Here is a 72089-nt window from a genome sequence, read left to right on the forward strand (position 1 = left end):
CGGGACGTCCTGCGTGATCGGCTCCTAATCGCCATTTCATGTTCTCTCATTGCTGTTTTCGGAGAGATTGAGAGGCTCAGCGGTGAGAGCACATAGTCGAGGAAAAGGGGAGGAGTGATAGAGAGAGAATGACATCGCTGGTAATCACGAGACACAAGAAGAGATCTCACAAGCTATAATGACGGCCGTTATACTCTCGGATATTTTTGGTGCAGAGATAATCTATTGATAGCTATTCTATCACTCATTTGCAACACTGCCACAATCACTCACCCCATACGAACAGCGACACAAAAGCACACAAAAAAATCAATTTTGACCACTTTTTATTTCAACAGTAAGTTACTTTTGCCATTACAGTAATATTTTTTGTGTGTGTTGGGCTAGTTCATAAGAAATGAAACACACACTTTTTGTAAGGCTTTTTTGTGGAAAAATATGACGTTTGTGTCGAATTTGTTGGGTTTTTAGTTTCTTTAGTTTTGGTGCTACCGAATTTTCGCTTTCGTTGATCTTTTGATGCTTATCGTTCTATTGATGAGCATGTTTCGTACCAAAATTTTATCCCGTTTTGGCGATGGATCCCCTTTCCGTGTATTTGTCAAATGGATTATATTCTTACTTTTTGGAAAGCGTAAACTTTCACCTTCTCGTCGCTTATGAAAAAACAAATCAAGTAGAGATGTTTTTTTAGCTCTTTTAGGTTGAACATTTCCGAATACATTACAGTTTGATTTACTCTCTGGTTTGTGATGAATACCTAGCAAATTTATAACATTTTTCATTTTAAAACACGGTTGAAAAAAAAAATCAGCGTCAAACTCATATATCACACTATTTAAAATCAAACTGATACATTCTACTTTTCGATATAAACTCACAATATATGCTCAGTATACTTACGTAGTATAAAATCATCTGATACTAATGTGTCGAATATCATAACGATGTTTGAAATATATGTTTATTTCTAAAAGGGTTATTGAGGTTTTGCAGAGCGACTGTGTTTCAAATGTAGGTGGCGCCAAAATGAGGTTACTTGCCAAAAATTGTATTCGTTTCAGCTAGATTGAAGAACAAAATCGCTTATTTCTCATGATTCCCTGCATCAACCTAATGAAACTGGTTGCAAAAGACGAGAATAATTTTTTGCTTTAAAATAATGAACATCAACTTTTGGGCGCGCAAAAATTTGTGACCTTTTTCTTTAAAAAACATGTTTTGGAACACAAAAAAAATGAGTTTCCCTGTATATATCAAGGAAATAACCAGTTATATAATTGATAACAGATGTGTTAACGTATATTCAACAATTTTATTGATTTTTGACAGACTTTCTTGCCAAATAGTCCAAATTACTATCTTTTTCTAAATTTACAGTTTTCTCATAGAAAAATCAAACAAATATTGGAAAGTTATACACCAAATTGTTGGAAATAATTTTTCTCATCCGAATCCGGCATAAGTTTTATAAAAATGTTGATAAGGAAGGAAAAAACAATTTTTTTTTAAAAATCATAGGTTTACGCTATTTGTTCATAGGTGGCGACACGTGTCTTTTAGCTTTGCTGCAATTTCTCTATACTGTATAGGCCAAAGCTAAAACCAAAACCTAAAGCTATGAATTTAACTTTGAAGCTGTCAATTACGTTAAACATCTGTTATCTACCATTGAAAGTGCATGTATTGAAAACATTTGTTCGAGTATGTTTAATCGAGGTACGATTTGTGCAATGCTAAAAAAAAGCTCGATTCGCCACCTACATTCGAGTAGAGAACTTTGGTGCAAGGTTACGTTTACGTTTTTGCGCGATAAGTGCAAAGGCGAGTGAAAACTATTTTAATGTTTTTAAAAGAAAATTGATCTTTTGGAATAAAATAAAGTTAACAGGTGGTAAGAAATAAAAAGTCCTATCGATTGACTTTTTGATTTTTTTGCTAAGTTGTGTTTTTCATTGAAAATTCTGAGATCCGGATTGAAAACGCGAGAATGAGGTTAGATTGCAAATTTTGAAAATTATTCCAATTACAATTTTTCAAGCAGAGCTTTGCTTTTATGGTAGAAGTGACTTTAAAAAATATTTGTCTACTTGAATAATCTATATTCTCAATTGATTAGTTAGGTTTTGGTTGATTAAAACATTCCTATATTTTGAATCAGATAATGAACAGGTTAAATCGGCCATCACAAAAATATTTTCGTTTATATCAATTAAGCTAATTATTTCTTACCTGAAAATGGTATAATTTGCTATTTATGTCGATTTTATGATAAAATAAAACAATTTCAAATTTCAAACCAATTTACTCGCTGTAGGTTATAATGAAAACATCACCCCAAGTTTGAGCGCCCTCTAGTGGGGGGTAATTTTGACGTTTGATTGCCTATAAGGCTACCAACTCTTGCTGAGCAAAAATCCGTACACTTTGCCGATATGACACCATGGTACAGTACCGTCAGTGGGGGTGACTTTGGGTCAAAAAACGAAACACCTCTCGTAATTTCTTAATAACAATTTAAATAACATTGAAAATCTTTCAACGTAGATTTGTTCTTAGATAGTTTACTAACATTTTCCCAAAATATGGTGGATTTTGATGAACACTACCTTAAATGCCAATAGTTTGAAAATTGACCCAATCTCTACATCAGCAAACCTGATGAAACTTTGTCCAGAGATACTTGACAGCCATATGAAGCAAAATTCATCATTATCTCGAAATGCATATTCTTTAAAGTGCTGAAATTGTATTGATTTTATTGATTTTGTTTGAAAAAGTCTGAAATAACATTTTAGAACACATTTACACATTTTTAATGTTAAACATCAGCAAACCTGCTGAAACTTTGTCCAGAGATACTTGACAGTCATATGAAGCAAAAAAACATAATTATCTCGAAATGCATATTCTTTAAAGTGCTGAAATTGTATTGATTTTATTGATTTTGTTTGAAAAAGTCGGAAATAACATTTTAAAATGGTTGTATCTCGAGAACTACTACATCAGCAAACCTGCTGAAACTTTGTCCAGAGATACTTGACAGTCATATGAAGCAAAAAACATCATTATCTCGAAATACATATTCTTTAAAGTGCTGAAATTGTATTGATTTTATAGATTTTGTTTGAAAAAATCGGAAATAACATTTTAAAATGGCTGTATCTCGAGAACTACATCAGCAAACTATCTGAAACTTGGCCCAGAGATACTTGACAGTCATATGAAGCAAAGAACATCATTATCTAGAATTGCATATTCTTTGAAATGCTAAAATTGTATAGATTGTTTTGATTTTCTTATTGAAAATCGGATGTAACATCTTAAAAGGGCTGTATCTCGAAAACTACAATCGAACAATCGAACAAACTTAGAGCTTTGAAAATTTGGATTTTTCTTAGTTAGAATGTTTACTTTCGAGAAAAAATACCAAAAAATGTTTGCAGAAGGTCACTTTTTTGAAACTTGGCCACCCAATGTACCATAGTGCCACCGTCACTAAGGCCGAAATCAAGATAATCAGGAAATCTGGAACATAATGATATAATTTAGTCGCTCGCCCACTCCGGCCGGAACTTTCCAGCAAAAAAGGAACACTACTTACTAATCAACCAGCCAACATCCTTACGAACCTTTACAACAAAGTTGTTTTTTTTTCTGATTTCATCAAGTCCAAACAAGTTCATTGCTGATGACAACTGAGCAATTCTCTACCTAAACCGGAAATGGATTTTATTTGTATTTTTTGATTTGGCTCAAACTTTGTGGGGGCCTTCCCTATGACCAAATAAGCTTTTTTGCGTCATTGGTTCACCCATACAAGTCTCCATACAATTTTGGCAGCTGTCCATACAAAAATGGTATGTAAATATTCAAACAGCTGTAACTTTTGAGTGAATTTTCTGATCAATTTGGCGTCTTCGGCAAAGTTGTAGGTATTGTTGAGGACTTTTGAGAAAAAAATAGGTACACGGAAAAAAATTTGCAGATTTTTTAATCAACTTTTTTTTTTCACTAAAACTCAATTTCCCAAAATACGTATTTTTTGATTTTCGAGATTTTTTGATATGTTTTAGGGGACAAAAATCCGCAACTTTTGAGCTATAGAGAAACATGGTCAAAAAATCTGCCGCCGAGTTATGATTTTTTGAAAAAATAGTGATTTTTGGAAAAAATCGAAATTTCATGCAAAAACAAGTTTGACATTATTTTTTAATGCAAAATTGAATTTGCAATCGAAAAGTACTTTACAGATTTTTTGATAAAGGGCTCCGTTTTCAAGATATAGCCACCGAAAGTTTGATTTTAGCAAAATATTTGCAGTTTTTCAATTTTTAAAAATAGTGACCATGAGTGACCATTTCCAAAAATATTTTTTTTGAAAAGTTCAGAAAATTTTCTATAAAATAGTCTAAGAGACATCGAAGATTGGACATCGGGTTGCTGAGATAGAGCCGCTTTAAGAAAAAGAAACACGAAAATTGAAGTTTTCTAAATCTCACCAAAACAACCCACCATTTTCTAATGACGATATCTCAGCAACTAATGGTCCAATTTTCAATGTTAAAATATGAAACATTCGTGAAATTTTCCGATCTCTTCGAAAAAAATATTATGAAATTTTTTAAATCAGGACTAGCATTTTAAATGGGCGTAATATTCAATGTTTGGCCCTTGATCAGAAAATTCACTCAAAAGTTACAGCTGTTTGAATATTTACATATCATTTTTGTATGGACAGCTGCCAAAATTGTATGGAGACTTGTATGGGTGAACCAATGACGCAAAAAAGCTTATTTGGTCATAGGGAAGGCCCCCACAAAGTTTGAGTCAAATAAAAAAATACAAAAAATAAAAATGGTCGAAATCGGCCGATTTCGTAGAGAGTTGCTCAACTGTCAAACTGTTCTCGTCGACAGAAACCCTGTTTGAAAAATGTCGCACGTCGTACGAGTTGTCGCACGGTTTTAATTTTACCGTTTCGATATGATTGGTCGAAAGGACAACAAACGCACGACAAACACTCGACATGCGCGACATTGTTTTTTCCATCGATTTTCCTTAATTTCGACGTCACGATTTTCGTCGACGCAAACAGTTTGACAGTTCTCTTCAGCTGATCTTGTTTGGACTTGATTTCAACCAAATTGAACCAGTTGTCGTTGCTGTTGGGCTACTGGAGGATTTTGACCGATTGACAGGTAAATTGTGTTACTTTTCCGGAAAGTTTCGGCTGGAGTGGCGAACGGCCAAATCATAGTCGTATGTTCTGGATTTCCAGATTTCGGTTGTCGTGGCTGTGAAGGACGAAGACAGTGGGCCATGTTCCGGTATCGGAAGGAATCGGTCTGCGATTGAGAAAGCGGATTGGTGTTTTGCTTTCCGCGGAAGTTGCATTCCCAAAGGAGAAGGAGTTTCCGAGTGTTGAATGTGTCGGAAACAGAAGGAGGGAGACGGAACATTCAAGCTCGGGAGTCAATCACTGTTCCGCTTGAATAAAAAGGTGGAGGAGGACGAAATAATAAACTCCCGCGACGTTTCTAAACAGCCAGAATTTGTTAATGGAACCGGTGAGTAGTGTTTTGGATGAGGTGTATTGGGAGTGCGTTTGTATGACGCAAAACAAAACATAAACATAAAACTTATAATTCGACGAAGAAAAATATTCAATTTGAAACTGCACAATTTTGAATTTAAGATTTTTTCATTTTATAATTCTTAAAATTTCAAAATTCTTAACTTAACTTCTGAAATCCTAATTTCAAAAATTCTAAAAAGATTAAGTTTTTTTAAAGTTTGGAGGGTAAATGATGTATTTAAAATTTTAAAATCCAAACATAAATAAATATATAACTCTTTCGTTCTGAAATAAAAAAACTAAAAATTCTTAAAATTCCAAAATTCTTAACTTCTGAAATCCTAAATTAAAAAAATCGAAGGTTCTAAAATTCCTAAAACTATCAATCTAAAATTCCATAAATTTTTATTTTTAATTCAAAAAATATATAAATATTTGAAGTTAAAAAATTCCAACATTCTTAAATTTTAAATTTACAATGGAGCACCCGCAGTCGAGCAGTTTTTGACAGTTCGCTCAATAAGAAATACATTGTAGAAAAAAGCAAAAACTGCTCGAATGGAAATGCTCCATTCCTTGCTTCTTTTAAAATTCTTCAAATTGCATAATTTAAAAAACCATTGAATCTTGAAATGAGAAAATTCAAGGTTATTTATAATCTTGAGAATTTGAAAAAAATTAATGTTCCTAGTTTTAATAAAATTCTCAAGATAACATATATTGTGGCATTAAAAAAATGCTAAAACTCCAGACTACTAACATAAACATAAACTACAAACATAATAAAATTCTTAAATTCCTACATTCATAGATTCTAAAATTGTGAAATTTTCGGCTTTACAGAACTCTTAAAATCTAGTATTTGATAATCCAAAACAAGTGCTTACATTCTGATATTCTGAAAATTGTATTTTAATTCTTCAAGTTTTAATATTCCAAATAATTTAGAAGTTTTAAAATTCCTGATAGTCTTAATACTTTCAAAATTTTCGTTTTAATATTTTAATATTATAACATTTTAAAATTTCTGATTCCTAATATCTTGAGGTTTGTAATTCTAAAAATACAATAATAAACTAGATAATAAGTTTTAAAATTATCTATTTTATTTTTACAATTTTGTGATTTCAACTATTTGGGGTTTTTTATAAATATTATTTAACTTAACTTTGAAAAATATTTGCAACGGCATTTTGAAAATATTTATTTTTGTCATTGGATACATCAGAACCTCACTGCTACCCACAAAATCAAACATAACATGTTTAATTTTTTTAAACCCAACAATTCTAATGAAAGTCAGCTAAAATTTCAAAACATGAATCTTTCTTTCTCAAAATTTTGAAATGCAAAATATTTATAAAACACGTCATGTCTTAATATTTTTAAATTCTTGAATCCTGAATTTTTTTAAATTATTTTATTCGTTCCAGCTCTGTACAAACAGTTTCCAGAGTGCTTTTGCTGGACGTGGACCAGCAGAGGAAAGGACAATGAAAATGCGTTGGTGGTGTTGGACTTCTAGCGGAATCTCAAAAGTGCAATTATCAAAACTCAGTCTTCTTCCTGGAGATACTGGCCGAGAACATCCACCGGGTGAAGGCGATCGAGGTGGACAAACTTCCCACGGGCAGCACTCGAACATTGGAAGGGTAGACAAGCAGATCCTTTCCAAAAGTGGTTGGCCATCGTCGGACCAAAAGGAGTCGGTTTGTATTTCCTTCTTGTGCAACGGCCAATCCCGTCACTAAGCGAAATTAAGAAAAGTATGGCTGCAGTGATAGTGATTTTTTAAAAACAAAGTGCCAGGCCAGTGCAAACTAATACAAATGAATAAAATAATGAAAACATAAACAACGTGAATTTTATTTTGAAAATAACCTCAAAATACAAAATGACAGCACACGACAAAGGCACGACATCCTAAATAACAAAACCGTGCGACGTCGGTCGAATGTCGTACGACAATGTCGAACAATTTCGATTATCGATCGTACGACAAATACGACATTTTGGTGCAAAAACGTCTGACATTCGTGCGAAAGTCGCGCGACATTGTCATGCGACGTCGTACTATTGCACGGACGACAAACGACGGACGTCCGACGGACTTTTCAGTCAGGGAATTTGAAGTCAATTTGTAGGAAAATCGATAAGAAAATCATTGTAGTGCATGTCGAGTGTTTGGCGTCCGTTTGTCGTCCTTTCGACCAATCGATATCGAAACGGTAAAATCAAAACCGTGCGACAACTCGTACGACGTGCGACATTTTTAAAACACTTAAACTCCCATGCTCGCGAAAAAGTCGGAAGTCCATCAATGAAACAACTTTTTTCAAAAAGTCGGAAGTCGATTTTGAACAGCTATCTTCGCTCCTTGAGGACGGATTTTCAAAATTCAGAAAGCCAAAGATAGAGACAGATGTCCAAATGATGTTCCTTGTATGAAAAGTCAAAAATAGAGCCATTTACTCCTAAGTTACCAGTCAAGTAATCCGAATCTGAAACGGAATCTAATTAGTCGTATGGTTCCGCTTAACGCAACAACCGGTTCCGTGATCGAACCGGTTGTTGCGTTTGAAACGGAATTTGTATAATATTCTAATTAGATTCCGTTTCAGAATTCGGATTGATTACTGAGTATTATTAGATTCATATCACAGTGAAAGTGTAAACTTATTCATGATACTCAAGACCAATTCTGGACCGATGCGGCCACTTTGAGATAGTTCAGGTTCCTCGGTGAAACCCGGATACAGGAACATATAGTGTTTTTCGGGAATATATTTTTCTGCCGGTATGAGAATCTAGTACAATTTTCGAAATAAAACTCATCCATGATGTTCAAGATTGCTTTGAACGATCTGGCCACGTTGGGACCGGTTCCAGGTTCCCGGTGAAACCCGGAGTACGGGAACATATGGTGTTGTTCAGGAATATTTTTTCCTGCCGGTATGAGTATCTAGTAGAATAAAATCAAACTTATTCATGATACTCAAGACCAACCCTGGCCGATGGCCACTTTGAGACCGGTTTCAGGTTCCCCGGTGAAACTGGTTCCAGGTTCCCCGGTGGTACGGGAACATATAGTGTTTTTTGGGGAATATTTTTTTCCTGCTGGTATGAGTATCCTAGTATAGAATTTTCGAAATCAAACTTATTCATGATACTCAAGACCAATTCTGGACCGATGCGGCCACGTTGGGACCGGTTCCAGGTTCCCGGTGAAACCCGGAGTACGGGAACATATGGTGTGGTTCGGGGAATATTTTTTTCCTGCCGGTATGAGTATCCTAGTACAGAATTTTCGAAATCAAACTTATTCATGATACTCAAGACCAATTATGGACCGATGCGGCCACTTTGAGACCGGTTCCAGGTTCCTCGGTGAAACCCGGTGGACAGGAACATATAGTGTTTTTCGGGGAATATTTTTCCTGCCCGGAGATATTCGAGTACGGGAAGAATTTGTGTTGTTCGAGGAATATATTTTCCTGCCAGCATGAGTATCCTAGTACAAAATTTTCGAAATCAAACTCATTCATGATGCTGAAACCAATCTTGGAACGATCAGGCCACTTTGGAACCGGTTCCAGGTTCTCCGGAGAAATCCGGAGTACGGAAAGAATTGGTGTTCCTGCAAGTATGCAAAATCAAACTCATTAATGATACTCAAGACCAATCTAGGAACGATCTGGCCACTTTGCAACCGGTTCCAGGTTACCCGGAGAAATCCGGAGTATGGGAAGAATTGGTGTTGTTCGTGGAATATATTTTTCCTACCAGTATGAGTATCCAAGTACAACATTTTCAAAATCAAACTCATCCATGATGCTCAAGACCACTCTTGGAAAGATCTGGTCACTTTGGAACCGGTTCCAGGTTCCGGTCCCAAAGTGGCCAGATCGTTCGAAGAATGGTGTTGAGTGTCATGAATGAATTTTCATTCTATACTAGAATACTCATACTGTCAGGAAAAAAATATTCCACGAATAATCTCTTATCTTCCCGTACTTCGGGTTATACCAGGGAACCTGGAACCGGTTCCAATGTGGCCAGATCGTTCCAAGATTGGTCTTGAGTATCATGAATGAGTTTGATTTCGAAAATTTTGTACTAGGATAGTCATACTGGCAGGGAAAATATATTCCCCGATCAACACCAATTCTTTCCGTACTACGGATTTCTCCGGGGAACCTGGAACCGGTTCCAAAGTGGCCACATCGTTCAGAATTGGTCTTGAGTATCATGAATGAGTTTGATTTCGAAAATTATGTACTAAGATACTCATACTTGCAGGAAAATATATTCCCGATCAACACCAATTCTTTCCGTACTCCGGATTTCTCCGGGAACCTGGAACCGGTTCCAAAGTGGCCACATCGGTCCAGAATTGTTCTTGAGTATCATGAATAAGTTTGATTTCGAAAATTCTGTACTAAGATACTCATACTGGCAGGAAAATATATTCCCGAACAACACCAATTCTTCCCGTACTCCGGATTTCTCCGGGGACCCTGGAACCGGTTCCAAAGTGGCCACATCGGTCCAGAATTGGTCTTCAGTATCATGAATGAGTTTGATTTCGAAAATTCTGTACTAAGATACTCATACTGGCAGGAAAATATATTCCCGAACAACACCAATTCTTCCCGTACTCGGATTTCTCCGGGAACCTGGAACCGGTTCCAAAGTGGCCAGATCGTTCCAGAATTGTTCTTGAGTATCATGAATAAGTTTGATTTCGAAAATTCTGTACTAAGATACTCATACTGGCAGGAAAATATATTCCCGAACAACACCAATTCTTCCCGTACTCCGGATTTCTCCGGGAACCCTGGAACCGGTTCCAAAGTGGCCACATCGGTCCAGAATTGGTCTTCAGTATCATGAATGAGTTTGATTTCGAAAATTATGTACTAAGATACTCATACTGGCAGGGAAAATATTTCCCCGAACAACACCAATTCTTCCCGTACTCCGGATATCTCCGGGGACCCTGGAACCGGTTCCAAAGTGGCCACATCGGTCCAGAATTGGTCTTCAGTATCATGAATGAGTTTGATTTCGAAAATTATGTACTAGGATAGTCATACTGGCAGGAAAAAAATATTCCACGAATAATCTCTTATCTTCCCGAACTACGGATTATACCAGGGAAGCTGGAACCGGTTCCAAAGTGGCCAGATCGTTCCAAGAATGGTCTTCAGCATCATGAATGAGTTAGATTTCGAAAATTTTGTATTAGGATATTCATGCTGGCAAGAAAAAAAATTCCACGAATAATCTCTTATCTTCCCGTACTCCGGGTTATACCAGGGAACCTGGAACCGGTTAAAAGTGGCCAGATCGTTCCAAGAGTGGTCTTGAGCATTATGGATGAGTTTGTTTTCGAAAATTCTATACTAGGATACTCATACCGGCAGGAAAATATATTCCCCGAAAAACACTATATGTTCCCGTACACCGGGTTTCACCGAGGAACCTGGAACCGGTCTCAAAGTGGCCGCATCGGTCCAGATTTGGTCTTGAGTATCATGAATAAGTTTACACTTTCGCTGTGATATGAATCTAATAAATATTATCACATAATATTTCAATCTTCTGTCAAGACAATTCGTATGAAACGAGTTGAAAAAAAGTTTCTTTATTGGTTCGCCCATAACTTAGAGTAAATGGCTCTATTTTTGACTTTTCATACAAGGAACATCATTTGGACATCTGTCCCTATCTTTGGCTTTCTGAATTTTGAAAATCCGCCCTCAAGGAGCGAAGATATAGCTGATCAAAATCGACTTCCGACTTTTTTGAAAAAAAGTTGTTTCATTGATTCTTACACAACTTAGGGTAAATGCATCTTTTTTTGACTTTTCAAAAAAGGAAAATTATCTAGACATCTGTCCGCATCTTTTGCATTTTGAATTTTGAAAATCCGTCCAAGGGGAGCCGAGATACAGCTTGTCAAAGTTGGACTTCCGACTTTTTTCGCGAGCTTGGTAGTCCGCGGGATATTTTTCTTCATGGGAGTTTAAGTGTTACATTTAAACATTTAAACATTTAAACATTTAAACATTTAAACATTTAAACATTTAAACATTTAAACATTTAAACATTTAAACATTTAAACATTTAAACATTTAAACATTTAAACATTTAAACATTTAAACATTTAAACATTTAAACATTTAAACATTTAAACATTTAAACATTTAAACATTTAAACATTTAAACATTTAAACATTTAAACATTTAAACATTTAAACATTTAAACATTTAAACATTTAAACATTTAAACATTTAAACATTTAAACATTTAAACATTTAAACATTTAAACATTTAAACATTTAAACATTTAAACATTTAAACATTTAAACATTTAAACATTTAAACATTTAAACATTTAAACATTTAAACATTTAAACATTTAAACATTTAAACATTTAAACATTTAAACATTTAAACATTTAAACATTTAAACATTTAAACATTTAAACATTTAAACATTTAAACATTTAAACATTTAAACATTTAAACATTTAAACATTTAAACATTTAAACATTTAAACATTTAAACATTTAAACATTTAAACATTTAAACATTTTAAACATTTAAACATTTAAACATTTAAACATTTAAACATTTAAACATTTAAACATTTAAACATTTAAACATTTAAACATTTAAACATTTAAACATTTAAACATTTAAACATTTAAACATTTAAACATTTAAACATTTAAACATTTAAACATTTAAACATTTAAACATTTAAACATTTAAACATTTAAACATTTAAACATTTAAACATTTAAACATTTAAACATTTAAACATTTAAACATTTAAACATTTAAACATTTAAACATTTAAAGAATTTTAGAATTTTAGAATTTTAGAATTTTAGAATTTTAGAATTTTAGAATTTTAGAATTTTAGAATTTTAGAATTTTAGAATTTTAGAATTTTAGAATTTTAGAATTTTAAATTTTAAATTTTAAATTTTAAATTTTAGAATTTTAGAATTTTAAATTTTAAATTTTAAATTTTAGAATTTTAGAATTTTAAGAATTTTAGAATTTTAGAATTTTAGAATTTTAGAATTTTAGAATTTTAGAATTTTAGAATTTTAGAATTTTAGAATTTTAGAATTTTAGAATTTTAGAATTTTAGAATTTTAGAATTTTAGAATTTTAGAATTTTAGAATTTTAAATTTTAAATTTTAAATTTTAGAATTTTTAGAATTTTAAATTTTAAATTTTAAATTTTAGAATTTTAGAATTTTAAATTTTAAATTTTAGAATTTTAAATTTTAAATTTTAAATTTTAAATTTTAAATTTTAGAATTTTAGAATTTTAAATTTTAAATTTTAGAATTTTAAATTTTAAATTTTAGAATTTTAAATTTTAAATTTTAAATTTTAAATTTTAAATTTTAATTTTAAATTTTAAATTTTAAATTTTAAATTTTAAATTTTAAATTTTAAATTTTAGAATTTTAGAATTTTAGAATTTTAAATTTTAGAATTTTAGAATTTTAGAATTTTAGAATTTTAGAATTTTAAAATTTTAAAATTTTAAATTTTAAATTTTTGAATTTTTAGTTTTTAGAGATTTTGAATTTTGAATTTTGAATTTTTGAATTTTGAATTTTAAATTTTAAATTTTTAAATTTTAAATTTTAGAATTTTAGAATTTTAAATTTTTAGAATTTTAGAATTTTAGAATTTTAAATTTTAAATTCAAATTTTAGAATTTTAGAATTTTAGAATTTTAGAATTTTAGAATTTTAAATTTTAGAATTTTAAATTTTAAATTTTAAATTTTAAATTTTAAATTTTAAATTTTAAATTTTAAATTTTTGAATTTTAGAATTTTAAATTTTAAATTTTAAATTTTAAATTTTAAATTTTAAATTTTAGAATTTTAAATTTTAAATTTTAGAATTTTAAATTTTAGAATTTTAGAATTTTAAATTTTTAAATTTTAAATTTTAAATTTTAAATTTTAAATTTTAGAATTTTAAATTTTAGAAAATTTTAAATTTTAAATTTTAAATTTTAGAATTTTAAATTTTAAATTTTAGAATTTTAAATTTTAAATTTTAAATTTTAAATTTTTAAATTTTAGAATTTTAAATTTTAGAATTTTAAATTTTAAATTTTAAATTTTTAAATTTTAAATTTTAAATTTTAAATTTTAAATTTTAAATTTTAAATTTTAAATTTTAAATTTTAGAATTTTAGAATTTTAGAATTTTTTAAATTTTAAATTTTAAATTTTAGAATTTTAGAATTTTAGAATTTTAGAATTTTAGAATTTTAGAATTTTAAATTTTAAATTTTAAATTTTAGAATTTTAAATTTTAAATTTTAAATTTTAAATTTTAAATTTTAGAATTTTAGAATTTTAAATTTTAAATTTTAAATTTTAGATTTTAGAATTTTAAATTTTAAATTTTAAATTTTAAATTTTAAATTTTAAATTTTAAATTTTAGAATTTTAAATTTTAAATTTTAGAATTTTAAATTTTAAATTTTAAATTTTTAAATTTTAAATTTTAGAATTTTAGAATTTTAGAATTTTAGAATTTTAAATTTTAGAATTTTAGAATTTTAGAATTTTTAAATTTTAAATTTTAAATTTTAAATTTTAAATTTTAGAATTTTAGAATTTTAAATTTTAAAATTTTAAATTTTAGAATTTTAAATTTTAAATTTTAAATTTTAGAATTTTAAATTTTAAATTTTGAATTTTAGAATTTTAGAATTTTAAATTTTAAATTTTAAATTTTAAATTTTAAATTTTAAATTTTAAATTTTAGAATTTTAGAATTTTAAATTTTAAATTTTAAATTTTAAATTTTAAATTTTAAATTTTAAATTTTAAATTTTTAAATTTTAAATTTTAAATTTTAAATTTTAAATTTTAAATTTTAGAATTTTAGAATTTTAAATTTTAGAATTTTAGAATTTTAGAATTTTAGAATTTTAAATTTTAAATTTTAAATTTTAAATTTTAAATTTTAAATTTTAGAATTTTAGAATTTTAAATTTTAAATTTTAAATTTTAGAATTTTAAATTTTAAATTTTAGAATTTTAGAATTTTAGAATTTTAAATTTTAAATTTTAAATTTTAGAATTTTAAATTTTAGATTTTATTTTAAATTTTAAATTTTAAATTTTAAATTTTAGAATTTTTAAATTTTAGAATTTTAGAATTTTAAATTTTAAATTTTAAATTTTAAATTTTAAATTTTTAAATTTTAGAATTTTAGAATTTTAAATTTTAAATTTTAGAATTTTAAATTTTAAAATTTTAGAATTTTAAATTTTAAATTTTAGATTTTAAATTTTAGAATTTTAGAATTTTAAATTTTAAATTTTAGAATTTTAGAATTTTAAATTTTAGAATTTTAAATTTTAAATTTTAAATTTTAGAATTTTAGAATTTTAAATTTTAAATTTTAAATTTTAAATTTTAAATTTTAAATTTTAAATTTTTTAGAATTTTAAATTTTAAATTTTAAATTTTAAATTTTAAATTTTAAATTTTAAATTTTAAATTTTAAATTTTAGAATTGCAAATTTAAATTTTAGAATTTTAAATTTTAGAATTTTAAAATTTTAAATTTTAAAATTTTAGAATTTTAGAATTTTAAATTTTAGAATTTTAGAATTTTAAATTTTAGAATTTTAAATTTTAAATTTTAGAATTTTAGAATTTTAGAATTTTAAATTTTAAATTTTAAATTTTAAATTTTAGAATTTTAGAATTTTAAATTTTAAATTTTAAATTTTAAATTTTAAATTTTAAATTTTAGAATTTTAAATTTTAAATTTTAAATTTTAAATTTTAGATTTAAATTTTAAATTTTAAATTTTAAATTTTAGAATTTTAAATTTTAAATTTTAAATTTTAAATTTTAGAATTTTAAATTTTAGAATTTTAGAATTTTAGAATTTTAAATTTTAAATTTTAAATTTTAAATTTTAAATTTTAAATTTTAAATTTTAAATTTTAGAATTTTAAATTTTAGAATTTTAGAATTTTAGAATTTTAAATTTTAAATTTTAAATTTTAAATTTTAAATTTTAAATTTTAGAATTTTAGAATTTTAAATTTTAAATTTTAAATTTTAAATTTTAAATTTTAAATTTTAGAATTTTAATTTTAAATTTTAGAATTTTAAATTTTAGAATTTTAAATTTTAAATTTTAAATTTTAGAATTTTAAATTTTAAATTTTAAATTTTAGAATTTTAAATTTTAGAATTTTAAATTTTAGAATTTTAAATTTTAAATTTTAAATTTTAAAATTTTAAATTTTAGAATTTTAAATTTTTAGAATTTTAAATTTTAAATTTTTAAATTTTAAATTTTAAATTTTAGAATTTTAGAATTTTAGAATTTTAGAATTTTAAATTTTAAATTTTAGAATTTTAAATTTTAAATTTTAAATTTTAGAATTTTAGAATTTTAGAATTTTAAATTTTAAATTTTAAATTTTAAATTTTAAATTTTAAATTTTAAATTTTAAATTTTAGAATTTTAGAATTTTAGAATTTTAGAATTTTAGAATTTTAGAATTTTAAATTTTAAGAATTTTAAATTTTAGAATTTTAAATTTTAGATTTTAGAATTTTTAAATTTTAGAATTTTAAATTTTAAATTTTAGATTTTAAATTTTAAATTTTAGAATTTAAATTTTAAATTTTAGAATTTTAGAATTTTAAATTTTAAATTTTAAATTTTAGAATTTTAGAATTTTAGAATTTTAGAATTTTAAATTTTAAATTTTAGAATTTTAAATTTTAGAATTTTAAATTTTAAATTTTAAATTTTAAATTTTTAAATTTTAAATTTTAAATTTTAAATTTTAAATTTTAGAATTTTAAAATTTTAAATTTTAAATTTTAGAATTTTAATTTTAGAATTTTAAATTTTAAATTTTAGAATTTTAAATTTTAGAATTTTAAATTTTAAATTTTAAATTTTAGAATTTTAAATTTTAAATTTTAGAATTTTAGAATTTTAAATTTTAGAATTTTAGAATTTTAGATTTTAGAATTTTGAATTTTAGAATTTTAAATTTTAAATTTTAGAATTTTAAATTTTAAATTTTAGAATTTTAGAATTTTAAATTTTAAATTTTAAATTTTAAATTTTAAATTTTAGATTTTAAATTTTAAATTTTAAATTTTAAATTTTAGAATTTTAAATTTTAGAATTTTAAATTTTAGAATTTTAAATTTTAAATTTTAGAATTTTAAATTTTAGAATTTTAGAATTTTAAATTTTAAATTTTAAATTTTAAATTTTAGAATTTTAAATTTTAAATTTTAGAATTTTAAAATTTTAGAATTTTAAATTTTAAATTTTAAATTTTAGAATTTTAGAATTTTAAATTTTAAATTTTAAATTTTAAATTTTAAATTTTTAGAATTTTAGAATTTTAAATTTTAGAATTTTAAATTTTTTATTTTAAAATTTTAGTTAAATTTTAAATTTTAAATTTTAGAATTTTAAATTTTAAATTTTAAATTTTAGAATTTTAAATTTTAGAATTTTAAATTTTAGAATTTTAAATTTTAGAATTTTAGAATTTTAAATTTTAGAATTTTAGAATTTTAAATTTTAAATTTTAAATTTTAGAATTTTAAATTTTAGAATTTTAGAATTTTAAATTTTAAATTTTAAATTTTAGAATTTTAGAATTTTAAATTTTAGAATTTTAAATTTTAGAATTTTAAATTTTAAATTTTAAATTTTAAATTTTAAATTTTAAATTTTAAATTTTAGAATTTTAGAATTTTAAATTTTAAATTTTAGAATTTTAAATTTTAGAATTTTAAATTTTAAATTTTAGAATTTTAGAATTTTAAATTTTAAATTTTAAATTTTAAATTTTAGAATTTTAGAATTTTAAATTTTAGAATTTTAGAATTTTAAATTTTAGAATTTTAAATTTTAAATTTTAAATTTTAAATTTTAAATTTAGAATTTTAGAATTTTAAATTTTAAATTTTAGAATTTTAGAATTTTAAATTTTAAATTTTAAATTTTAAATTTTAAATTTTAGAATTTTAGAATTTTAAATTTTAGAATTTTAGAATTTTAAATTTTAAATTTTAAATTTTAAATTTTAAATTTTAGAATTTTAAATTTTAAATTTTAAATTTTAAATTTTAAATTTTAAATTTTAAATTTTAAATTTTAAATTTTAAATTTTAAATTTTAGAATTTTAAATTTTAGAATTTTAAATTTTAAATTTTAGAATTTTAAATTTTAGAATTTTAAATTTTAAATTTTAGAATTTTAAATTTTAGAATTTTAGAATTTTAGAATTTTAAATTTTAAATTTTAAATTTTAAATTTTAAATTTTAAATTTTAGAATTTTAGAATTTTAAATTTTAAATTTTAGAAAATTTTAAATTTTAAATTTTAAATTTTAAATTTTAGAATTTTAAATTTTAGAATTTTAGAATTTTAGAATTTTAAATTTTAGAATTTTAGAATTTTAGAATTTTAAATTTTAAATTTTAAATTTTAAATTTTAAATTTTAGAATTTTAAATTTTAAATTTTAAATTTTAAATTTTAGAATTTTAAATTTTAGAATTTTAGAATTTTAAATTTTAGAATTTTAAATTTTAGAATTTTAGAAATTTTAAATTTTAAATTTTAGAATTTTAGAATTTTAAATTTTAGAATTTTAAATTTTAGAATTTTAAATTTTAAATTTTAAATTTTAAATTTTTAAATTTTAAATTTTAAATTTTAGAATTTTAAGAATTTTAAATTTTAAATTTTAAATTTTAAATTTTAAATTTTAGAATTTTAGAATTTTAGAATTTTAGAATTTTAAATTTTAAATTTTAGAATTTTAAATTTTAAATTTTAAATTTTAGAATTTTAAAATTTTAAATTTTAAATTTTAGAATTTTAAATTTTAGAATTTTAGAATTTTAAATTTTAGAATTTTAAATTTTAAATTTTAGAATTTTAAATTTTAGAATTTTAGAAAATTTTAAATTTTAGAATTTTAAATTTTAGAATTTTAAATTTTAAATTTTAATTTTTAAATTTTAAATTTTAAATTTTAAATTTTAAATTTTAAATTTTAAATTTTAAATTTTAAATTTTAAATTTTAGAATTTTAAATTTTAAATTTTAGAATTTTAGAATTTTAAATTTTAGAATTTTAAATTTTAAATTTTAAATTTTAGAATTTTAAATTTTAAATTTTAAAATTTTAAATTTTAAATTTTAAATTTTAAATTTTAAAATTTTAGAATTTTAAATTTTAGAATTTTAAATTTTAGAATTTTAGAATTTTAGAATTTTAAATTTTAAATTTTAAATTTTAAATTTTAAATTTTAAATTTTAAATTTTAGAATTTAAATTTTAGAATTTTAAATTTTAAATTTTAAATTTTAGAATTTTAAATTTTAGAATTTTAAATTTTAAATTTTAAATTTTAAATTTTAGAAATTTTAGAATTTTAGAATTTTAAATTTTAGAATTTTAAGAATTTTAGAATTTTAAATTTTAGAATTTTAAATTTTAGAATTTTAAATTTTAGAATTTTAGAATTTTAAATTTTAGAATTTTAAATTTTAAATTTTAAATTTTAGAATTTTAAATTTTAAATTTTAAATTTTAAATTTTAAATTTTAAATTTTAAATTTTAAATTTTAAGATTTTAGAATTTTAAATTTTAGAATTTTAAATTTTAGAAATTTTAGAATTTTAAATTTTAGAATTTTAAAATTTTAAATTTTAAATTTTAAATTTTAAATTTTAAATTTTAAATTTTAAATTTTAAAATTTTAGAATTTTAAATTTTAGAATTTTAAATTTTAAATTTTAAATTTTAAATTTTAAATTTTAAATTTTAGAATTTTAAATTTTAGAATTTTAGAATTTTAAATTTTAAATTTTAAATTTTAGAATTTTAAATTTTAAATTTTAAATTTTAAATTTTAAATTTTAAATTTTAAATTTTAAATTTTAGAATTTTAAATTTTAAATTTTAGAATTTTAAATTTTAAATTTTAAATTTTAGAATTTTAAATTTTAAATTTTAAATTTTAAATTTTAGAATTTTAAATTTTAAATTTTAAATTTTAAATTTTAGAATTTTAAATTTTAAATTTTAGAATTTTAAATTTTTAATTTAGAATTTTAAATTTTAAATTTTAGAATTTTAAATTTTAAATTTTAGAATTTTAGAATTTTAAATTTTAAATTTTAAATTTTAGAATTTTAAATTTTAGAATTTTAAATTTTAGAATTTTAAATTTTAAATTTTAAATTTTAGAATTTTAAATTTTAAATTTTAAATTTTAGAATTTTAAATTTTAAATTTTAGAATTTTAGAATTTTAGAATTTTAAATTTTAAATTTTAAATTTTAAATTTTAAATTTTAAATTTTAGAATTTTAAATTTTAAATTTTAGAATTTTAGAATTTTAAATTTTAGAATTTTAGAATTTTAGAATTTTAAATTTTAGAATTTTTTTTAAATTTTAGAATTTTAAATTTTAAATTTTAGAATTTTAAATTTTAAATTTTAAATTTTAAATTTTAAATTTTAAATTTTAAATTTTAAATTTTAAATTTTAGAATTTTAGAATTTTAGAATTTTAAATTTTAGAATTTTAAATTTTAAATTTTAAATTTTAGAATTTTAAATTTTAGAATTTTAGAATTTTAAATTTTAGAATTTTAAATTTTAAATTTTAAATTTTAAATTTTAAATTTTAGAATTTTAGAATTTTAAATTTTAAATTTTAAATTTTAGAATTTTAAATTTTAAATTTTAAATTTTAGAATTTTAAATTTTAAATTTTAAATTTTAGAATTTTAGAATTTTAGAATTTTAAATTTTAGAATTTTAAATTTTAGAATTTTAGAATTTTAAATTTTAAATTTTAGAATTTTAGAATTTTAAATTTTAAATTTTAGAATTTTAAATTTTAAATTTTAAATTTTAGAATTTTAGAATTTTAGAATTTTAGAATTTTAAATTTTAAATTTTAAATTTTAAATTTTAAATTTTAAATTTTAAATTTTAAATTTTAGAATTTTAGAATTTTAGAATTTTAGAATTTTAAATTTTAAATTTTAAATTTTAAATTTTAAATTTTAAAATTTTAGAATTTTAGAATTTTAAATTTTAGAATTTTAAATTTTAAATTTTAGAATTTTAAATTTTAGAATTTTAAATTTTAAATTTTAAATTTTAGAATTTTAGAATTTTAAATTTTAGAATTTTAAATTTTAAATTTTAGAATTTTAAATTTTAAATTTTAGAATTTTAAATTTTAAATTTTAGAATTTTAAATTTTAAATTTTAAATTTTAAATTTTAAATTTTAAATTTTAGAATTTTAAATTTTAAATTTTAAATTTTAAATTTTAAATTTTAAATTTTAGAATTTTAAATTTTAGAATTTTAGAATTTTAAATTTTAAATTTTAGAATTTTAAATTTTAAATTTTAAATTTTAGAATTTTAAATTTTAGAATTTTAGAATTTTAAATTTTAGAATTTTAGAATTTTAAATTTTAAATTTTAAATTTTAAATTTTAAATTTTAAATTTTAAATTTTAAAATTTTAGAATTTTAGAATTTTAGAATTTTAGAATTTTAGAATTTTAGAATTTTAAATTTTAAATTTTAAATTTTAGAATTTTAAATTTTAGAATTTTAAATTTTAGAATTTTAAATTTTAAATTTTAAATTTTAGAATTTTAGAATTTAAGAATTTTAGAATTTTAAATTTTAAATTTTAGAATTTTAAATTTTAAATTTTAAATTTTAAATTTTTAGAATTTTAAATTTTAGAATTTTAAATTTTAGAATTTTAAATTTTAGAATTTTAAATTTTAAATTTTAGAATTTTAAATTTTAGAATTTTTAAATTTTAAATTTTAAATTTTAAATTTTAAATTTTAGAATTTTAGAATTTTAGAATTTTAGAATTTTAAATTTTAAATTTTAGAATTTTAAATTTTAAATTTTAAATTTTAAATTTTAAATTTTAAATTTTAAATTTTAAATTTTAAATTTTAAATTTTAAATTTTAAATTTTAGAATTTTAAATTTTAAATTTTAAATTTTAGAATTTTAGAATTTTAGAATTTTAAATTTTAGAATTTTAGAATTTTAGAATTTTAAGATTTTAGAATTTTAAATTTTAAATTTTAGAATTTTAAATTTTAAATTTTAAATTTTAAATTTTAAATTTTAAATTTTAAATTTTAGAATTTTAGAATTTTAAATTTTAAATTTTAAATTTTAAATTTTAAATTTTAGAATTTTAAATTTTAGAATTTTAGAATTTTAGAATTTTAGAATTTTAGAATTTTAGAATTTTAAATTTTAAATTTTAGAATTTTAAATTTTAGAATTTTAAATTTTAAATTTTAAATTTTAGAATTTTAGAATTTTAGAATTTTTTAAATTTTAGTTTTTAAATTTTAGAATTTTAAATTTTAAATTTTAAATTTTAAATTTTAAATTTTAAATTTTAGAATTTTAAATTTTAAATTTTAAATTTTAAATTTTAGAATTTTAAATTTTAAATTTTAAATTTTAGAATTTTAAATTTTAAATTTTAAATTTTAAATTTTAAATTTTAAATTTTAAATTTTAAATTTTAAATTTTAAATTTTAAATTTTAAATTTTAAATTTTAGAATTTTAAATTTTAAATTTTAAATTTTAGAATTTTAGAATTTTAAATTTTAAATTTTAAATTTTAAATTTTAGAATTTTAAATTTTAGAATTTTAGAATTTTAAATTTTAGAATTTTAAATTTTAAATTTTAGAATTTTAAATTTTAAATTTTAGAATTTTAAATTTTAAATTTTAGAATTTTAAATTTTAAATTTTAAATTTTAGAATTTTAAATTTTAGAATTTTAGAATTTTAAATTTTAAATTTTAAATTTTAGAATTTTAGAATTTTAGAATTTTAAATTTTAAATTTTAGAATTTTAGAATTTTAGAATTTTAGAATTTTAGAATTTTAGAATTTTAGAATTTTAGAATTTTAGAATTTTAGAATTTTAAATTTTAGAATTTTAGAATTTTAAATTTTAGAATTTTAAAATTTTGAGTATTTGAATATTAAAATTTTGAGTATTTTGAGAATTTTTGAGATTTTTGGGATTTTGAGAATTTTAGAATTTTTAGAATTTGAGAATTTTTAGATTTTTGATAATTTTGAGAATTTTGAGAATTTTGAGAATTTTAAATTTTTTAGAATTTTGAGAATTTTGAGAATTTTGAGAATTTTGAAATTTTGAAAAATTTTGTGAATTTTGAGAATTTTGAAATTTTTGAGAGTTTTGAGAATCTTGAAAATTTTTGAGAATTTTAGAATTTTGAGAATTTTGAGAATTTTGAGAATTTTGAGAATTTTGAGAATTTTAAAATTTTGAGAATTTTGAGAATTTTGAGAATTTTTGAGAATTTTTGAGAATTTTTGAGAATTTTTGAGAATTTTTGAGAATTTTTGAGAATTTTTGAGAATTTTTGAGAATTTTTGAGATTTTTTGGAGAATTTTTGAGAATTTTTGAGAATTTTTGAAATTTTTTGAGAATTTTTGAAATTTTTGAGAGTTTTTGAGAATTTTTGTGAATTTTTGAGAGTTTTTGAGAATTTTTGTGAATTTTTGTGAATTTTTGAGAATATTTGTTAATTTTTTGTGAATATTTGTGAATTTTTGAGAATTTTTGAAAGTTTTTGAGAATTTTTGAGAATTTTTGAGAACTTGTGAGAATTTTTGAGAATTTTTTAGATTTTTTTTTAGAATTTTTGAGAATTTTTCAGATTTTTTGAGAATTTTTGAGAATTTTTGAGAATTTTTGAGATTTTTTGAGAATTTTTGATAATTTTTGAGGATTAAACAAAAAAAATAGATAATTTTTGAAAACTTTTTGAAAACTTTTTGAAAATTTTTGAAAATCTTTGAGAATTTTTGAGAAATTTTATAAATTTTAGAATTTAAAATATTCTAGAAATTTTATAAATTTTAGAATTTTTTTTTCAAATAAAGAAATATTTTTTTTATTAAAGAAAAAATACGGGTCCGGAGGTGGGTGCCTTTCACATCAGTGCGTTTGGCTTTGCTCCCAGTCGGTCCATTTTACGCATTTTGCGAGACGAGATTCGGGGTCTCTTCTCCATCTGTATCGTGGAATAATCGCGTGACTTCAGCGGCCACCTATGATACTTCAAACACAGACAACAGACGTTTGGGCTCGATTCTTCCCTTGTGTAAATCATCGCTACAGATTTTTTAGTTGTGGCAATCCGTTTGTGGCGCTGCAGTCGCTTTGCCCTGACACATTGCCCGCTGTCAAAATATCACTTTCCGCTTACTGTCATTTTACATTTTGTTGGTTTTCAACGTTTGTAATCGTTTGTTCTGGTTCTGGTGTTTGAGGATCGCTTGCACTAGAAATCCGGTGGGGGAATCTGACATGCCGGGGAGAACATTCAAGATTCAGGCCTTTGGTATGGCGACGAGGGTTCGCCGGAAGTGGCGGCACTTGAAGGTGGGGTGGGTTTCGAGGGCGTTGAAGAGGTTGATGTCTTCAAGGTGAGCGTTGAAATGATCGTGGTAGTTGGTTTGTCGGTTCCGGAGATAATCTTCGGAATGCGGTCGTTTGGGGCCAAAACGTTTACGGGGTTGGCCGTGATCATAGCTCTTGCTGACTGCGCCGATGACATCCAGACTTTACCGTGTCATACCTTGCTGTTTTTCCTTCTTCGACAGTTCCGGATTGTTTCGTTTCTGGTTACGGATCTTTTATCCTCCAAGAAACGCTTGCCCATCCTCCCGATTTCCACCGGAGGGCTTTTGTTAATTTGATTTTTATCCACCGGTGTCTACCGCGGTAAATGAAATACTTCATTTTGACATTTCCAGATACATTTTCGTGTAGCATGTTTTGTCACGCGGTGGGTGCGTTCAGTGCTGCCGTTGTTGCAGCACTCTGTGAACGCATCCCAGAAATGTCAGTTTGACAAATGGCACTCAGTGAACGTATCCCAGAAATGTCAGATTGACAACTGTCAGTTCTAGCAAAAAAAAAAAAAAACAACGGCAGCGTTAATCATTTTCATCCCCAATTTTCTTCAAAAATGTGTGGAACCCGATCTGTAGTCGCAGAAAATTTGACTTTTCTTCAAAGTGGATGTAAGTATTTCACAAAGAAAGGAAGCAGCGGTTTTTCTTCTCCGGGACGGTTCGGGAGGATTGATGGACCGTTATCCGTGCTGGCGAAAGTGGCCATCCAATTTTGCCTTTGCCGGCAAAGTTTTTTTTTATGGATTTTTTTTTTTTTTTTTAGCCCTTCCCGATTGTCCGGAAGGTGCAATCTCAGTTGGAGGAGGAATTTGATTTTGTTTGTTTTTAGAAAGTCCCGGATACCTAGTCCGTAAGGTGCAAAGATCGTTGGAGGAGGATGGCGTCAATCCGGAATCCGGAAGGTGCAAAACCAGATGGAGGAGAAAAATAATTCTTTGTTTTTGTATATTCCAGATTGGTCGAGACTAATAAACCACCATTCGGTTCAGCAAGGAGGAAAAGTGCACCATATTCCTACTACAGCTGTCGGACAAGCCCAACTCGCTCGACGACATCAATCCAGTGACAAACGTGGATTTGGCCCGGGTGAAGAAGATGGCCCTGGGCAAGGGATCTACCACTACTCCGTCGCCGTCGCAAAAGCGCAAACGACCTGCTCCGAAGAAACTGTACACGACGTCTCCGTTGACGTCAGTGGTACCGGAAATGTTGATCAAGCAGCAGAAAGCGGTTCTGGAGGCGTGCAAATCGGGCGGAGTCTGTTCTTCGCAAGGAGAGTGGGCACCGGCAAGAGTTATCTGCTGAGGAAGATCATTTCAACGCTGCCACCGGATGAAACTGTGGCACCGACTCCGACGGTAGTGAGCGAGTGCTTAATCGGGGGAACGACACTGACTCGTTCGCGGGGATCGGAAGTGGCGAGACGACAATGCAGAGGTGCTACGAGATGGCCTCGCGACCCACATCGGCTTCGATTTGGCGCAAGTGCAAGCGGTTGGTTATCGACGAAATTTCCATGGTTGATGGGGATTATTTGAGGTGAGTTGGTTAGGAGATGACGGTAGCCACGTACTTGTCTAACTGTTACTTTCTTTTAGAAAACCGAAGCCGTTGGCCATTACGTCCGGAAGAACGACAAGCCCTTCAGTGGAATCCAGCTGATTCTGTGCGGAGACTATTTCCAGCTGTCGCCGGTCGTTAAGGAAGGACATGCTTGCCCGTAACTCTTACTCCCAGAACCAGAACCAGAAACCATTGGTTCGTTTTTGCTTCTCCACCAAAGCATGAAAGGAGTGCTTTCAGTATTGCTACGAACTCACCGAAGCCCACCGACAAAAAAGCATCAGTCGTTCGTGTCCATTCTCAACAGCATTAGGATCGCGTAATGTCGGAGATCCGTGACTGGTTAGCGACCACCCTTAAGCAGAACTTCAACTTTGAGCGAATTCTCGCGACCCAGCTTTGGTCGCACACTTCCCATATGACTCAAACCTTGGACCAGCAGCACGGTCATAATCGGCGCCCAAGTAATGCCGCACAAGAATCTGAAAATCGCCGAAGGCCATCATTATAAACTACGTCCAAGGCTACGCCACCGCCCAGAACAAAAAGCGCCAAGTCGTCGTGATAACCGAAAAGTGACTTATTTATATGTAAATGTACGCGTTATAAAATTGTGAACAAAAATGGTTTAATATGCCTATTTATTGTTTGCAGACACCTTTTTATTTCTTATTTGTTCCACTTTTTAATCATAAAATCATTACCTTTTCAGTTGCAAAAAACTGCGTTCAAAAATAGTTTGAGACCGAAACCCGTACTTAGGAATGATATGGAATCATACTAACCTACAACGGTTTTGGGGACACCTACAATGGTAATAACGGTCAGTATGATTCCGTACAATTCCGTAAGTATTTAATTTGAATTTTTTGATCGATTAGGTGTCTTCGGCGATCTTATAGTTATGGATAAGGACTACACCGAAAAAAATTATATGCGGCCCCTTTTTTATTCACACTGAGAATTTTGTGTCGAACCTCGAGTCGATCTGGCACGAGATCGAGCCTGAATCGAGTCGAGGCTCGAGCCACAATTCTCAGTGGGTTGTTGATGAATTTTAAATACACTTTTTGTCACAAATATTGATTTCCTAAAAAAAACACTGTTTATTGTTGTTTATTTTTTATTTATTGTCCAAAGAATCCGAAAATGCATTCCGTTTTCCGATTCGAAATCATGTTCATTGAGAAAATTATGATACTTTAAGAATATTAAAATAATGCTATTCATCAACATTTTCTTTATTGTAGTCAACTAACTTTTTAAACTTTTCAAAAATTTATGAAAACTTCTTCTTGAAGTACTTTGAACACTTCTCTACCATGGTCAGTACGATTCCATAGCATTCCGTACGTATTTAATTTCCAGAGTTTTTTTTTAAAGGACCTACAAGCTATTGTGTTTTATATGTTTATAGGACCTATTCAAAAAAAACTCTAAATTTGTACCTTTCATTTTGCGGAAAAATCTCGTACCTATCAAAGTCCCCCCGTTTTACGGTACTTAAAATGGCTATAACTGGAAAACGGTGCTCAATTAAATCTCTATTTAATTCAATGTAGTCTGTTTTTTTATTTCCTGTGTTTTTAATCTTTTTATGACAATTTGACAGCAACTTAAAGTCGTATCAACAAACATACAAAAATGCAAAATTTTATATGTTTTTAAAATATTCAGGGTTGTTACGGAGAAGTCGAAAAAAATCCGCGCTGTCCCAAAACCGAATCCGCGTCATATTAAGAAAAATAATTTCGCGAAAAACATACAAAAGAGTTTCATAATAATTTCAAATTTTCAATCTCAAAACACAGAATATTGAACGGATTTATTTTTGATATGATGAAATAAACTAGAGCGAAAAGCCAAAACAAATATCTAAAATTCAAATTTAATTTGAAAATTGAAAAAAAATCATAACATTTAAAAATTTCAAAGTTTTTCTAAAATTCGTAGATCTTGGGTTTGACAATTTGAATACATTTTAGCATTAATAATGCTCCATAGTTATTAGATTTTCTGTAATCTAAGATGGTGTATCATTTAAGAATTTAAGAACGTGCAGTTTTCATGTTGTGGTCCAGAATTTAAGTATCATGTAGTTCTTTTTTAAGGTCCAAAATATTAAATTCTTATATTTGAGAATTTGTGGAATTTAATTTTCGACCTCTTAATTATTTTTATTTTTTTTATTTTGACTGTTTTCATTTTAAATTTCTACAATTTTTAAAATTTTTGAATTCCAAAGTTTTTGGAGTTACAGATTTTTTTAATTTGCATACCTGTTTTCAATTTTTGAATTTTTATAAAATCAAATTTGGGAAGTTTTTTTTAGTTTAATAGAAATATTTATACGGGTTAAATCCCATCTAAAACTTAAAGGCAGAGGCCAGCTTCTGTTACGTCAAATTAAGCTCATATTTGGGAACATGCCTAAATAATCATTTTTGCAATTCCGTCGTGAAACTACTTAATTTTCCTGTCATTCTTGAACGACGAAATAGCCTACTATTCTGTACCAAAAATAACAGAATCGAATAGCAACACTTTTCAAAATAAATGCTGAAAAGTTCTACTTTTCAGCACTGAAATGGGTGCTGAAAAGTTTCGAAAAGTAACACTTTCCAATTTTTTTTTATTTAAACGATTTATTGACAAAATACATGACAATTCGACTTAAAATTTCACTCAATGGGTGTTTTTCGAAATTGCAAAAAATGTTGCATGGAACTCGTTGCAAAATTCGACGTTTCTTATTGAGAAAATACCAATAAACATTTTCGAAAAAATATTCAATTGATAAGAAATCAAAGTTTTTGAACTAAATGAAAAAAAAAAACAAATTACCCTGACTCCTGGTGATATTTTTCTACAAAAACATTTGAGTAATTCTATCTCTCTCAATTAATTTCTTTATCAATATTGCCATCCGCGCGAAATCCGCGTCTAAGCAAAACTATCCAGCAAATCCACGCCGTCCGTAACAACGGTAACAACCCCGAATATTATTTTAAAAAACTGGGTAAACATGAGCTCTATTTTGAAAATTCTTAAACTGCGACTTTAAAAAAAACTTACTTAAATAATAAATTGCTATGACTTGAAAATGGTGAACTTTTATCTTCATATTAGGTCACAAATATTTTATTTAAAGTTTATTTCCTCGACTCTGACCAAACTGGAGGGAAGAACAAAAAAATAATAAATTTAAAAAATGCAATTACAAGCTACGTTTTTAACATTTCAATGAAAATAGTTTATGAAAATACGTTATACACCTATCTAGTTGTTTTTAAATTATAAGTTTCCGAAATATCTAAGTATCAGCGAAAAAAAAATTTGCGACAAACAAAAAATTGCGCTGTACATTGGAATTCTATAAAAAAACTAAATATTTTCAAACGAGCCCAAACATGCTGAATATGTTTATCAATGCTCAATGCTTCTATTTCCATTGAAATTTGCAAGTGTGGCGACAAAAACATTAAAAAATATTTGCAAAAAATATCAAAAAAAAAGTTTAGTCAGGTGAAAACAAACTAAAATGCATTTTCCTGCGTTTAAAATTCGTTTGTTTGTTTTTTTTTTAATCCAATATACAGCACCGAAAAGTTTTTAAAATTTGATTGCAAATCATCTGGGCTTGTTTAAAATGCATTGTAAAACATTTTTTGATCATGTTTATACGATGACTAGTAACTTATATTTTTATTTCTTTATCTACGAAGAACTTTACTTCTCTTGTTTTATGTTTTGTATTCAGTATTTTAATTTGCATTTATTTTGTTTAGTTTATATTTGCTTTATAGTATGATTTTTATTGTACAACCTCCAACTATTATTTTTGCCTGTTTTATGTGTTCATTATTTTTTAGCCACTTTTTCGATTTGTTTTCTGTGTATCCCATTTTGATAAGTTTAAATTAAACAATTTGCGGATTTAGTTGCTACAAATTTCAACAAGCAATTTACTGCCTTAAAAAATGCAGCCTTCATCAAACCCAACAATTTATAAAAAAAAAAGCGAATTAATCTTTCCAATGCTATTTCAGATCAAAAATATTTGAAGAAGAGATTTTTGGCGAAATCTTAGATCAAAGCACGTCTAGAGGTGGGGACAATCTGGTGCAGCTTTTCTCGAATGAGGATGTAGAATGCGTTCGACCTTGGCTCGAACAAACATCTACTTGAACAACGAGTTGGCATGCTGCACCCGGTACCTCGATGATGCCCAGACTGAAGATGCTGTCCAGCAGATTCTCCGAGCCCAGCGTCATCAGCTAGCTCTTGTGACTGCGAATGAGGGCCTTGACCCAGCAAACGGCCGTTGCGACACTGTGAACAAAAACCTTTTCAACGCGAATGCCAAAACGACCTGTGCGGTTTACGTCCAATGTTATCACCGTCTACCATGCCACCTTCACCGCATGGACCTCCAGGACCCTGTTCCTGTCCCGGTCCTTGTCGGGCAGACCTTCTTGAAACTGCTGCTGCTGCTGCTGTTGTTGCTGTTGATCCTGCTGCTGGTCCATTTCGTTTCGTCCTCCGTGGCCGTAGTTGCGAACCTCCCATCCGAAACTGTTGTTACGGTTTCCACCGCCACCACCACCTCCCTGGTTCATCATATCGAAGAATTTGTTACGGTTATTGAAGTTATTGTTGCCTTGAAAGCCCATGCGCTGGTCGGACACTTGCTGCTGAAGTCGCTCGCGGGATTCGATGACGAAGTGTTCCTTCAGCTCCCAGTCGGCCTTTTTGCGGGCCTTGTCCTGTTCCCGCATGCGGAGTTCTTCACGCAGCTGCTCGATCTCGTGCTCGTGACGGGCAAACTCCATCTGCGCCTCAAGCTTCTCCTCCTCCATGACCATGTCGCGTTTTAGTGCCTCGACCTTTTGCTTGTACAGCTCGTGCATGTGTTTTCAGCGCTGGCCGTACTCGTGATCGAGCGAGCCCACGTCGGCGAAGCGCAGGCCCTGCTGGCGGGACTTTAAGAACTCCGGATTCCTTTTTGTTAATCAGCTTCTCCTAACGGCCGTCGGCGTTGTTGTCCTAGTACGTGTACGATTCGCCGAAGCACAGACGCAGCGAAGAGTTCAGGACGAAATACTTTTCACTGCAGTACTTCAATGCGGCCGTAGCGCTCGGCCTGTTCTTGAACCCGACGATGCTATCGCTGGTGGATTTTCCGGACCAAACACATCGAACACGCGGTACAGCAGCTCGTTAGTGTCGAACGGACCCAGGTTGGAGACGCGCAGGGCGGTCGCGTTCGGCGCAAAACGAATCTTCAAGATGCAGTTCTTGCGCTTGACCTTCTCGGCGTTCTAGAAGAAGTCGACGCTCACGAACGCGTAGTCCTTTTTCATGTTCATGAAGACCTCGGTGATCTCGTCGTACGGCGGAAACAGCTCGACCAGTTCCTCCTCGTTCCCGTATGGCGTCAGGTTACCTAAGTACAGCCGATTGGTCCCGAGATCGACTAATACTTCCTCGAGCTATCAATTCATTGAGCAGTCGTATGGAATTTCCGGGACCGGATCCCACTTGGCAAGTTATTTCCTCGATCAGTCCACCTGGTTGATCTTGCGGATGCTCGGCTCCAATTTTTTGTCCGGGAGTGCATGGGTGTACGAGCGATGTACGTCCAAACAGACCAATTCGGCATTCCGGAAGTCTAGAAACAATCCGTAAATCTTCAAATTTGAGCAAAACTGCAAAAAAAGAAACACAACCTACCTCTCTGCATGCACAAATCAGATCCCAAGCAGGTCCGCAGCTGGCTCACATACTAGCCAAGTATGAGCCAGCAGATAGCGGCCACGGAGGTTTGGCCGCACAACAGCGGTCAGCGCCAAGCCACGGAACGGAAACGACAACTCCAGGGACTAATCTGCTGCTCAGAATGCTTTGACTAACACCGCAAACACCACCAAAAAACAACAAAGCAAACAGCTGTCAAAAATCTACCGCTTTGGTGAGCTGCTGCACCGAGCTTTTTGTGTGGTGAGCCTGGTCAATGTTTTGGTGGAATTTCAGCAGAGAAATGTTTCATTTGAAATATTCTGAAATGTGTCATGAGACACCCGCGCGTCGCATGAAGTATTTCAAGAAAATCCACCGCGGTTAACCGCACTCAAATTAACAAAAGCCCTCGGGTCTTCCCTCCTTTTCGCTCACCTCTGTTGGTTTTGTTTATAAACACAACCAGCAAGAATTTGACAGCCTCAAGCGCTGCCTTGGTTGCTGTGTTTAAAAAAGCATCTGACTAGACTATTTTTTTAATATCGATAATTAAATGAAAAAAAAAACTTCCATGTGCTCGTGAATCGTGTTAATTAATAATTAAAGTAGATTTACAATAGCATAAAAACATAATCTTTACCTTTTTAATTTTTATTTCGAAAAATTGAAATAATATATTTTTTAAACATGTCTGGGTGATGCATTTTCAAACACACCTTCTCAGAAAACCATCATGGCTGCTTTAGAGAGTGGCAATAGGCTAACAGATGGCGCTAGTAGATTAGCAGGATGCGGCAGCCATGTTTTTACACACGATTTTCAAATTATTTTGTTCTAGCCGCTACGTCTGTTGTCTGTGCTTCAAACCCGCATTCTCGTTACCGCCGGACATACCGTTAGCGCACTAAAAACTTACTGATAATTATTTCACTCGCGATTTGCCGAACAAAAAAAAATACTGCAGCGCAATTTCTGTTTGTTTATGTTTAAGCCGTTTGCGCGAGCTGCTGATTTTGACAGCAGCGTAACGCATTGGCTGCGTCGGGCGCCACAGAAAAGGGCACGGTAAACTTGAGGGCTTTTGTTAATTTGATTTGGTTAACCGCGGTGGATTTTCTTGAAATAATTCGAACTGTCAAAAATCCACCAAAACATCTACCACATTGATCACACAAAAAACTGTGGTAGAAAAGTATCCACCGGTAGATCCTTTGGTGGATTTTTGACAGTTCGAATTATTTCAAGAAAATCCACCGCGGTTAACCGAATCAAATTAACAAAAGCCCTTTGGTGTTTGCGATATCGCAAACATTTTTTTCCAAATGCGGAAATAAATCTTTCAAAATCGGAAACATTTGTGATGATTTCGAAAACAGCCAATGTTTTCGATTTCATCGCGAATTTTTTTCGGATCCGCTGACCGGATTTTGTTCCGTGTACGCCCCCCGGGGCATGGCCTTCTATTATATCTCAAACGTTCGGCACTACGAGGCGTAAGAACCGCGGGGAAACCTACAGGGACTTTCTTTGCATTAAGAGCTATCCAAGGTGTGATAGACTGCGAGGAGCAGTAACCAGCTCGGAGCTCGAAATAAAGTAGACAAGTCGCCTTGATGTTCCAGCCGAAAAGACTCCTTTTTGTTTATTTGAACTCGGGTATTTATACTAGTCAAATTTGTTGCATCACATGTGTTGCGACCGCTGGGATGGGCGCACTGCCGAGCGGTGCAGCGCCGAGGGTGTAAACAACCGATGCCTTTACAGCTGTCAACGCACGCGCGAAAGGGTCGAGAAAAGTATGTGTGTGAGGCACAGCGTAAGAACAAAGTAAACGTTGAAGATCGGCACGAAGATCAGTTTCGGAGTTTGAGGAAGAAAAAGTGTTTAAAAGTAGTTTTCGGTTTGGTTTATAGACCCTTCGTCGTAGGCACACCTGTAAGTAGAAGAAAACATGAAATTAGTGAGAATTAAGGAGGTTTAATTGGTTGTACTTACCCAGCCGCAAAGGAAGAGTCAGGAACTGCACCATCGTCGCTAACCGTCACTGGACGCTGCATTGAACAGCGTCGAAATTTGTAAGTAAACCTGAAATGAAAAAGAAAACACAAATTAACGTAAATTACACAACAATGTAGGAAGTGGAACGAAGAAGAGGATAGGAAAGAGGAAGGAGTGAAGGAAAGGAGTGGTAATTGTTGGAGAGGAAGACTAATTAAGTAAGTGGAATTGGAAACAAAAATGTAAACAATCGACTAAATAAAGCTTACCTTTTTAGTTTTGTAGCTGTCGCGAAACGACTGCTGGACAAAAATTTGGTTCTTTAATTACCACCCGAACAATCTACAAAATTAATTACGGGTTCGGTAATCCTCTCCACGATGACCGACGAAAATCCGGACTTCACGACGACTTCCTGCTCTACCTGTAACGAGACATCGCCTGAAGTTGAACTGATGGTGGAATGCGCTCACTGCAAGCTCAGGTTCCATGTTCGGTGTGTCACCTTCGATCCGGCAGACAAGAAGCCGGGGAAGAAGTGGTACTGTCCGGATGAGGACTGCCAGAAGAAGAAGAGGACTAAGAAGTCCACTGATGAAGCGCTTCCAGTTCCCCCCGAAGTGCAGGAAAAGCTGAAGGCTTTAGAAGAAGTTAGGAAGCGCGCGGAAGCGGAACAGGAAGCGGATCGTATACTCAAGGAGAAGGAGATTGAATTAAATCTGTATCTCCAAGAGCGTCAGATGCAGATCGACGATGAGCTCCGAGAAAAGGAGTTTCAGCAGCGGGAGACGAACCTTGAAGTGGAAATGAAGAAGAAGGAGGAGCACCTGAAACGGGTCAAGAAATTAGAAGACTCGTACCGGGACAAAAGCGCCTCCATCGACAAGTTGCTGAAAAACTGTAGCACCCCCAAACTCAAGTCGCTTACGGTCAAGAACGTCGAGGAACACGACAAGGGCGGAAACCCTGGGGGCACACCTGGCACACCGGATTCCAAGAAGACGTCTAGTAGCTCCACGTCGGGGTCCAGCACTACTAGTTCCGGCAGTGATAAAGGTGGCGCGGCAGACACTAGCGGCGATGAAAAGGTTGACAGGTCGGCGAAACCGGACAAAGCCAAAGAAAATAAGCAGAAGCCAGACGGGCTGGGGCAGCATGTTAAGGGTCCAACGAAGGCCCAACGAGCTGCTAGACAAGGGCTCACGATGAAGCTGCCAGACTTCTACGGCAAGCCAGAAGAATGGCCGTTGTTCTTTGCAGCCTACCAAGCATCGAACGAGGCCTGCGGGTACACGGAGGTGGAAAATCTCATTCGTTTACAAGGTTGCCTCAAAGGCAAGGCGCTTGAGGAAGTTCGTGGTCAGCTAATTATGCCCAAATCGGTTCCGCGAGCCATCGCCAAGCTCCGCCAACTGTATGGCCGACCGGAACTGTTGTTGCAAACCCACCTGCAGCAGGTTCGCAAGCTGGAGCCGCCAAGAGTAGATAAGCTGGCGACCTACATCACGTTCGGCAACGCAGTAGAGCAGCTTTGCGAACACATAGAAGCAGCAGAACTGACAGCGCATCTGGTGAACCCGATTCTGATCCAGGAGCTCGTCGAGAAGCTTCCGGACGGGGAAAAGCGAAACTGGGTACGCTACAAGCGCAAAAGACGAGAAGTGAACCTGCGCACGTTCACCAATTTCCTTTCGAGGATCGTCGAGGATGCGTGTGAGGCGAATGTCAACCTGGACTACGAGTTGGATACTGCTACGACGGGATCCAGCTGTAGAACCCACGAAGTTTCACTTTTCAATGAAAGCGAGGCAGAAAGTGAAACAGAACAAGAAGAACAGGAGCAACGAAAGCCGTGCAAAGTGTGCAAGGTGTGCCAACGCACGGATCATCGTTTGCGGTTCTGTGACGACTTTAAGAAATTACCCTACGAGGATCGCATGAAGGTGGTGACAGATTGGAAACTTTGCCAACGTTGTCTGAACGAGCACAGTGGTCAATGCTATCTCAATTTCCGGTGCAACATTGGAGAATGTCGCGAACCACACAATTCGCTACTCCATCCGGAGACGAGAGCAGTTGGCATGAACGTGCACATCAGGTCAACTAGTCCAGTACTGTTCCGTATGCTTCCGGTGAAGGTTTACTGCGGAGGAAAATCGCTTGTCGTACTCGCTTTTCTGGACGAAGGTTCTTCCCTCACACTGATCGAGAACGGGTTAGCTAATCGTTTGGGACTGCTCGGAACGGAAGAGAAACTCACCATCAAGTGTACGGCCAACATTACTCGAGTGGAGCCGCATTCGAGACGAATTAATATTTGGGCCTCATCGATCGACGGTTTGAAAGGGGAGAAACAGTTGCTACAATCAGTACGCACGGTGGACAAGCTGATGCTGCCGCATCAAAAGCTGAACGCCAAGGAAGTTTCAGCGCACTACAAACATCTTCGTGGGCTGCCGATGAACTCGTACGACGGTCGGCCGGGAATGCTGATCGGGCTGAACAACATCCACTCGTTTGCACCTCTTGAAACGAAGCTCGGCACGAAAGTTGACCCGGTAGCAGTACGGTGCAAACTCGGATGGACGGTTTACGGACCGTACGATGCAGAGACGGCAGGTACGAATTCTTTCCTAGGCTGCCATCAAGAAGTGCTCAACGAAGAATCACACAATCTGCTAAATGGCGAGCATTTCCTGAGAGAAGCATCGGAAATTGTGCGAAAAGAGACGGTAAAGGAACAATGGGTGCATGCGATGATGCGGCCGAGTACGCGTGCATCTTGGATTCGCTCGAAGGCTGTGCGGGAAGCTGACAACAACCCGATGGTTGTCGAGCAAAAGGAACCGCTGGAGAAGAGATTCGGGAGAACGCCGGTGCTGTCCACCGATGCCAACGAACATTCTTCAGCTTATCAGACCAAGGGTGGCGCGCATAAAGCTACCATGGAGGAACTGGGGATAGTCAATTCTGCAACAGTCACGCCGCGGACGAAGTTGGTGAGTGGCAGGCACATGGCGGTACGTTCCATCGCAAATAATCGCCACAAGAAAGGTGAACTAGGAGATTCGTCAGAGAAGATAGTGCTGTCCAAGATGCGGCCAGCAATCAACGAAGAACGGGTTCTACGCCTTCAAGGAAGAGTGATGGAGTTCGAAACATCGAAGCGGAAGTTCAGGCATGCGGACGCAAGGGCGGCACACGGGAAGGTGAAAAGAAAAGTAGTACGAAACTTTGCAATGTTAGATGTCAAGGTAAATCCGACGTGCTGGAAGGCCCGACGGATGTTACGGGCTGGGGTGTTGCGACCGCTGGGATGGGCGCACTGCCGAGCGGTGCAGCGCCGAGGGTGTAAACAACCGATGCCTTTACAGCTGTCAACGCACGCGCGAAAGGGTCGAGAAAAGTATGTGTGTGAGGCACAGCGTAAGAACAAAGTAAACGTTGAAGATCGGCACGAAGATCAGTTTCGGAGTTTGAGGAAGAAAAAGTGTTTAAAAGTAGTTTTCGGTTTGGTTTATAGACCCTTCGTCGTAGGCACACCTGTAAGTAGAAGAAAACATGAAATTAGTGAGAATTAAGGAGGTTTAATTGGTTGTACTTACCCAGCCGCAAAGGAAGAGTCAGGAACTGCACCATCGTCGCTAACCGTCACTGGACGCTGCATTGAACAGCGTCGAAATTTGTAAGTAAACCTGAAATGAAAAAGAAAACACAAATTAACGTAAATTACACAACAATGTAGGAAGTGGAACGAAGAAGAGGATAGGAAAGAGGAAGGAGTGAAGGAAAGGAGTGGTAATTGTTGGAGAGGAAGACTAATTAAGTAAGTGGAATTGGAAACAAAAATGTAAACAATCGACTAAATAAAGCTTACCTTTTTAGTTTTGTAGCTGTCGCGAAACGACTGCTGGACAAAAATTTGGTTCTTTAATTACCACCCGAACAACATGTAATTTGAGTGGTGACACTTACGTGCTACAGTATAGACTTCTGGAGTTGGCTTGTACTGGGTTGAACCCTTGCGCTGGCTCAGCAGGAGTCAGCGTCCCGGCCAATTGTCGATGAACCGAAATATGGTTCGAAAAAGGCTATACGCAAGCATCAGCAATTATGCTTGCGCCAAGTGGTTCTAACTGTGTGTGGGCTCTACAGCCAGGTAGGGTTTGTGTTTTGAAAGACAAAACCTGGTCTTGTTGTGCGAGGTCCGGGCATGGTAATACAAATGGAAAATAAGTGTGAATGGGTATGTTGGGAATGCAGTGGTGTTCAGACTATTACACCTTCCCCCTTTAAAAGAATAGTTTTATGAAGTAAAATTATTCTTTGCCATTCTCCAGTAGCCATTTACAATTTATTTGATATAATTATGAATTTTTGTTGTTGTGTGTTTGCTTTGTTACATTGTGTTTTGTTACATTGTGTATGTGTATGTGTATGTTGTTTTGTATCCGAATTTTTCACTTCCGCAGTTTATTGCTGGGAAAAAATTACCTGCATTGTTGATGCTAGGCTCGGTGGTTTATTTGATTATTCTATTTTTGTGCACTATTGTTTTCTTTTTTGTTATAGGTTCTTCTAATTCGCAATTCGGATCTCTGATTTGTGTGATTCTAAATGGACCTTGGTAAAATGAATCTAGTTTTCTCATATTTTCCTTTTTTAGATAAACCAGATCGCCTATTTGTATGTGGATAGGATTAATTATTTTGTTACAAATTTGAGTTTTTTCTTGTTTTTGCTGTTCTAATATTGACTTTGTTAAATTTTGGCTCTTTTGTAATCTAAATTTCAACTCATTGTGGTATGCTTCTAAATTGTAGACTGGATCTAGATTTCTTTGATTATTGCTATGTGGTAAGTTTGCTTTAACACCGAACACTAATTCATAAGGTGTGTACCCATGAATAGTATGTGGAGTTGTGTTGTAATTAAATTGACAATATTTCAACCTATCATCCCAATCCGATTGATGCTCGTTAACGAAACATCGTACACAGAAAAAAAATGTAATTTTACCCGACACTGAAACCATGTTTTGAACGTAAACATGCTCAATGTAAGTTTGAAATTCATTGTAAATAGATGTATTGCATTTAAAGTGCCTTCATGTAAAGTGAGATTCAACGTAATGCTTGAATCGCATTTAAAGGGAACTTTTGTTTATGGCTCATCACAAATTTGAAAGTTTGAAGAGCATGTAAATGAACTTATGATGTATATTTGTGGAATTGTAAATTCGAAAAACATGTAAATTTAAAGTTCAAATTGTTTTGCAGTGACAGCCGACAAAAACAAATCAGTTCATTTGTTGTTGATGTTTGGTGCGTTTGGTGCGGAGTTAAGTGGAAGTGTTTTCATATCAAATGAAAAGTTAAATGCTCTGTTTGTGTAAAAACAAACTTCATTCGTGACTAAACGTTATTCTCGACAGTCGGCAAACAATGGACAGGGGATGTTGTGGCCGTATTCCGGGAAGAATCTGGAAGTCAGTTTCTAAATACAGTTGAGTGCTAATTGCTGAACTTTGGTAAGCTTTCAAAATAAATAAAAAGTTCAAGCAATATGTTGTTAATGGGCCAATGTATATTTGTAAACAAAAGTCTATCTTGCTGATTCTGAATGTAAACATTCACTGACGTAAAAGAAATGTACTATTTGTTTACAAATCTACAATGTTTTTCTGGAGTTGAACCTTATAAAAAAGGGAAGTTTGTTTTTAGCCTTTTTGAAAATTACTTCTAGGTTAATTCGTCAAAAGAGATTGTGCTCGCAAGCTACCTAATATCGACGAAGACTGTTCGCTTAGGTTGCGGTGTCCGGAACCAAATAACTTTCCACCGGGTCCTCGTATTCGTCGTTAGATTGCAAAAAGTCGCAAAAAAAGTTGAGCATTAACGGCAGCGAACTAATAACCAAATATCAGATAACGACATTCACACTGTCCTTCCTCTTATTCTTCTAGGCATTCTCGCCATAGGCTTAGCTAGCCTCATCTTCTTCTTCTTACTCACTCTGCTGCCTGCGCAATGCGCATTCGCTCTTGCTCTTTCCCGCGTAGGCTCGAACCGGTGGTGCACAGCAAGGCTCCCGGCTTCGATTCTCGCCATAATCGCCTCCACCACTTACAGTACCAGCATTACCAGATTGTGGAACCGTATCCTCCGCAACACCTGTTCACCCTTCGTCGGTCTTCGCCTACTTGTCGACCATCTGACCGCACCGCATCTTGAACACCAGTCGTGTGGTTGGGGTGGCCAGCGACCCCCGAAATCTTCAAGATTTTCCCGCTACAAAGACCCTGTAAATTCCGCCGACAATGAATATTTGGTAAACAAATAATTTTGATTTTAATTTACCTCCAGGAGGATCTTCTTGACGGTGAAGGTGCTGCTTCTTTTTGTGCAGTTGACGATTTGACGATTCAACTGCATCAAACTGCTGTTGCTTCAAAAGTATCAAAAGTTTTTTTTTTCCGAAATTCACACACACGCTGTTTTAACCTGGGACTATTAACTACTGATCGCGGCAAAACTAAGCAGGCTGGGCAGACTGTCAACGACTAGTGGAATCGTGCGAGCAGGACAGAAAGAGCGGATTTGACAGCTGCATAAGAGTTTAGGATACACGGTTGACTTAAACTACTTAATTTTGGTTGCTTTTATATTTCATTCTAAACCAGGGGGGTGCTAAAGACAATAACAAGTTAAATTAGACTAAGATTCAAATTTCAAGTAAATTTTTTTTAGTAAAGAGTATTAAAAATGCTAAATACATTGTAACATTCATGCTATTGTCAAGCTTTTCCAAAATATCAATAAATTCATGACAATGTTTTTCTTGCGTCAATTTTTAGTGTGAGGTCCCAAAATTAAGTATTTGTAAAAAGCTTTTAAATGCTCTATTTTGTTGAAAATACAAAAAAAAAACAAAGTGTGAAGTAATATTTTTCAAACATATTAAAAATCCTTTGACCGTAACTTTTGAACGTCCCCTAGGCTGCATCTTAAAATTGCATACTTTTTAACCGTGTGCAACTTAACGCATATCGTTGCAGCGTGTAATGTTTGTTTGGGTTTGCTTTGTCCGCCTACTGTGATAATTGTGAAAGGTTGTGGTGTTAGGTTTGGAGCCAAAAAAAACTTATTTCATAAAGTTTTGCAACTCTCCTTAGTCGGAAGTGTTCGGAATAGCAATCGACCAACATCTAATGGTTCCCCGCTGCGGCCCCGGCCCGAGTAGTTTAATGGATCGCGTCGTGATTGCAAGCTTCTGCCGAGACGCATCCGGTAGGTCCACCGTCCACGTCACAGCCGCCGCAACCAGACGTCGGGTTTCCCTCAGGAAATTTTACAGGATCCGCCCACCGGTCATACGCCGATTCCGGTAACGGACGAGCGCAAGTCGAATGCAGGCTGGTACGCCGTTTCCGGCTGCAATCACGGGAGTCAGTTTCAGTGGACATCAACATCAAATCAAAGCTTTCCTGCTACGAGATTTCGACGATTTTAACGATGAGTTTATTTGGTTCGGGACGACATTCGGAGATGTCCAGGACGATATCTTGACCAATGCTGCCGGAAACATCAAGTAACTGACATGGATCAGGGGCAGAACAACAGCAGCAAGCTAGCGGTGACATGTAGGTTTGGGTTAGCTTTGTGAGTCTTATTTTTTTAAATTTTTGTCACTCTCTTCTCTAGAACCAGGGTCGCACCCGGGGGGATGGCAACCCTATTCCGACCAAAGCAAACTGACAACAGTCGACATTAGCACGGTTGTCAAATGAGAGCCCACAACAAAAGCACTAGCTGTCAAATGGTAGCCCATAACAAATCATTGTTTGGGTTTTTGATTTTCAAATTTCCCGCAATTTAAACGATAAATACTCGAAAAACAAGTGAATTGTGTTGCTGATGGCAAATTCTATCATATCCTTGGAGATTCCATCCCAAGATTGGCTGAAAATTCATATCGAAAAAAGTGATTTTTCTGTTTACCTTTTTTTGCTTTTTTTCTTTTGGTCGATCAAACAGTGCGCCCGTACAATGTGAATCGGCATTACACATTTTTCAGTTTGGTTTTACACATTTGCATGGGACTTTTGAGTTTAACCAGGATAACACACTTCGTGCTACCCAAGTAATATGAATAATACTGATTCTGAATGTTTGTTATCTGAACTTCCAAGATGGCGGCTTCGTCGCTACCCCCTGGTCGCATCAGACGCCGATGGGAATCTATTTAAGTTCAAGGTGCGGCACATCCAGGATTTGAGAGCCGGGCCTGATTATGTTTGAGAAGGGCGCTGGCAGACAGGCACAGGGGTTGTTTCCGGGGGCGATGGCCAAAGGTTAAGGCGATCTCAGCAGATTAAACTGCATTTGCAAGCATCGGTAATCAGTGACTTGCGTCGGCAGATGACAGCATTCAAGAATTTTTCAATCAAGTAAGTTTAGCAATTCAAGTCCCGGCTCGGACCAACACAGCTGTGATCGTTTCTCTTCTGGATTCGATTGCAAGCTGGATCTTATCAACGACACCTATGGAATGCTAACATTAATCTTAACATGTTATCATTACTTGTGTAAAATACTGCCACTGAATCCGCTTTGTAAATGCCGGCTCCGATACTCTTCAAGGGAGTTCCCCTCAGAACTGGGAAAGATTTAGTTTTTTAAAGTTTATTCCAGTTTATCAAAAATAGGATTATTTAGTTCATTTGAAACCTAATTTCTCCGTTGAATCTTGAATTTGATGTGAATTTCAAGCCTTTTGCCTATTTGTATGATTTTGTTTTTAATTCTTTAATCATTTTTGAGTTTTCAACCAATGTAGTGTTGAATATTCAAATTTGAGCACAAAGAAAACTATATGTAAATCATTCATGAAAACGGCCTACAAGAGCAATTGAAATTTACATCGGATTGAAGATTCAATGGAGTAAAAAAAATTTGCACTTCGGTAAATTTACGTAAGTTTCATCGGAAATTTACACGTTTTTGAACAGTAGTTTGTTAGGCAGGTTTACGTCGGATGGCATGTAAATTTAAAATGAAGCTAATGTAAATTTGCATCATTAATGACGTGCACTTTTGGTACATCATAAATGATGTAAATTTACCGGAATTTTTTTTTCTGTGTAGGTATTCGTTTAAACACCTATGATTTCTTTCAAGAGCACCAATGGTTTGTGGGTGATAGGCAGTTGCAAAAGTTTGTTTTATTTTCAATTGTTTGCAAATCTGACTAAGAACTTCGTTATTATATTCCGTACCTTGGTCAGTTCTGATTTCCAAAAATTTTCCATAAATTAAAATGAAGTTATCTACTATAGCTCTTGCTATAGTATTAGCTTCTTTGTTTTGTATTGGTGCAAGAACTATATATTTAGTTAGTTCGCACTGAATTGTTATTGCATATCTGTTGCCGTTGTTGGTTTTGGTAGGGGTCCTACTGTATCTATTGTAATGATTTCAAAAGGTTTACTCGGAGTTGTTGTTATTATTTGTGGTTCTTTAGTATGTTGTACAATTTTATTTCTTTTACACAGTTCGCAGGCCTGAACGAAAAGTGTAATAGAACGTTTCATTGCTTTCCACCGGTACAGGTCTCGGATCTTTAGGTACATTCTAGTTTGTCCTACGTGTCCTCCTGTCGGTGTATTGTGGAAATTTCGTAAGATTTCTTGAATTTTATTTTTGTTATCTACATACATTGGTGGTTTGTATACTAAAATTTGTAGACTTTGCAAAGTTTTATTAGCTACAATTTTAAATGTAGAAGTTGTTACTTTTTGAAAATTTCATCTTCCGTTGAAAGAGATATTCGATCGATTCTCATTTTCTTTAATTCTTTTTCAAGCCTTGAAAGAGTCATCTCTAAAGTTGGACTTTCATTTTCTGGCTGAAATGGGATTTTCATCATTATTTTTTTGTTTTTATAGATCTGTAAAGTGTTATTGACAACACGTAAAGCGCATAATTTTCTCGTTTCATTAATGTTTTCAACTGTATAAGCCGCTTGATAGGTGATACTAGTATCAACCTGCGTGCTTTGCATGCTTTTCGTTTTCTGCATTGATCTCGTGTTTACTACGAGCATTTGCATATTTTGTAGTTGTTCACTTGTTATAACTATTCGTGAGCGCGTCCGCACCCACGTTTTCCTTACCAGCTATATATATTACATCGAAATTGAATTCTCCTAAATCCAAACGCATTTGTGTCAATTTGGATGTTGGGTCTTTCATTCCGTATAAATGTACAAGTGGTCTGTGATCAGTTCTGATTACAAACCTATTTCCGTAAAGATATGGTTTGAAGTAGTTAATTGCCCAGTGGATTGCTGTTAGTTCTTTGAGAATAACAGACTTATTTTCTCACCAGGTGTAAAGTTCTGCTAGCGTAGGCTATCGGTCGATCGCCTTCACTAGTGATTTGGGATAAAATTGCTCCACAACCGACGTTAGAAGCATCCGTTGTGAGAATAAAAGTTTTGGCAAAATCAGGGTATTGTAAAATTTTGGTGAAAGTAGTTTGTGTTTCAGTGTGTCGAAGGCGAGTTGACACTGAACAGACCAGTCAAATTTGCAATTCTTTTTACATAACTGGTTTAAAGGGTGAGCAATTGTTGAAAAATTTTCAACGAATTTTCTATAGTAGTTACAAAATGCGACGAATCTTCGAACTTCGTCAGCATTCTGCGGCACTGGATATTTAACCAGTGATTCATATTTAGAATCATCTGGGAGTATTCCTTTATCTGTGACTTTGTGCCCCAGATAAGTTACTTCAGATTTAAAAAAAATACATTTTGAAGGATTAAGCTTCAAATTGTAATGTCGCAATCTTTCAAAAACAGTAGTTAAATTTTTAATGTGATGTCTCATTGAGCATCCTATGACAATAATATCGTCAATATAAATAAAAGCTACTTCAGGAGTTTTTTGGTCAGCGAACGACTGGACAACGAGTACCATAGGTACTTCAAGTACCGTAGGTATAAAATAGACCCACCAAGTGGTCCTTTAGCCTCTTGTTCAGTAACTCCGATACCCTGGCCTCCCCGCGGCGCTGGCCGGGATACTAGTAACCATTGGAGAGATCGGGTAACCAACCCCGGTGGGAACTTTGGTAGTATGCTGACAGGGTAAGGGGGGGCTCCACCCTCTTCGGAGGATGTAGCTGTACCGTTAGGCTTCGAGACAAAAGTCCCCGTTACGGTGTCGAGAGAAAACCGCAGCTGGGTCCCGGAAGCTGCAAGGTGGCAGCCCCACCCCGAGACTAGGTATTCGCAGCCCTGGTTAGGCGGCATACCGAAGCGAAACACCAACTCAGAAAAACAAAAGAAGAAATTCAGGACGGATAAATCGGCATCAGACCAGGCGATGTATAAAGGACAACGATTGGAAACTCGGTACCTGGAACGTTCGAACTCTCCAAGATCCTGCACGTGCTGGCCTTCTTGCCCGGGAGCTGCACAAGCTGAACGTGCATGTGGCCGCCATCCAGGAAGTTCGATGGCCCGGTCATGGAGAGCGAGAATTCACGGCGGTGGACCCCATCGCCAACACCTCTTTCAAGTACCACATCTACTACAGTGGCGGCGAAAAGGCGATGCACGGAGTCGGTTTTGTAGTGATTGGGGATCAGAAGAACCGAGTCATCAAGTGGAAGGTGGTGAATGACCGGATCTGCGTGTTGAGAATAAAGGGCAAATTCTTCAACTACAGCCTGATCAACATCTACGCGCCGACAAACGACAAGCCCGATGACGATAAAGACGCTTTCTACGAGCGTCTCGACAAGACCTATGGAGAGTGCCCAAGACATGACGTGAAGATAGTCATCGGAGACGCAAACGCGCAGGTCGGAAGGGAAGCCTTCTTCCATCCGGTCATCGGCAAGGAGAGCCTTCATCCTCGCACGAATGACAACGGCCTACGTTTGGTCAATTTCGCCGCAGCCAGAGGAATGGCTATCTGTAGCACCTTCTTTGCGCGCAAGAACATTCGGAAGCACACCTGGCGCCACCCAAATGGCGAATCGTGCACTCAAATCGATCACGTTTTGGTGGATGGTCGACACTTCTCGGACGTGATGGACGTCCGATCGTACAGAGGACCGAACATCGACTCTGATCACTTCCTGGTAGCGTGCAAGATCCGAGCTAGGCTGTCGAACGTGTTGACCCCGCGGACTGCGAGGATAGCGCGGTTGAACGTCCAGCGCCTCGCGAGCAGCGACGTTGCTGCAGAGTACAGTCGGAAGCTCGACGAGCGGATCAACGAGGACGCGCCTACAGGTAACCTGGATGAGCAATGGGAGCCCTCCAGAGCATCGTCAACACAACGGCTACCGAAGTGATCGGCACGACCAGAGGACGCAAACCCAAAGGGTGGTTCGATGCGGAGTGCCAGCGAGTGACGGACGAGAAGAACGAGGCCAGAAAGCGTATGCTGGTGAAGGGTACGCGCCGAAACTGTGAGCGATACAGTGAGCTGCGAAGAGCTGAGAAACGAACCCACCGCCGAAAAGAACGGGAGTACGACGAGAGAGTACTTGCCGAAGCTCAAGCACAGTACAACGCGAATGATAAGCGGAGGTTTTATGCAACTGTCAACGGTGTAAGAAAGAAAGCGACGCCTTCCCTGTTATGTGCAACGACAGGGAAGGTAACCTGTTGACAGATAAGACAGCGGTAGCGGCCAGGTGGAAGGAGCACTTCCAACAGCTGTTGAACGGTGAGACGCGAGAGGAATCGTCGAGGACAGGATGAACGTTGAGGATGATGGAATAGCTGTGGACCCGCCTACGTTGGAGGACGTGGAAAAAGCCGTAAAGGAGCTCAAGAACGCGAAATCCGCGGGAAAGGACGGACTTCCGGCCGAACTTTTCAAGCACGGGAGCGCGCGGATGATCGAGATTCTGCACCAAATCGTCCAGCGAATTTGGTGCGAAGAACAGCTTCCGACCGACTGGTTAGACGGGCTCATCACCCCAATCTACAAGAAAGGGCAAAGACTCGATTGTGCCAACTATCGAGGCATCACAATCCTCAACTCAGCGTACAAAGTACTATCCCGAATCCTGTGGAGCAAGCTGAGACCCTTGACCGAGACCTTTGTCGGCGAATACCAGTGCGGTTTTCGAGCGGGTCGGTCAACGATGGATCAGATGTTCACTCTGCGACAAATCCTCGACAAGTTCCGGGAGCACAACCTGCAAACACACCATTTGTTCATCGACTTCAAGGCGGCGTACGATTCAGTCAAAAGAAACGAACTTTGGAAAATTATGCTAGAACACGGCTTTCCGGCGAAGCTAATTAGACTGATTCGTGCAACGCTCGACGGAGCAAAATCAAGCGTGCGAATAGCCAACGAGACATCTGAAGCTTTCGTTACGTTGGATGGATTGAAGCAGGGCGATGCTCTCTCAAACTTACTGTTCATCATAGCGTTGGAGGGTGCTGCTCGAAGGGCAGGCGTGCAAAGAAACGGAACACTCATCACTAAATCGTACATGCTGCTTGGATACGCTGACGACATCGACATCATTGGTATCGACCGTCGGTCAGTGGAGGAGGCGTTCGTCCCTTTCAAGCGGGAAGCTGCGAAGATCGGACTGACCATCAACACTGCCAAGACCAAGTATCTGGTTGCTGGCAGAGCGCGTGGCAGTGCAGGTGATGGTGTTTCGGAGGTGGAAATAGATGGAGAAAGATATGAGGTGGTGGATGAATTTGTATATCTTGGTACACTTGTGACGTGCGACAACGATGTGAGCTGCGAAGTGAAACGGCGGATTAGTGCTGCAAACAGGGCCTTCTACGGTCTTCGTAGCCAGCTAAGGTCCCGCAGCCTAAGGACGCCTACGAAAATCACGCTGTACAGGACCTTGATACTCCCTGTAGCACTTTACGGTCACGAGTCGTGGACGCTAAAGGAGGCTGACCAGAGAGCACTTGGGGTCTTCGAGCGGAGAATCCTGCGTACTATCTTCGGCGGCAAGCAAGTAGGAGACCGGTGGCGCAGGCGCATGAACTTCGAGCTGTACCAAGACTACAAACATGCTGATATCGTAAAAGTCATCAAGCACGACAGGCTGAAGTGGGCTGGACATGTAGCCAGAATGTCGGACGAGCGGGCGGCTAAAACGATATTCAGCAGCGAACCCGGACGGGGTCGTCGGCTTCGTGGAAGGCCTCGTACGCGTTGGCTGTGTGCAGTCGACGAAGATGCAAGAGCGGCCAACATTGTGGGCGACTGGAGACGAGCGGCCCAAGATCGAGCATCCTGGAAATCTTCGATTAGTTCAGCGTTGGGTCGATAGACCTGTTGCTGATAAAGTAAAGTAAGTAGTAACTTCAGGAGTGAGACCTGCCATTGCAATGGTCATCATCCTTTGAAAACTATTTGGGCTAATGTTCAAACCAAACGGTAATCTTAAAAATTGGAAGTGCCCAGTATCCGTGGAGAATGCAGTAAATTTTCTACATTCCTCCTCTAAAGGAATCTGGTGAAATCCAGATGTCAAGTCTAGGGTGCTAAAATATTTAGCTCTTCCTAGCTGGTCTAAAATCGTATCTATTCTCGGCAATGGAAATTTATCTGCCAATATTTTTTATTTAACTGACGGAAATCAACGACTAATCTCCATTTCTTAGAACCATCACTTGATTTTTGGGCACCAATAAAATTGGTGAATTATAATTCGATACAGATGGTTCAATAATTTTGTCATTTATCATTTTTTAACTTGTTCCTCAATTACGGGTTTTTGTGAATGTATAGTTTTATAATTAGGGATATATACTGGACTAGGGTCAGTGAGGTTAATTTTTTGTTCATAGAAATTATTTGTGGTTAGTTTTTCGTCGGGTAAGCAGAAAATATCCGAAAATTTTGTGATTAATTGTTTTAAAGGGTCGTGTGTATATTTTGGAATTTCATCAAAATTTATTTTTTCAATTATGTCTTCAACTCTGTTTTGGTTGTTTAGGATCAATAATTCAAAATTCCTTAATGGTTCAATTTTCGGTTTAAATTTCTTCAGTAAAATTGGTGAATTCGTTGTATTTATTAATTTCACACAACTTGTGTTAGGGGATATTATTGTGTTTCCGCAGAATAATCCTCGTTGGATTTCCTCAGAAAACACAACAGAATCCTCATCGACACTAAGTTGTGGAATTCTTCTAATTATTTCGCACCTGGGCGGTACTACTATTGAGTTATTTAAATTATCCTCAATTGGTACCTCAACGGTGTTCTCTTGAAAATTAAATGTCAATAACCAATTTTCATAGTTAATTGAACATTTGTATTTAATAAAGAAATCGCGTCCTAGGAGTCCATCTGTTATTATGGGAAAATCGCTAGGGACGACTTGGAACATATGACTGACGATCAATCCATTATCAAATTTCAATTGAGTTTCAGTTTCGGCCAATGTACGTATTGATCCATCTGTAACTCCTGTTAAATTGTACTGCTTTGCGGTATTTACTTTTTGCTCGGGTTTCAATTTACCGGCTTTAAATATTGAAATATCAGCACCTGTGTCAATTATAAAACTGCATTTTGAGTTGGCCATGCCTGCAGTGATAAATACAAAATTCGCTGAGGCATTGTTTACGGAAAAAATGGACTTTGCGTCTAGTCTAAAAAATGTTGGTTTTCTCTGTTTGACCCGGTTTGGTTGTTATTAACGTTCTGAGTTTGAACGTTTTGTTGATTGTTGGGATCAGTATTTAGTTGAAAAATTTGGTGAGGGTTTCTGTTAGTCCCATGACCATTACCTCTATTTGACTGATTATTGTTATTTCTATTATTATAATTATTGTTATTGTTATAATTATTGTTATTATTTCGATTGTTGTTTCTGTTATTGTTACGATTGCGATTATTATTGTTATGGTTACGATTATTATTGTCATAATTATTATTATAATTATTGTTATAATTGCCATGATAACGGTTGTTACCATTACGATTACGGTAATTATTACCGTTTGTGTTATTATTGTTACCATTATTGTTGCGGTAATTTTTATTTGATTGTTGGAATAATAGTATTTCGGCAGGAGTATCAATTGATTCTTCCAATGCAATGTTAATTGCATCAGAAAGCTTCAATATTTTTCCAGCTCCGGCACTGGCTTTTATAATGGTTTTCGCTTCTTTATTTTTTAGACCATTCGCCAGTGCCTTTATGCCAGCTTTAGTGGCATATTTATTTGCAGTATCGCCGGGCATATCGTCATCACGATACGCTTGCTCGAGAGCCAACGTATGTTTCTCGATTTCCCGAGTGAAGGTTTTTATATCGCCAGTTTGTTTAGTGGCGTTTAATGTTACTAGGGCAGCTTCTGGGCTGGTTTTTATTTTGCACCCACCCAGTGCTGCCATAATTGTATCTATAGTTGTTGCATTGTCAATTTCTGGCACGAACTGACGCGCTCTACCAGAAAATCTGGACACAATAGATTGCAGGGTAGCTGCTTTATTTGCCTCCGTTACCAGAGGTTTAATGGTCTTGAGTGCATCTAAAGTGCATTCAAGTTTGCTCGACTCCCCGTCGTAAGGAGCGACAAGGGAGGAGACCAATTTTATCATATCCAATGCAGAAGTCATTTCTTTGCTTCTTATTGCAATGATTGACCGATAAAAAATAATTATGATTTTTGCGACTGTCTTAATTATAATAACCACTCACCCAAGCACACAAACAGCGACATAAAAGAAATGAAAATGAGCATGCAAAAACAAGACAGCGCGTCCGCGTGGTCAGCGCACTAATGATGCCATTATTTAATTATAATAACCACTCACCCAAGCACACAAACAGCGACATAAAAGAAATGAAAATGAGCATGCAAAAACAAGACAGCGCGTCCGCGTGGTCAGCGCACTAATGATGCCATTATTTAATTATAATAACCACTCACCCAAGCACACAAACAGTGATAAAAAGAAATGAAAATGAGCATGCAAAAACAAGACAGCGCGTCCGCGTGGTCAGCGCACTAATGATGCCATTATTTAATTATAATAACCACTCACCCAAGCACACAAACAGCGACATAAAAGAAATGAAAATGAGCATGCAAAAACAAGACAGCGCGTCCGCGTGGTCAGCGCACTAATGATGCCATTATTTAATTATAATAACCACTCACCCAAGCACACAAACAGCGACATAAAAGAAATGAAAATGAGCATGCAAAAACAAGACAGCGCGTCCGCGTGGTCAGCGCACTAATGATGCCATTATTTAATTATAATTCAGTGTCTTGCGAACCTTCGTGGTGAACGGACACTAGAGCTGCGGTATTTTTTACTACCTAAGCTCAGAGTTATTTCAAAACAAAATTCACAGTCTTTTTAAAGACTACCTGAGTTATTTTCCAAAATTCTAAACAGTCTTTTCAAGACTAACCCCACCTGAAATTTTGTTGTATTTTACAAACGAAGCCATCTTTTTAAGAAAACTTTGCTTGCAAAATGCGTCAAAACAAAGGTAAACGCAAATCTTCTGAAGATTTGGTCGTTACGTCGCTGAAGCGTTTGAACGCTAAACCGGCTAACGGAAACAGAAAAAGAAAACAGCCTCTTCTGAGGTCTGATTCTGATTCTGAATGTGAGGTCAATCCTCCAATTCCGTGTTTTATCCGAAACTGATGACAAGGAACCTTCTCCTCGTACTGAGCCTTCTGCCGTCGAGAAACGAGTAAAGGCTCCGCCAATTGTTGTGACTTCCGTCTCCGATTTGGCCAGCTTTCGAACGCAACTGAAGAATTGCAAGGAAACTTGCAATTTGAAGGTTTCGTTCCAGCTTGGTCGAAGAGGAGAATGTCGCTTGTTGACGGAATCTTTACAAGATCACCAAACTTTTGTTGGTTATTTGAAAAACCACAAACACAATTTCTACACGTATGAGACCAAGAATGCTCGGCCATTCAAGGCGGTCTTGAAAGGTCTCTCCAACGTGGATGAGATCAAAAACGAACTTAAGGTGTTGCTTGGCTTTGCCCCATCCCAAGCAATACCGATGAAGAAAAAATCAAACGGGAATATTTCTCGCTTTGGTTTGACTTCACAATTTTATCTGATTCATTTCAACAGAAATGAAATCAACAATTTGAAACTTTTGGACAAAGTTCAGTTTTTGTTCCATGTACGGGTAAAGTGGGAGCATTTTAAGAAACATGGCGGTAATGGCCAGAATCTGACCCAGTGCCGGCGTTGCCAGGCATTCGGTCACGGTACTGATCATTGCGCCATGGTTCCAAAATGCATGGTTACCGGGGATTCTTCTCACGACAAGGACAATTGTCCCGTGAAAGAAGTCACCCAATTTAAATATGCAAATTGTGGTGGAAATCACAAATCAAATTTCTGGGATTGCCCCATCAGAAAAAAGGTTTTGGATTCTCGTGCTAAGCATCAGCCGAAATCCAAACCGAAATTTTCTCAAAGTCAGGTTGTACCTGCATCTTTAAATCAAACGTTCGTGCTGTCTCACTCGAACAATTCTAGAAATACCCCTACCGTGGAAAAGTTAGGTAACAACAATGGCATTTCTTATGCTAACGTCGTTTCGGGTTCATCCACGAATTTTAAATCCTCTACCAATCTTTCTGAAATTGGGCAGCAACCTCAAATCTCATTTGAAAATTTTTCTGCTGGCAACGCTTTGGGATCTTCTGATCTCGGCGATGTTACGTTTGAAAAAATGACTTTTTTGCAAAACTCACTGTTTGGTTTGATTCAAACAATGAGTAATGCTACATCCATGATGGAAGCAATCCAGATTGGATTAAAATTTGCGAATGATGTTGTTCTTACCCTGAAGTTTAATCATGGATCTAAGTAATTCCATCAATATTATGAATTTTAATGCTCGCTCTTTAAAAGCGAAAGAAAATGAATTTTTCAACTTTTACGAGTTCATAACGTGCATGTTGCTGTTATAACCGAAACATTTTAAAAACTGGCACTTATTTGAAAAGTGATCCAGATTATAAAGTTATAACTAATAACCGAATGAATCGAAATGGCGGTGGAGTTGCAATAGTTATCCACCGTAGTATGACTTATAGCACGTTACGTGACTTTAAGTTAAAAGTTATTGAAAGTTTGGGCATTGAACTTGAAACTTCTTTTGGGAAAATTATGATTGCAGCTGCATATTTGCCATTCCAATGCACTGGGGAAAATAAAAATTATTTCAAAGGGGATTTGAATAAACTTACTCGGCATAGATCTCGATTTTTGATCATCGGTGATTTTAATGCCAAACACCAATCTTGGAATAATTCTAAAGTAAATTCCAATGGTAAAATTCTATTCAGAGATTGCACTTCTGGTCTTTATTCGGTTTTATACCCGAATGGGCCAACTTGCTTTTCTTCTGTTAGAAATCCATCTACTATTGATTTGGTGTTGACAAATCAAAGTCAGTATTGTGGTCCTTTAGTGACTCATGCTGATTTTGATTCTGATCATCTTCCAGTAACTTTTTCGTTTTCTCATGAAGCAGTTACCAGACCCAATAGTTCTGTGTTTAATTACCACAAAGCTAATTGGGACAGGTATCAGCATCATATTGAGAATAATTTAAATCATGATTTTGTTTTAGAAACCAAAGCTGATATTGATTCAGCCTTGGAATCTTTAACTAATGCAATTTTGGATGCTAGGAATATTGCTACCGTCAGTGGGGGTGACATTGGGTCTGGGGGGTGAGATTGGGTCAAAATGATTTTTTACGGATTTTACCATTTCTCAGATTCTTTTCAATGAAACTGAATTCTGTTAAAAGGGTTGTGTAGGGGACATCTTAAGATGACTTCGCTGAAAAAAATTCGTTCCTAAAACATATCCTGTTATTTTGGCAGATGTCTAAAGTTGGGGTACGTTTTTGGCCAAAAATGACCTCTCGAAAAATCATTTTTCTAATATTTTGTTAGAATTGCTCGAAAACTACCCAAGTGTTTGAAAATCTCCACTTCAAACATTGTAGCGTGTCAATACGATTCCTCGAACAAGAAACGCTGTTGGATGACTTTTTACCATATCTTTGTATTTCAGCATCATTTTAGTTTCATTTGACCCAATGTCACCCTCTAAGGGTGAGATTGTCAATTTTCAAACAATTGGCATTTAAGGTAGTGTTCATCAAAATCGACCATATTTTGGGAAAATGTTAGTAAACTATCTAAGAACAAATCTACGTTAAAAGATTTTCGATGTTATTTAAATTGTTTTTGTTATTAAGAAATTTCGAGAGGTGTTTCGTTTTTTGACCCATAGTCACCCCCACTGACGGTATTCCTAAAGTCCAAGTCAAATTTGATTCTCCCATTATTGATGACGATCTTCAGCTTCTGATTCGTCTGAAAAATGTTCGCCGAAGACAGTATCAACGTTCTCGTGATCCTGCACTGAAGCGAATTCAAAAAGATTTGCAAAAGGTTATTGACCACAGATTCACTCTCCTGCGAAATGAAAAGTTCGCAAGAGATGTCGAACAAATTAAACCTTATTCCAAACCTTTTGGAAACTTTCAAAGGTTCTTAAGAAACCTCAAAACCCATCCCTTCTTTAAAAGATGGTGATAATATTCTATTAACTAATGGGGAAAAAGCTCAAAACTTGCTCAGCAGTTTGAGAGTGCTCATAATTTCAACTTGAATGTTTTGAGTCCTATTGAAAATCAAATTTCAATAGAATTTCAGAATATTGTTGAACAAGAATTTTCATCAGATGAAGTTTTTAATACGGATCTGAATGAAATAAAATCTATTATCAAAAAATTTAAAAATATGAAAGCCCCTGGTGAGGATGGCATTTTTTACATTTTAATTAAAAAATTACCAGAAGTAACTTTAAGTTGCTTGGTCAAAATTTTCAACAAATGTTTTGATTTGGCATATTTTCCCAGTAGTTGGAAAAATGCCAAAGTAATTCCGATTTTGAAACCGGATAAAAATCCTGCTGAAGCCTCAAGCTATCGGCCCATTAGTTTGCTTTCATCTATTAGTAAATTATCGAAAGAATAATTCTTAATAGAATGATGACGCACATTAATGAAAATTCAATTTTCGCTGATGAGCAGTTTGGATTTCGCCTTGGGCATTCAACTACTCATCAGTTGTTGAGAGTTTCAAATTTAATTCGAAGCAACAAATCTGAGGGCTATTCTACTGGCGCTGCTCTTCTAGACATAGAAAAAGCATTTGACAGTGTTTGGCATAAAGGTTTGATTGCGAAATTGAAAAGGTTTAATTTTCCGATTTATATCGTGAAAATTATTCAAAATTATTTGACGGATCGTACTCTGCAGGTATGTTATCAGAATAGCAAATCTGATCAACTACCTGTACGTGCTGGCGTCCCTCAAGGAAGCATTTTGGGTCCAATTTTATACAATATTTTTACTTCTGACTTGCCTGATTTGCCCCCAGGATGTCAGAAATCACTTTTTGCTGATGACACAAGCATCTCCGCCAAAGGCAGAAGCCTTCGTGTCATCACAAGAAGATTACAAAAAGCTTGGATATTTTCAATTCTTATTTGAAAGAATGGAAAATTACTCCAAATGCTGCAAAACTCAACTTATTATTTTCCCTCACAAACCAAGGGCTGATTTTCTTAAACCAAAAGTCATCACATTATAAAGATGAATGAGGTAAATTTAAAGTGGGAGGATCAAGTGAAATATCTTGGACTTGGTTTTGACAAAAACCTTACTTACAAGGATCACATTGAAAGTATCCAGGTTAAATGTAACAAATATATTAAATGTTTGTATCCACTTATAAACAGGAATTCTAGACTTTGTCTCAAGAATAAACTGTTAATTTATAAACAAATTTTCAGACCTGCCATGCTTTATGCTGTGCCGATCTGGACAAGCTGTTGCTTAACCAGGAAGAAAAAACTTCAGAGGATTCAGAACAAAATTCTGAAAATGATTCTGAAACTTCCTCCCTGGTTCAGCACCAGTGAACTTCATCAATTAGCCGAAGTTGACACTTTGGATGTTATGTCCAATAAGATAATTGATGCATTTCGACAAAAATCATTGCAGTCTTCAGCTGCATTGATCCGCTCTTTATATAGTTTATAAGTTAGTTTTAAGGTATCCCTTTTCCCTTTTGTACATGTAGGACCTCCTACATTTGAAATCACTGAATAGCGAAAGCTACAATATTTCATGAATAAATGAAAGTTGCTAGTATTTAAAATTGAGGTGAAAAGTCATCGTTTGTGATTGGACACTCAATAATATTTTAACTGAATGAATGTACATGGAAAAGAAATTTGAATAAATATAAATTAAAAAAAAAAAAAATTAATTATAATAACCACTCACCCAAGCACACAAACAGTGACATAAAAGAAATGAAAATGAGCATGCAAAAACAAGACAGCGCGTCCGCGTGGTCAGCGCACTAATGATGCCATTATTTAATTATAATAACCACTCACCCAAGCACACAAACAGCGACATAAAAGAAATGAAAATGAGCATGCAAAAACAAGACAGCGCGTCCGCGTGGTCAGCGCACTAATGATGCCATTATTTAATTATAATAACCACTCACCCAAGCACACAAACAGCGACATAAAAGAAATGAAAATGAGCATGCAAAAACAAGACAGCGCGTCCGCATGGTCAGCGCACTAATGATGCCATTATTTAATTATAATAACCACTCACCCAAGCACACAAACAGTGACATAAAAGAAATGAAAATGAGCATGCAAAAACAAGACAGCGCGTCCGCGTGGTCAGCGCACTAATGATGCCATTATTTAATTATAATAACCACTCACCCAAGCACACAAACAGTGACATAAAAGAAATGAAAATGAGCATGCAAAAACAAGACAGCGCGTCCGCGTGGTCAGCGCACTAATCAAAAGTGTTTCTAGAAGCTTTTATATAAAAATTAAGTTTACTTGATTCGATCTTCTCTTCGTTAATAAGAAGATATTTTTCTATGTTCGAGTAACTTTTTTGTGCTACTTCCCTTTTGAGTAGTAGTGTGTGTGCTAGAAAATTCCTATGAGGATTTTTTTTCAAGGGTTTCTAAGATCTTATGCAAGGTTTTTATGTTTAAATCTAGTTCTTCCATGGCATTCGTCGGCCATTTTTCATTTAAAATAAATATTACTAACTATTTGCTTCAAAAATTTTCATCAATTGTTACTTCTTGTTACTTGTTGTCTCGATACTGATGTTGCTGCGGGTCTGCGGTTCGGGTTGTGCTGGAACCGTCCGTTCCCACAACCGACGCTCCCTTCTAGATGATTACCGATGTTGAGTCCGTGTAGAAACACCGCGTAAGGATATGCGTCCGCTAAAAGCGCGCTCCCTTTACGGTTGTTTGTTGTTGGTGACCTCATTCGATTCCAACTCGTTGCTCGTTGCGATCGCGTCTTAGTAGATGATCGCCAAGATGATTCCACCGGTTTGGTCCTGGATGGCCTGATGGTGGGTCATCAGTCCTCTCGTTGTTGACATGAGTACATGCCCGGTAATGGTTGGGAGAATTCTGCTACTTTTCAGGAAATCAACAATTTTTTTTTATAGGCGTTGGCTTCACCATCACTATTTTTTGTACTTCACTATTTATTATTATTTCACCGTTGGCAGCATTTTTTGCTAGTTTTTCCGCTATTAAACAACTTTTTAGTTGGTTGTTGTCCAACTGTATTGGTTTCTTTGATTTTAGTGTTGATTGAAGTTTCCGTAAATCGTTTGTTAGATTGTTTTTCGTCATTTTCTGCGCGCACTTTCTATAACACTTTTCATTGTTTTTGCAGTTTTTTTTTGATCGAAACTTATTGTTCTTTCTTAATCACCACTTCACTTTTGCGTTACGATGCTTGAGAGCGATACTACTCTTCGTAGTCTGTCCTCTGTTCTCATCCGTTCGAACTTAATTATGGCACGATATAGCACATATGCGAGCGTAATAAAAATTACTGCTACAGCTGCATATGCTAACACCGTTGTCGCGCTCGCACTTTTTTCCAAGTGAGCTGTTTGCAGCACATTCGCGTTTATGATGCGTATTGTCTCCTCATGCAATAAGGGCGGCTTTGGTGTACTTTGTTCAGTACCCATCGTTAACTTAAAATGTTATTTTTTTTACACTTTCACAAATCAAACTGTGCTAACTTGGTCACTTAGCTCGGTCACTGTTCGGTGCACTAACGCGGCACGAAAGATTTTCCAGTGTGGTGGCATTTCGGGTCACTACGGCGTGCTGTCAAAACTTTGACGCGAAGCCGCTGTCACGGTCGCCATATTATATCTCAAACGTTCGGCACTACGCGGCGTAAGAACCGCGGGGAAACCTACAGGGACTTTCTTTGCATTAAGAGCTATCCAAGGTGTGGTAGACTGCGAGGAGCAGTAACCAGCTCGGAGCTCGAAATAAAGTAGACAAGTCGCCTTGATGTTCCAGCCGAAAAGACTCCTTTTTGTTTATTTGAACTCGGGTATTTATACTAGTCAAATTTGTTGCATCACATGTAATTTGAGTGGTGACACTTACGTGCTACAGTATAGACTTCTGGAGTTGGCTTGTACTGGGTTGAACCCTTGCGCTGGCTCAGCAGGAGTCAGCGTCCCGGCCAATTGTCGATGAACCGAAATATGGTTCGAAAAAGGCTATACGCAAGCATCAGCAATTATGCTTGCGCCAAGTGGTTCTAACTGTGTGTGGGCTCTACAGCCAGGTAGGGTTTGTGTTTTGAAAGACAAAACCTGGTCTTGTTGTGCGAGGTCCGGGCATGGTAATACAAATGGAAAATAAGTGTGAATGGGTATGTTGGGAATGCAGTGGTGTTCAGACTATTACATTTCCTCTAACGTGGGATTTCTGCTCCAGCGCCTCTGACGAGACAGGAGAAACCGGGACCGACGTTTTACTTCACCATCCGATAGAAGCTCAGTGGATAAGGCGGGAATCGAACCCGCGTCTCATAGCATCATCGGGATCGGCAGCCGAAGCCGCTACCCCTGCGCCACGAGACCCACATAAAATTTACATAAAGCACAAATTAGAACAAATTTTGAAAACTATACCACAAATTTTGCACAAATTTTCTCTACCATTTGCCATACTTGGTTTTTAAGGGGGGTCATATGCTCCACCCAACTTGCAGGTAAAAATCGAAAATTTGAATTTTTCATGGTTTTTGAAAATGCACAATTTTGGTTAATAGTGTCACAAATTCTCCACAAATTTTCCACAAATTTTGACGTGTTTGGTTTTTGAAAGTAACGACTTTGTCCGCCCAACTTGCAGGTAAAAATTTGACATGTTAATAACTTCTCAAAAGTTCAGTGCACAAATTTTATTTTTATTGCACAAATTTTCCACACATTTTCCACAAATTATGGACTATTTAGTTTTCAAAAGGCTGACTTGGTCCCCCTAACTTGTATAGACTCTAAGAAATCGCTTCCTATCTTTTTTCTGCTGTTCGTAAAGCTGTTTTTTGACCCATTTCTTTTGGTTCTTTTGGAGCTGCGTATACCTGGAGCCCGTACAAATTATGCCTTCAATGAACCTGTTTCTAGTATGTGCAGGGTTTTTTAACGTTGTTACCCCTTTTTCGATTTCCATTTGTCTCGTCCCCGTCTGAAGCACGATATTTTTAATTTTCTCAGGGAAGCATATGTGTTTTGACAAAGGTTTAGACCGGTTTATTTTTAGTTAGTTTTATTTATTTATTTATTTATTTATTTATTTATTTATTTATTTATTTATTTATTTATTTATTTATTTATTTATTTATTTATTTATTTATTTATTTATTTATTTATTTTTACATTGTGCTAGTTTAGTTTGTTAGCTTAAGTTTGATTGTATATATCCTCTATGTCATTTGGATTGTAAAATCTGTTGATAATAATAAAAAAGAGGTTTTGTGCCTATTTGAGAAGGACCCATCGGTAGGCGTTCCACTCAAACGGGCTTTTCCCTCATATAAAACATAAAACATAAAAAAACTTCACAAAAATTTAATAAACATTTGAAAAATCACTCAGTGCGAATTATGATTCGTAAACATTTTAAACTATTAAAGTAAACTATATAGTTCCTCTAAATTATGAGGATACTTAATTTAACGAATGAGTAACGAATTTTATACTTTTCTTTTAAATTATGCCACTATTGGCATAGTAAAAAAACTCCCGGGTCCCGGGAATTTCCGGGAAATGGCCAAATTCAACTCTCGATTCCCGGGAAATTGAAAATCTCGAGAATCGTCACCCTCTAATTATGTGTGTGTGTGTAGTCCAATCCAATACCCGCTAACCGGTAGCGAAATTATGGGAAAGTATAATTTGTATCAGACATTGTATATGCCGAATGCTGATACAACTTATCTCAGTCCCGGGTATTAGGTGGTGATAGCCCTCGCGCTGCTTCCAACGACCCATTTCAGAATGGCAGAGATCCTAGCGGCCCAATTCCGAGGTCGTTGGGCATTGTCCGGCCCCGCCTTAACATAGAAGCAAGCACCAGATGGATCCTTGATCTATCTTAAGACTCCCAATCCCTTCAGGCAAATCAGGGATCAGAGCGTATTTAATATGAGAAGAATTAAACATGTTTCTTAACCTTCAGATGGCCGACTGGTTAGAGTCCCAGACCATCAATCCAAAGGTGTGAGTTCGAATCCCACCTAATTCAGTTTCGTTTTTGTTCATATTCAAAGTTCCAATTCCTGATTCCAAATTTCAAGGGAACCGACCGGGATTTGATCCCTGAATCTTCTGCTTGTGAGGCAGAAGCCGTAACCATTAAGCCACGGAGCCGGTTAGAATCGTCACCCTCTAATTATGATCCTTTTATTCATATTTTTGTTTTAGTTCTAAGTTTCAGCATACAAGCATCTGACGGATTCTGTCCGGAGTGCACAGCATATTACCGCAACGAGATGAGAATCGTCCAAAAGAAAAACACTCGCGTTAAACTTTAGAAAAAGAACATGGTTTTATTTTGCGAGAAATGTCGAACCGCACGCGACAACGTTTTAGGCGGGAATGAGGTCGTGTAAACACCGAGGCAACTCAACAAATGGTTGGTGCCGAAACGGCGGGCCAAAGAGGAGGCAAAAATGTGAACACTGTTACATTCAACAGAATCTACAAACATCTGCTTTCCTGGATAACGAACGCCGCTAGTACCTATAACGAGAAAAGAGTGTGAGCGAAGCACCCGGCGTCTAATGTTGACGTTCAGTTCACTCGTAAGAAAAGGACAGTTGATGTTTGATCGAAAAAGGTCAGCAACAAAAAAGGCTTTAGCAGCTTCTCTACGAACACTCAAAGGATCAAGGTGGAGCATAGAGCAACGAGTTTCGTACTTTGGACACTCACCAAGATGTCTTAAAGCAAATCTTGTAAATTTACGTTGAATCGCTTCGATTCATCCAATGTCATTATGATAATATGGAGCCCACACAACTGAACCGTACTCTAGGGTGGAGCGAACTAAGGAAAGATAGAGAATTTTTAGGCAATTGACGTCGCGAAAATATTTGGTCATTCTAAAAATCATTCCTAGCTGTTAAGAAGCCTTCAAGCACAAATAGGAAATGTGGTTTTTAAAAGAAAGCTTCGAATCCAACAACACGCCTAAATCCTTGACAAAAGAGTCACGAGTAAGTGGGTTACCAAGAATTTTGTAACTGAAAAACGTTGGGCAGCGTTTACGGGTGAATGTAATTGTCGAACATTTAGAAGGATTGAGAACCATCTGATTCAAGCGGCACCAGTCAGCAAATAAATCAACCTGAGCTTGCAAATCTTCCATATCAGTAGGCCTCTTAATTATAGCATACAATTTAAAATCGTCAGCGTAGCATAGTTTAGGACAGCGGAGCAGGAAATTGACATCATTGATATACAACAGGAAAAGAAACGGCCCTAAATGGCTTCCCTGTGGAACACCCGAGGTAACAGAAAATGGTAAAGACAAGTTATCGGAGATTTTAACCAACATAGTTCTTCCGGTCAGGTAGGAGTTAACCCACGTAAGCAAAGAACCGTGTAGGCCAACACGGCGAAGTTTCGCAATTGCTATACGGTGCAGGGCCGTGTACAAGGGGGGGGGGGGGTTTAGGGGTTTAACCCCCCCCCTGGCAAATTAAGTTAGTTACACCCCATGCGCCCCTCGGCCCGAAGGGCCGATTTTTTTTTAGCTATGTTGCTAAAATGCCAAAGAGATTTTTTTTTCAAATCGATATGAAAAGTTTGACTGGAGGCGCCCTAATGACTAAAACATTTTTATGAAAATTATGAAAATTTAACTGGATGCGCCCCTAAAACTTATTTTTTTTCAATACGAATATGCAATATAAAAATTTGACTGAAGGCGCCCCTACGACTTTAAAAAATCATGCAAATTCTCGATATGAAAAATTTGACTGGAGGTGCCCTAATGACTAAAACATTTTTTAGTACAGTGGCCGCAGGACACCTCGTAAATGCCGGGTTTGCCTAAAGTCGGTATGGGGTCTTTCGTTGAACCTAAGATGGATTCCAACTGGCTGTTTCTACTACTGAACACTAAATCGATGCCAAATTTAGCCCTAATGACTAAAACATTTTTATGAAAATTATGAAAATTTAACTGGAGGTGCCCCTAAGACTTAATTTTTTTCAATACGAATATGCAATATAAAAAATTGACTGGAAGCGCCCCTACGACTTAAAAAAAATCATGCAAATTCTCAATACGAAAAATTAAATAGAGGCGCCCCTACGACTTTAAAAAATCATACAAATTTTGTTATGAAAATTTGACTGAAAGCATCCTTATGACTTAAAAAAAAATCATGTAAATTACCGATATGAAAAGTTTGACTGGAGGCGCCCCTATGACTAAAACATTTTTATGAAAATTATGAAAATTTAACTGGAGGCGCCCCTAAGACTTAATTTTTTTCAATACGAATATGCAATATAAAAATTTGACTGGAGGCGCCCCTACGTCTTAAAAAAATCATGCTAATTCTCGAAATGAAATATTGAATGGAGGCGCCCCTACGACTTTAAAAAAATCATATTATTTTTTTTTTATAAAAATTGACTGGAGGCTCCCTTATGACTTGAAAAAACATGAAAATTCTTGATATAAAAAAAATTACTGGAGGCGCCCCTATGACTACCACATTTTTATGAAAATTTAACTGGACGCGCCCCTTAGACCTAATTATTTTCAATACGAATATGCAATATAAAAATTTGACTGGAGGCGCCCCTACGTCTTAAAAAAATCATGCTAATTCTCGAAATGAAATATTGAATGGAGGCGCCCCTACGACTTTAAAAAAATCATATTAATTTTATTATAAAAATTGACTGGAGGTGCCCTTATGACTTGAATAAAACATGAAAATTCTCGATATAAAAAATTTGACTGGAGGCGTCCCTATGACTACCACATTTTTATGAAAGTTTAACTGGACGCGTCCCTTAGACTTAATTTTTTTCAATACGAATATGCAATATAAAAATTTTACTGGAGGCGCCTCTACGTCTTAAAAAAATCATGCAATTTCTCGAAATGAAATATTAAATGGAGGCGCCCCTACGACTTAAAAAAAAACATATTATTTTTTTTAATAAAAATTGACTGGAGGCTCCCTTACGACTTGAAAAAACATGAAAATTCTTGATATAAAAAAAATGACTGGAGGCGCCCCTATGACTACCACATTTTTATGAAAATTTAACTGGACGCGCCCCTTAGACTTAATTATTTTCAATACGAATATGCAATATAAAAAATTGACTGGAGGCGCCCCTACGTCTTAAAAAAATCATGCTAATTCTCGAAATGAAATATTGAATGGAGGCGCCCCTACGACTTTAAAAAAATCATATTAATTTTAGTATAAAAATTGACTGGAGGCGCCCTTATGACTTGAAAAAACATGAAAATTCTTGATATAAAAAATTTACTGGAGGCGCCCCTATGACTACCACATTTTTATGAAAATTTAACTGGACGCGCCCCTTAGACCTAATTATTTTCAATACGAATATGCAATATAAAAATTTGACTGGAGGCGCCCCTACGTCTTAAAAAAATTATGCTAATTCTCGAAATGAAATATTGAATGGAGGCGCCCCTACGACTTTGAAAAAATCATATTAATTTTAGTATAAAAATTGACTGGAGGCGCCCTTATGACTTGAAAAAACATGAAAATACTTGATATAAAAAAATTGACTGGAGGCGCCCCTATGACTACCACATTTTTATGAAAATTTAACTGGACGCGCCCCTTAGACTTAATTATTTTCAATACGAATATGCAATATAAAAATTTGACTGGAGGCGCCCCTACGTCTTAAAAAAATCATGCTAATTCTTTAAATGAAATATTGAATGGAGGCGCCCCTACGACTTTAAAAAAATCATATTAATTTTATTATAAAAATTGACTGGAGGCGCCCTTATGACTTGAAAAAACATGAAAATTCTCGATATAAAAAATTTGACTTGAGGCGCCCCTATGACTACCACATTTTTATGAAAATTTAACTGGAGGCGTCCCTTAGACTTAGTTATTTTCAATACGAATATGCAATATAAAAATATGACTGGAGGCGCCCCTACGTCTTAAAAAATCATGCAAATTCTCGAAATGAAATATTGAATGGAGGCGCCCCTACGACTTTAAAAAAATCATATTAATTTTATTATAATTGACTGGAGGCTAGGGTGGCTCGTCATGATCGATTTTACAGAACAGGCATTTTTCGGTCCCATTTGGGCCCCCAAACAACCCCCCAAAATTTGGGAGCGATTGGATTTGTCCCGGCTTTCCGCAAAGCGATTCAAATTTGTATGGACATTTGTATGGGAAAACCATCTTTTTTACATTTTGATTTTTATAATTTTCATTTTTCACTCAATTTAAAAACTAACACCGTAGAAGTATAGTCCTGAATGTCCTCTAAAACTTTCCCGAAGAAAATATGATCCTATCTTGCTTCTGGAAAAGATACAGAGTTTTAAAAGAGGCATTTCAAAATAAGTGCTGAAAATTATATTTCTTGCCAACACTGCCAGTACATTAGTAGATATTTCGAAATCTTATTTTCAACGTAATAAAGAAGCAACCTAGCAAAATGGTGTCTTAGGAAAGTTGTTGTATATGAATGTGGCTTTTATTTAAAATTATTGACATGCAGGGTGACACACCTACAGGGTGTCAACCAAGCTAACTTCTACTGGTGACCTTTTAAAGCGTTGGTGCTTTAGGAAAAGTTGTTAGGCTCCTTATTCCGAGAAATTTTGACATGGTTGGAAGACAGGGTGACACATCTACAGGGTGTCAACCCATTTCTAGCTTCTATTTAAGACCTTTTTAATCACTGTAAAGTGGGCGAAAAAGGGTACAAATCGCAAATTAGACCTGCCATGCAAAAGGAGGCATAAAATTTCCTGGGGAATCGATTGCACACTTTTATGTGAAAAACTGACTTTTTACGAATTTATGTTCAGCCTTCTTTTGCATGGCAGGCCTAATTTGCGATTTGTACCCTTTTTCGCCCACTTTACAGTGATCGAAAAGGTCTTAAATAGAAGCTAGAAATGGGTTGACACCCTGGAGATGTGTCACCCTGTCTTCCAACCATGTCATTTTTTTTGGAATAAGTAGCTTAACAACTTTTCCTAAGACACCAACGCTTTAAAAGGTCACCAGTAGAAGTTAGGGCTTGGTTGACACCCTTTAGGTGTGTCACCCTGCATGTCAATAATTTTAAATAAAAGCCACATTCATATACAACAACTTTTCCTAAGACACCATTTTGCTAGGTTGCTTCTTTATTACGTTAAAAAATAAGATTTCGAAATATCTACTGAAGTACTGGCAGTGTTGGCAAGAAATATAATTTTCAGCACTTGTTTGGAAATGCCTCTTTTAAAAACTCTGTATCTTTTTCCAGAAGCAAGATAGGATCATACTTTCTTCGGGAAAGTTTTAGAGGACATTCAGGATCATACTTCTACGGTGTTAGTTTTTAAATTGAGTGAAAATGAAAATTATAAAATCAAAATGTAAAAAGATGGTTTTTACAAATGTCCATACAAATTTGAATCGCTTTGCGGAAAGCTGGGACAAATCCAATCGCTCCCAAATTTTGGAGGGTTGTTTGGGGGCCCAAATGGGACTGGAGAATGCCTGTTCTGATTGAATTACTCCATTTTGAAATTTTCCTATACAGCTTCAAGCCACCCTACTGGAGGCGCCCTTATGACTTGAAAAAAACATGAAAATTCTCGATATAAAAAAATTGACTGGAGGCGCCCCTATGACTACCACATTTTATGAAAGTTTAACTGAACGCGCCCCTTAGACTTAATTTTTTTCAATACGAATATGCAATATAAAAATTTGACTGGAGGCGCCCCTACGACTTTAAGAAAAATCATACAAATTTTGTTATGAAAATTTGACTGGAGGCGCCTTTATTACTTTAAAAAATCATGCAAATTCTCGATATGTAAAAAAATTTACTGAAGGCACCCCTATGACTAAAACATTTTTATGAAAATTATGAAAATTTAACTGGAGGCGCCCCTAAGACTTAATTTTTTTCAATACGAATATGCAATATAAAAATTGACTGGAAGCGCCCTTACGACTTAAAAAATCATGCAAATTCTCGATATGAAAAATTAAATATAGGCGCCCCTACGACTTTAAAAATCATACAAATTTTGTTATGAAAATTTGACTGGAGGCACCCTTATGACTTAAAAAATCTTGCAAATTATCGATATGAAAAATTTGACTGCAGGCGCCCCTATGACTAAAACATTTTCATGAAAATTATGAAAATTTAATTGGAGGCGCCCTAAGACTTATTTTTCAGTACACCCAAAGGAAAAATATAGCTCAAAATCTGCAACAGTGGATTTGCTGCAGAAAATGTCACATTTTATAACATTTTTTGCAGCAAGCCCGTAGATCATTTTTGCCCGCGTGTACACATTACAGCGATCTGCCGTTCTCACCAACACATATAATGCTGGCCCGTCCCCGAGCAACACTCCAAAGAGAAGCATATGTTGGTGCTCTTTCACTCACTTTTCATCAAGCGGCCATGGCGCGGTGGTAGCGAGTCGGATCAATAACCAAGAAGTTGGTGGTTCAATCCGCGTTCTGCAAAGTGTTTTTTTTTTGTGAAATACAACCAAAAAGCCGTCGGTAATGTCGATAATTGTCGGTAACGGGCAAAAATGTCATACCCCTATATCGTAAAAAATGCATGAGGACAGATTTCATGCAGAATCTGATATACTTTCATGCCACCATACATCACAATAATGCGACCGCCGGTTGGGTGTACGAATATGCCATATAAAAATTTGACTGGAGGCGCCCCTACGACTTAAAAAAACATACAAATTTTATAATGAAAATTTGACTTGGCGCTCTTATGACTTAAAAAAATCATACCAATTCTTATATTGAAAATTTGACCTATGACTATGAATGAAACATTTTTATGAAAATTCTCGATATGAAAATTTAACTGGAGGCGCTCCTAAGACCTAATTTTTTAAACATATTCTCAACATTAAAGATTTGACTGAAGGCGCCCCTTAGAATAAAAAAAATCATGCGAATTCTTGATATGAAAAATTGACTGAAAGCGCCCCTATGAATTATTTTTTAAAATACAAATTCCCAATGTAAAAATATGACTGAAGACGCCCCTACGACTTTAAAGGCATATGCTCGATATGGCAACTTGGATTGAGGCGCCCTTATGACTTAAAAAAATCATACAAATTCTTATTATGAAAATTTAACTGGTGCCGCCCCTACGACTTATAATTTTTATAAACAAATTCTCAACATTAAAAATTTGACAGGAGGCGTCTTAAAAAATCATGAAAATTTTCGCTATGAAAAATTTAATGAATGCGTCCCTACGACTTTGAAAAAATCATACAATTTCTTATTATGAAAAAATGACTGGAGGCGCCCTATGACTTAAACATTTTTATGAAAATTCTCGATATGAAAATTGAATTGAAGGCGCCCCTACGACCTAACAAAATCATGCAAATTCTCGATATGAAAAATTGAATGGAGGCTCCACTACGACTTTAAAAAAATCATACAAATTTTATTATGAAAATTTGACTGGAGGCGCCCTTATGACTTAAAAAATCATGCAAATTCTCGATATGAAAAATTTGACTGGAGGCGTCCCTTTGACTTAAACATTTTTATGAAAATCATGAAAATTTAACTGGAGGCTTACGACTTAATTTTTTTAAAAAAAAATTTCACAATATAGAAACTTGACTGGAGGTGCCCTTTTAACTTAAAAATATCATGCAAATTCTCCATATGAAATATTGAATGGAGGCGCCCCTACGACATTAAAAAAAACATATTAATTATATTTTAAAAAATGACTGGAGGCGCCCTTATGACTTGAAAAAAACTTGAAAATTCTCGATATTAAAATTTGGTTGTAGGCGCCTCTATGACAAAAACATTTTTATGAAAATTCTTGATATGAAAATTGAATTGGAGGCGCCCCTAAGACTTAAAAAATCATGCAAATTCACGATATAAAAAAATTGAATGGAGGCTCCCCTACGACTTCAAAAAATTCATGCAAATTCTCGATATGAAAAATTTTACTGGAGGCACCCCTATGACTAAATTTTTTTTATGAAAATTATGAAAATTTTACTGGAGGCGCCCCTACGATTTAATTTTTTCCAATTCAAATTCTCAATATAAAATTTTAACTGGAGACGCCCTAACGACTTAAAAAAATCAGGCCAACTTTCGATATGAAAAAATGAATGGAGGCGCTCTTTTGATTTGATTTGATTTGATGTGATAACCAACAGGGCCACAAGGATGACCTATGTAGCGGTTGCCTAGAATTACAGTGGCTCAGACTCAAAGGGAGCATCTTCAAATTACTGCCGTATGAAGGGCCAAAAGGGGGTGGTTGGACGCGAACGAGCAAAATCACTCACGGTGTCCTCAGGGGATGAGAATCTCCTTCCGACAGTAACCTCCAATAGCTCCAAAAAAAGTCTGACATAGCTGAAAAACAGGGCTCGCACCCTGTTGGGGGCCTAAAAGGGCGCGGCAGACAGCTGGAAACTGACAGAGTTCAATAGATGTAGTAATTAGACAATCCTTACGAATTGTATAATTCATAAACTATTTTCCCCTTTTGACGTAGTTTTGGTCTTCCACTATCCACATCCAGTCTCCGCCATTACAGCATACCGTCCACTGCCCTGATGCTCCCTTCCCGATCGCCGGCTTTGGTTCTAACTACTAATAAAAAGGAAAATCATAGATGAGAATAGGTCAATGCGGATGGAGAGCAAATCGAGCTCAGTATCCCCTCACAAAGACTGGTAGTAAGTGTGAAAAAAGCTATGGAAAATGTAAAGATAAGAAGAAAAAATTAAAAGATAGAATGTCAATGCGGATGGATCGATGATCCCCTCACAAGGACATATAAGAGACAGATGGTAGGAAGAGAAAAAGAAGAATAGAAATACAGGAATAAGAAATAGTCAATTCGGATGGAGAGCAATTTGGACTCTCCCCTCACAAAGACATCAATATAGAAAAATATTCAACACACTACTTCAATCATTTAAAATGATAGTAAATGGATTGTGAATATGTCAGAATAAACGAAAAGCCTTTTGGTGATAATAATGGAAAGATCTCACCAAATCACGAACTCTTCAAAAAAGGAACTATCTGCAGCCAGCAACAATTTCCGCCAAACTTGACCCATTCGGAAGATGATCTTCAGCTTCTGGATTTTCTTCGATTTTGTAGGCAACCGGCAATTGACCGGGTGCATCCAGCAAAATCTGCTACTGGGACTTCTGCGGGACCGGATCCACAGGAACACATGAAAGGCTCTTCGGTTGCTTGCGTTGATGTGAAGTCGACAAACAATTATCGCTTCTTAGACAATTCTTCCTTTACAAATTTTTAGATAAATAATTCCCCATAGATTTCTTATTTGAAATTCGAGAAAAAAAAACTTATTCAACTTTTCGCTCTCAGCAGGCGTTTTCTTCACATTCTTCGGAGGATTCCACCATGGTCATTACCCTCGGAATGCCACTATGACCTCGGATCTAACCATGACCCCCGTCTTCAGACTGGTTTGGCCCACACAGCACAAAACAGGCCTGACACGATTCTGCTGACTACAAATCTACTAGAACCATTCACAAAACAGCAATTGGCACTTCGCGAAAACCCCGGAATTTTCCTTTATAAACTTCCAAAAGGATCAAACTAGCGACCCAGAAGATTTTTTTAAATGCATTAGTTCTTTTCCTTTTGTAGACCCGAATTGTGGAGGACACTCTTAATTTTCCTCGGAGAACTAACAGTACGCAGGAGGGGACCACGAAACGGAACGTAACTGACGACAAGAATAAATTTGAAGAAATTTTTGCATTGATTTTGATTAACAACGAAAATGACGCGAGCGAAAAAAATTTGCGACCTTTCTATTTCGCGACCTACTTCGAGGCGCTCTTTTGACTCAAAAAAAAAATCATACAAATTCTTATTATGAAAATGTGACCTACACAGAAAAAAAAGTGTAAATTTACCCGACACTGAAACCATGTTTCACTTGTAAACATGCTCAATGTAAATTTGAGAATCAATGTAAAGCGTTGTATTGCATTTAAACAGCCTCCATGTAAAATGAGATTGAATGTAATGAACGAATCTCTTGTAAATCAGCTTTTATTTTTGAAAAATCTGAAATTTGAAAATATGAAAAACATGTAAATAATTTATTGATGTAATTTTTTTTGAAAATGTAAACCAAAAAGCATTTTAATTTTAATTGCAAGTTTGTTTTGCGAATGACAGCCAAAGCGGAAATCAACCGAATTGATTCATTGTTGTGTTTGGTGCGTAGTGGAGTGGAAGTGTTTTGAAGTATCGGCGTCAACATTTCTGGACTTTTTTTTATTAGGTTCTATGAACAAATGTAAACATTGATTGTGGTGTAAGAGGATACACCTTATGTCAGTGTCCACCGTAATATGCGGGCTACACACACTGTTTACATGAGTTTAGGACCTGATCAAAAATAGTCCAGATTTGATATTTGCTTTTTTTTATATGTTTGTGCTTTTGATTGTCAGACAAATGCCGCATGGGCTTAAACAAACCCAACCACAAACATTTTTTTGTTGGTAAGTTTTCTTTTCGATTGGTAAACATATATTTTTGCTTGGAACTCAAGCAAAACAATGTAACTGGGACAAAGAAAAAGTGTAAACAAAGAGTGTATCGTGCTCAAGCCTGTAGTAGCGCGGATGCTCATCCGCGTTACTACAAAGCTAGCTTTTGTTTACATTAGGAACTTGCAGGATAGACTGTACACTTCGTCTTTGGCCCTTGTAAATGGTTTTTTTGTTAACCGTTTGTAGTTTAAAATTTGATTTTAGGTTTGTAAAAGCTTTGTCAGCACTAGACCAGACGTTTGCAGCAAGTGCATCTGTAACTTTGTTTTAAAAAGTAATTTCCACAGGTCAAACTTACCTTTCAACTTAGCAAAAGGATCCGGATGTTGAAGTACAATTGTACTCTTCTTGCCGGCATTTCGGAACTTCTTTCCTTGTTCTTCTCAAGCGGGTTCAATTCGGTGATCAGCTTGAAGATCCACAAGGGACAATGTCCACAGCCGCGCCGTTGACGTTCCGTTATTGGCAACGAAAGGTGGCTCCACCATGGGTAAGCGTCTGATCGACATCCCGGGTTAGCAGTTGAAAATTTCTGCGTAAAATTGCCAACCTTAATTTGTTTCAAAACACCTGATACTTAACCAAATATGTATTAATTTACTTACTTTTGATAACTTGACCACAAAATAAACTTGTAAATTTCAGATTATTCACACTACATAAATGAATGAAATTTTATCTTTAGCAATTATTATCAGTTTGACAGATTGAAACCCAAATCAAAGCAACCGAAGAAAAGGAATCAAGATTGTCGGAGTTCGGACTGCACGCGAAATTTGGCATGCCAAAAATGAACTCCGACAAGAAGAGCGTTTATACAAAACTGAGTATTTATGTCTACGGCAAAAGTAATGTGTACATTTAAATTTTTACTTTTTCAATCGAGAAATAGGGTCCTAAAGCCCTATGCCAATTTTTATGTACAACAACTGTAAAAAACAAGATTAAAAACCAGTTCTGATCACTTTTTTCCATTTTAATGCAAAAAAAGTAACAAAACAGTATTTTACGATGTATTAACTATAGACCCCTTGGTCCATGTCAAGTAGGATGCTTTTTGTCAGGAGGGCCGCAAAGTTAATTGAAAAAAATAATAATAATAACAAATCCATTTTAAATCCTTTGCGGTCGTGCAAAGTTGTAACAAAGGATCATTGTACTCAGAAAAATAAGCTTAATCGTTGTTAATAATAATATCATACATTTAAGCTAAATTTTAGGACCAAACTAGAAAGAGAAATGTGAGCACGGAGTAAGGACG

At 33.8% G+C, this 72089-nt stretch overlaps 4 protein-coding genes and 3 long non-coding RNA genes across 7 annotated transcripts; 4 read left to right on the forward strand and 3 right to left on the reverse strand.

Annotated features, from left to right (window-relative positions):
- The first annotated feature begins 5001 nt into the window (after positions 1-5001).
- LOC119765687 lies at positions 5002-7052 on the forward strand. Its single transcript, XR_005276904.1, has 3 exons — positions 5002-5201; positions 5282-5570; positions 7012-7052. It is a non-coding gene; the product is annotated as an uncharacterized LOC119765687 (long non-coding RNA).
- Positions 7053-24742: 17690 nt separating this feature from the next.
- LOC6043261 (ATP-dependent DNA helicase PIF1) lies at positions 24743-26099 on the forward strand. The gene is made up of 3 exons (XM_038250072.1): positions 24743-24793; positions 25139-25723; positions 25783-26099. Exons 2-3 carry the CDS (start codon positions 25614-25616, stop codon positions 25844-25846), a joined length of 174 nt encoding a protein of 57 aa, XP_038106000.1. The 5' UTR covers positions 24743-24793; positions 25139-25613; the 3' UTR covers positions 25847-26099.
- Positions 26100-30118: 4019 nt separating this feature from the next.
- Positions 30119-31610, reverse strand: LOC6053973 (hrp65 protein). The gene is made up of 2 exons (XM_038250071.1): positions 31481-31610; positions 30119-31418 (listed from the first exon to the last, which is right to left on the reverse strand). Exon 2 carries the CDS (start codon positions 30655-30657, stop codon positions 30151-30153), a length of 507 nt encoding a protein of 168 aa, XP_038105999.1. The 5' UTR covers positions 30658-31418; positions 31481-31610; the 3' UTR covers positions 30119-30150.
- A 1572-nt stretch (positions 31611-33182) lies between these two features.
- Positions 33183-33906, reverse strand: LOC119765690. Its single transcript, XR_005276907.1, has 3 exons — positions 33754-33906; positions 33482-33571; positions 33183-33419 (listed from the first exon to the last, which is right to left on the reverse strand). It is a non-coding gene; the product is annotated as an uncharacterized LOC119765690 (long non-coding RNA).
- Positions 33907-35459: 1553 nt separating this feature from the next.
- Positions 35460-38714, reverse strand: LOC119765688. Its single transcript, XR_005276905.1, has 3 exons — positions 37362-38714; positions 37090-37179; positions 35460-37027 (listed from the first exon to the last, which is right to left on the reverse strand). It is a non-coding gene; the product is annotated as an uncharacterized LOC119765688 (long non-coding RNA).
- A 2369-nt stretch (positions 38715-41083) lies between these two features.
- On the forward strand, positions 41084-46264 carry LOC119770115 (craniofacial development protein 2-like). The gene is made up of 4 exons (XM_038264430.1): positions 41084-41126; positions 44930-45790; positions 45850-46090; positions 46156-46264. Exons 1-4 carry the CDS (start codon positions 41084-41086, stop codon positions 46262-46264), a joined length of 1254 nt encoding a protein of 417 aa, XP_038120358.1.
- Positions 46261-47820, forward strand: LOC119770116. The gene has a single exon (XM_038264440.1). It carries the CDS (start codon positions 46261-46263, stop codon positions 47818-47820), a length of 1560 nt encoding a protein of 519 aa, XP_038120368.1.
- Positions 47821-72089: the final 24269 nt, after the last annotated feature.

The sequence above is a fragment of the Culex quinquefasciatus genome, chromosome 1, assembly GCF_015732765.1.
Source record: "Culex quinquefasciatus strain JHB chromosome 1, VPISU_Cqui_1.0_pri_paternal, whole genome shotgun sequence".
NCBI classification, from domain to species: domain Eukaryota; kingdom Metazoa; phylum Arthropoda; class Insecta; order Diptera; family Culicidae; genus Culex; species Culex quinquefasciatus.

Coding starts and splice junctions, on each gene's coding strand:
- LOC6043261 (XM_038250072.1), top strand. CDS start 25,614: ATGCAGAGGTGCTACGAGATGGCCTCGCGACCCACATCGGCTTCGATT. Junction 25,724..25,782: donor GTTGATGGGGATTATTTGAG/GTGAGTTGGTTA, acceptor ACTTTCTTTTAG/AAAACCGAAGCCGTTGGCCA.
- LOC6053973 (XM_038250071.1), bottom strand. CDS start 30,657: ATGCACGAGCTGTACAAGCAAAAGGTCGAGGCACTAAAACGCGACATG.
- LOC119770116 (XM_038264440.1), top strand. CDS start 46,261: ATGAACGTTGAGGATGATGGAATAGCTGTGGACCCGCCTACGTTGGAG.
- LOC119770115 (XM_038264430.1), top strand. CDS start 41,084: ATGGATCAGGGGCAGAACAACAGCAGCAAGCTAGCGGTGACAT. Junction 41,127..44,929: donor CAGCAAGCTAGCGGTGACAT/GTAGGTTTGGGT, acceptor GAACTCTCCAAG/ATCCTGCACGTGCTGGCCTT. Junction 45,791..45,849: donor CAACGAGGACGCGCCTACAG/GTAACCTGGATG, acceptor CGGCTACCGAAG/TGATCGGCACGACCAGAGGA.